Raw genomic sequence first — 71,613 nt, 5'->3', positions numbered from 1 at the left:
CTCAAACCCCAGCCTGCCTGCTAATTTCTGCACAGTCATTTGTCTTCTCTGAACCTTGGTATTCTGCTCTTTGAAGTCACGCTGAGAAATAAATGAGATGTTTTCAAACACCTGTTTTTAAAACAAGTGCCGGCACATAGTAACTGTTTAATTCTCTGAGCTCCTCCCTTTCCTGTCAAAGATGGTCCTTTCTGGATGGAAACACAGATGCCTGAGCTGAGGGTTTTGGGAAGGAAATAGCTTTTCATTGCAGGTCAGTGCAACAGCTTTCCACAAAAGTGAGCAATTTCCTAGAAAATTGCTAATTTTTTGCAAGGCAGCGAGCAATCATGGAGCAGAGAGAGTAAAGTGGCCAGCAGTGAGTTTGAGAAGCAGATGGTTAGCTGATTGGATTTCATCACCCCTCACTCTGAGTGAGGCGGGCGTGGGTTTGTGGCCTTCCAAATGGCCAGTGAGCCAGGGTCTATGAGCCCCAGGTTGTGAGTTTTCTGAAGGTAACTGCAGCTCCTCAGTAAATATACATGGAATGAAATTGCACAGAAGCAAATTGAATTAAATAGAAACACAGTGAACGCAGACTTAAACTAACATACTAAATCTGTTTGGACTTTATGTCTAGATTTCAGATTTTGTTGACCACCAAATAGAGTGACAAGGAACACGACTTTTTCCATCTTTGATACCTTCATCTTTGAAATCCTGAAATGAGTACAAACATTAAGCCCCACCAAGTAGGTGTCCTTGTATAAACTGCGGGGCAAGGGAAATGGGCAGGCAGGCCGGGCAAACCGAGGCCGCTCTGGGACCAGCAAGGGCGCGAGCCAGACCCCAGGGTCCTCTCGCCGCCACACCATACACAGAGAAAAGGTACCTGCAGGTCACCGAGGCCGTTTCCCTGACTGCGTAGTCAAGGGGTCTCCTGCTTTTTGTTTCCAGCACTTTTCCAAATATGGCCTAAAATATCTCTAGTGATAGCACCTCCTCCCATTTTCCTTCTCTCCAACCTGGGTAATTATGTCGGCATCCGAGGGCTCTGCTGCCGAAAGGAGTCTGTCTATCAATTAAAGTATAACTTCCAGGTCTCTTCATGTTTCTAGTTCTCTTCTTTTTTCTTCCTTTTTTAGTGTGATACCAGTCATTATTAGCATTATTGGGAATATTATTAGCATTATTTTCATATACTGACAATTCCTTCTCTGCAATAATTTTAAATGTCTTTCAAAAATCTTTCCATCCTTAATTAAAAGGTAGAGTTTTTTGTTGTTGTTAATCAGAACACTGAAGTAATGTTTGAAAAAGTCATCTGTTCTGCCAAATATCTATAGACTTTCAAGAAAGTATAAGAACACATATGTGAAAGGCATATATAAACATGCACGGAAATTTGCACCAGTTGACAATCTTAAAATGTGATGTTATGTTATCATTACAGGAAAATATAATGCACACGTGAAAAACTTCAAATATATTATTTCGAATATGTCTCATTTATTGATGCATTTTAAAAGTCCAAGAATGACCCAAATTTTTGGAGGAATACAGTGTTTTAACAAGTGTAGGCAATTAAAAAAATACATATGTGAAATCCAACAGCACCATTACACAAAATTTCAAGTAAGATTATGTCTCTTATTCCAACATTTTTTGTTAAGTAGTTGTGTGTTTTGTTTGTCTGTTTCTGTTTGATTGTTTGTTTGTTTTAAGTCAGAGAGAGAATAGGAATGGATTAGGTCACAGTAACGTTTATTTCTCAAAGTTAAACATGACAGAGCCTGACATGGAGGGAAATTTTCAGTCCAGAAAAGATTCAGGTAATGATCATTAAAACTGATTTAACTTCATTCTTTCCAAATCCATCTTATCCTGCCTTAGTAATAAATGAAATCCAGATGTTTGAATGATGCAAGATACTTTGCTATAAGCTCAGAAAAGCAGAGGTGTGCTTTCCAGTTAGAATAACCATTCATTTGAAAAACCAGCCCTTTAGTTTTTCTTTACAAAATTGTTTTGGCTAAGGAAACCCTGGGATGTAAATCATTAAAAATTACCAATAGCCCTCAGGAGAAAAGTAAATAGATAATAGACAAGTAAATAGTAAATAGATTATAGATACAATTCAGAAATCATAAAATGACAGTTTCAGATTTTAAGTAACTATTTTCAGAGACTGACAAGAATTATCGTATGGTACACATGCTTTTGTCACAAGTAACGAAATGACAAATAAGCACACATTAATATTAAAGATGCAAAACAAGTCAGGATAACAGTCAACTTACGATGTTCACTGTTCAAGATTAAGAAAAAAAATCATGAACAAGAAATAAGATTCTAAAGTGGAGGCGTGTGAGTGACTATTGACTTGGTAGACAAAGTACACGACAACTAATACAACGACCCTGAGCAAGCGAGTAATTTCCTTGCTTGGGTTTTGAGTCCATTTCTGCGGTGCGATTATGCTGATTACCTCTACCACGTGTGTACCTGTGAAGGGCGAGAAAGGGCCCTTCTGCGACAGAGACAAGGGCTATCTACTCTGGAAGGACTCCACACAGAATTCTTGTTATCAAATACATTATGAAATTACTATATTCTTCAGATGAATTTCGAAGAGAACACGTCCATGTGCGATGCAAAAATAAACGTGGAACTATTCTATTAATAGAAAGATAAAGTAAATAACTACCTTTAATAAATACACTGGTTTCTTTTAATCTTTAGGAATGAATGACTTGTACTGATCCATTTATTCGCTTTGTCCTAATTTCCTTGTAAAAAATAACATTTTTTTGAAACATAGGTAGTGAAAGGGGCAGTTTATGACTAAACAAAACAAAACTAACAGGTGTAGCCAAGAATTGGTCTACACTCTTAAAATTAAAGCCTTTGAGATCATTCTTTAAGCAGCCCTGCCACGTGACAATACATAATAATGCAGACAAATACAGTAACATCTTTCATTGCCAAAGAAAACAACTGAGTTCAGTTTATATTTTTAGATCAATCTAAGAAATTTTAACATACACTCACCCAGCTACAATGCATTAGACCCTAGAGATACACACTTGTGGTTCCTACCTTCAGGGTGCTCTGGATCCAGGGCAGGGCTGGTGAACGGTGGCCGCAGAACCTCAGATCTCTGTGGCAACCACGCCACAGCCTCAGGATTGGTCCATGATGGTGTGGCTGGGTCATCACAAAACTTGATTTCCAAAACAGGCCCGAGCCGGATTTGGCCCATAGGATCAAGCTTGCTGATGATTCTATCAGAGTAAAGGAAAATATGGTAGAGGTAAATCAGTGATTCAAAACAACAACAACAGTTACTTCTTCAGAATTCTGTTTCTGGCTGTTATGGGATACCTTGCACAACTTTCAGAAGACTACTAGAAAATCCAAATAAATTCAAAACCAAACAAAAACACCTGCTTAAAGGCCTCAGAAATGCTGAATCAGCTAGGATGCGAGAGTGCCAGGCTTCCGGAGGACAAGCGAGGACGCGGCTCCGCCGGGACAGCCCTGCGGCGGGGGACCAAGGAGCAGCAGGGCCCCGGTCGGTACGTGGAGACGCCGCCGGTCCTGGGCTGCGGGAAACTGCGCCTCCACAGGACATGGGACCTGCATACACCTCAACTACGACCTGTCGCTACCCGAACCCAAGGCTCCGCCCTCGCCCCCTCACAGGGTCCTTCCCCACCTCGGCGAGGGGCACGGTGGCCGCAGCCGGGGCCATCAACCCTCGGCCGACGAAGTCCCGGAGCGAGCCCGTCACGCATGCTGACCACGAGCTGGCGTTGACCTCGCACCAGCTCTGGGACAGAGACATCCGCTCGACATTTTAACGGCTTTAAATCCACTCCTCTTTTGCCAGTTTCTGAGGCGATTCGCAACCCGCATTTCATTTTTTTAGGAGTCGTCCGAACAAACACGGAACCAACGACGGCACCAAGCGAGGAAAACCTCGACCCGGCACCGCGCCTTGGAACCCCTCAGAGGCGTCTCCTCAGGAGGCGGCGAGGCCTCACGGAGACAGGTGCGTCCGTCCGCACGGGCCGCGGGCGGGGACGGGGCAGGCGGCCGGCCCACGCGGGGGGGCGGGGCTAACCAGCAGGACACACGCCAGTCTCGGGGGGCCCGGCCCCTGGGTGGCCGCGCAGCCCGCCGGGATCTCGACGTCACGCGGCTGCGTCACGCCGGCCGTCGGGTGCGGCCCGGGAAAGGCTCCCACGGGGAACCGCGCTTCCCGCTGCGGGCGGAACGAATATTCCGAGCACGCGGGGCGCGGGGGAGCGCTGTCTGCGGGATCCCGCTCGGGGTCGACCCCGGCCGCCGTCGGGGTGTACGTAGGGCCCTCGGAAGCCTGCGACCACAAAACGAAGTTACACAGTAATAAATGACCGGGGTCATTATGGGGCCCGCAGCCGGCCGCCGGCTCACTGAATTCCGTCCCCACTCGGGGCGACGCGGCGCTTCTGGAAGGCTCCTCGGAGTGCCGGATCACGGGGCCCCTGAGCTCGGGTCTGGGATCCCGCCACCCTGCCTGGGTCCCGCCACCTTGTTTGGGTCCCGCCACCCTGTCTGGGTCCCGCCACCCTGTCTGGGTCCCGCCACCCTGCCTGGGTCCCGCCACCCTGCTTGAGTCCAGCCGCCCTGCCTGGGTCCGGCCACCCTGCCTGGGTCCCGCCAACCTGCCTGGCCTCTGTGACTCCTCCACTTCTACACGTAAGCCGAGAGGGAGCCTGCCCTCATCACCTCTGAAAACTGCTCTGGACTCCTGTGCTTGCGAGGATGGGACTCGAGTGCTCCTGGCAGGTGGCAGGGAGCTCTGGAGGCCATAAGCCCCCACGCTCCCTTTTGTCACCAACATGGACCTGCAGGTGGCCAGGAGGAGCTCTCCAGACCTCTCTGCGACTGGCGCCGCAGCAGGCTTCTCTGTGCCTCGGCGGCCGGACTCAACTCCTGGGTCTGCGGGGAAGCGGACAGGGAAACCTGCTTTCTCAACCCCAAAGTCACCTTAGGTCTTGGCCAAGGGAGCACTCTCTACTTTGATTGACAATAGGAACATCAGCTCCCTTCAAAAGGCAACTCCAGCCTTACCCTTCAAGGTATGTTTTTAACTCCAGACCCCATTAAAGCAACAGAAATATCCGCTATCTACGCATTTTCTGCTCTATGGTCAATTCAGTCTTACCCACAGGCTCCTTGCTATTCTAGTATCTACGCTAATCAGTTTGTGGTGGATTTACTCTACCTAATAAAATTTACAACTATCTTACTTAATTATTTAAATGTACTAATTTTAAAATGTGGTTGTTTTAAGAGGTCCCTCCCCCACCCAAAGTCAATGGCTCAAACTACACAAGGCTTGTTTTTCTCTCGTGTAACAGCTCAGAGGTAGACAGAAGTTCAAGGTGAGGAGGTGGATCTGGCTCACGGAGACATCCCAGGACCAGAGCGCCTTTCATTTTTATCTCTTGCCATCAGTCCTAGAGGACTGTCTTCATCTAGATGGTTAATCTGGCTTGACCGCCACGTCTACATTCCAGCCTGCGGGAAGCTGAGAGAATCAAGGTGAAAAATTTAAGGACGAAACAAAGAAGTTACGCTAATAATTTCCGCTCTAGTAAGGGAGGCTGGGGCTGTAGCCTTAAGCTAAAAGTCAGAATAGTGGGAATCCCAGAAAAATTAGCCCTCTCTTTCACAAATATAATATTCCGAAACCTGATTTCTGATATTTTACTTACAACGATATAGAATTGCATTATTTTTCTAGTTAATCCCATATGTGATTAAAGGGAAGGAGTCAAAGGAAAGCCATTTCTTCTTGTTAATGATCATATATTCAAGCACCGATTTCCGTGAGATTGTTAGTACCTTTCCTACTTCATTCTACCATTATTTTAGTGAGTTCTCGGGTGCTTTTTATTTTTTAATTCAGTCCTAATAGCAAAAAGGGAAATATTTGTAATAGGATATCACGTAATAAGCTTTCAATATTATGAAGGTGAGAGTGCCTTTTTTATAAGCAGTTTGTTCCATAAAACTGGATTTCACTAGCCTCTTAAGTGCCTGCTCTCTTCCTTTTTTTCCTTAGATCAAGAAAATCAGTGCAGTGAAAACTCTGAGTCACAACTCATCCACTTTATCAACTGGGAAATCTTCCAAGTCACCAGGCATAAACTGTGAGTAAGGGGCGAGCTCTGTGTACGGAACTATGACTGTGTAGCTGTCACGACTCAGTCTTCCTTCTGCTTTCATAGTAGGTCATAAAACTACATTTGCCATTCCTCCTCGAATCTTAGCCATGACTGAGAAAACCTATGTGAAACCAAATAATCGAAGAATAACTTTCTGAGGTCTAAAATCTCCCGGCGACTTTGTAAAATAAATGTTTCAGAACATCACATTCTTTATGAACAGATACTGCTTCCCATATAAATAAAAAAAAATATCGAAAAGTAAGTCATAGCAGGTTATCCCTCAGTTCAAAACCTGAAATGACTCCTTTTTAACTTGGAGTTTGCAATGTCCTAAAGCAGGGATCCCCAACCCCCAGTGTCCTGTTCGGAACTGGGCCTCACAGCAGGAGGTGAGTGGCGCTTCCTAATAAAAGTGTGTGGAACTCAGGAAAAAAAGGCAGGTGAGAGAGCCAAGCTTCATCTTCATCTGCATTCGCAGCCGCTCCCCAGCGCCAGCATCGCAGCCTCAGCTCCACCTTCGATCCTCAGGCATTCGCTCATAGGAGCACCGGTCCCTGGTGCCAAAAAAGTTGGGGACCGCTAGCCGTAAGGACCTGACCTTGTCTGTCTCGCCTTTATCTCTTCCCCTCCTCTCCTCCAGCTTTCCCTTGTTCCTTCTGCTTCAGCCGCACTGGCTTCCTTTTCTGCTCCTGGGACATGTCAGAAACCGTCCTTCTGACATGGGGGGTTCCTGCAGGGTGCTCCTTTCTGTGTGGAATGCTCTTCCTCCAGGCAATCTGCGGAGCTGACTCTATTACCTCCTTCGAGGCTTTGTTCAGATCTCACCTTCTCTGTGAGGCCGTGTCAGTTCAGGTCCCCCGAAAAGCAGATGGCAACGTGGAATTAGACATGCAAGAGAGTTGTTGGGGAACACACCTGTGCAGAAAAGAAGAGCAACGGAGAAAGGCTTCAACTGCCAGGCAGAGCCAACACCTAGGAACAGAGGGGAGGGAGTGGGGAGGACCGGCTGGGATGAGCCCGATTGCAGTGCAGCTCTGAGAAAGTCTCAGCGTGGGCGAGCCTTCCTCCCAGAAGCGTCCCAGGTCAGGCAGAAACGCTCTGACTTTGAGACGCCCGCCACTCAGTTACTGGTGTGGATCTGCTGAGTGTTTGCTTCAGGGTGAAGGCGATAGCAAGCCCAAAGGCTCGGCACCTGAAGGCCACGTACATTGCTTGGAGCACATTACCTTGAAGGGAGATCCCAGCGATGCACCTCCAGGGGCCCGCAGAGCCTGACCCTAACAACCCCGTAAGACTACCCGCTGCCACTGAGCACTGTCCATCCTCCTTCCCCTGCTCACCCGTACTTTGTTCCATAGCATTTTATATTTTGTCATTTAATGTTCATGATCACAGTGAGAAGAATGTCATATCCCAGATTTATGCCAAGTAAGCCGAGGTTAGCAAGCTCAAAGTGCGCCCGTTGTAGGGTTCCCTGGGGTTGTGTCCTCAGACTTCTCTGCTTACGTTCAGTTGTCACAGATAGGCTACGAGTAATGATCGACATGACGATGGTGCCATAACAGCAGCATTACTGAGCACCCAGCACCTGCCAAACCTGTTAGTGCATTATTCGCATCACTGCATTTAATCCCCACAACCGGCTTTGAGGTCAGTATTATCACTCTCCCATTTTTACAGATGAAGCTACCGAGGTTTAGAGAGGGCACGCACAGCTGGTCAGCAGCAGAACCAGAAGTCACAGCCTGGTCCGGCTGCAGAGCCCCATCTCCTGTCTGCCAGGCTGATTTCTAAATCTCCATCGCTGACCGCCTCTGCTGTCTCCAGTGAAGATCTCTCCCCTCGCTCCAGACATCCATGTTGGTGGTTGACTGGACATCTTCACGCAGATGTTCCGCAGGTCTCTCTAAACAAACATGTCCAAAGGGCTAAGTGTCCCTTCTTACATAGTCCCATAGCAACTGCTATCTCCTCACAGAACCCTGGTCCACTGTACTGTAACAGTAGGTCCCACCAGACCAGGAGTGAGCAAGCTTTTTCAGAAAAGGGCCAGGTAGATATTTTGGCTTTTGTGGGCATCATGGTCTTGGTTACAGCTGCTCAACTCTGCCATTTAGTGCAAAGCAAGTGCAGAAAGTATGCTAATGAAAAGCATGGCTATCTTTTAATAAAACTTTATGGACACTGAAATATGAATTTCATATAATTTTCATGTGTCACAAAACGTTATCTTCTTTTCATCATTTTCAACCATTTTTAAAAATGTAAAAACCATCCTTAGCTCTCAGGCTGCACAAAAACGGGCAGGTGGGCCAGATTTTGTAGTTCCTTGTCCTGACATAGTATCCACATTTCTTAGTACAGTGTCCAGTAGGTGCTTAGTAAAGACAATTACCTCAGTAAAACTTGCATAGCTCCTAGTGAGTGAGCTTCAGGACTCAACCTGAGACAACCTGATTGTGTGATGCCACACTGCCAATTCTGTGGGGCAAAGGCATCGTGGTGTGAGGCACTCAGCAAGACATTCGAGATATTCAAACAGTGACTCTACCAGCAGTGAAACTGCTGGGTCCCACGATTACTCCACTTTTAACTTTTTCTTATTTTTTTTTCTAGAATCAGCTTTGGTGATTTACAGCGTTTTTTTCCTCTTGGAATTTGACGATTTTAGCTAAGTTTTTAAAATTTATTGGCTTAGTTATTCGGAATTTTTTCTTACTTTTTTGTTGTAGTATCTGTAATAAAGTCAGGTTTTCTTCATCTTAATGTTTTATTTGCGCCCTTTTTTTCTTGATCATTCTCACCAGAGATTTCTATTTCAATTAGTTTTTATTGTCTCTTTTTTGGAAGCAGGGAGGCGACATCGTACATTTTACTTTAAAAATAGAGCGTTGCTAAGAGCATAAACTTTGGAACCAGACTGGGCTTTGTTTACACTTTTTCCTTTTTTTTGAAAGTGCATTGTTTATTCAAAGTTCCAAAGAGAAATGAAAATATATATCCAAACAAAAACTTGTGCATAAATGTTCATAGCAGCATTATTTGTGATAACCAAACAGGAGAAGCAAACTCCATGCCCATCAACTGATGAATGAATAAGTGTGCTATATCCATGCGATGAAGTGTTATTTGGCAGTAGGAAGGGGAGAAGAACTGATACATATTACTACATGAACGAACCTCGCAAATAGGATGCTCAGTGAAAAGGTAATCACAAAGGACCACAGATCGTATGATTGCATTTATGTGAAATGTCCAGAGTAGGCAAATCTTTGCAGACACAAAGTAGATCAGTGGTCGCCCAGGGCTGTGGGATGGGAGGTTTGGCGGAGAGGGGAGTGACTACTAATGGGTAGAGATTTGGGGGTGGGGATGAAAATTGTCCCAAAATTGATTGTAGCGATGGCTGTACAACTCTATGAACATACTAAAAATCATTGGGTTGTACACTTTAAATGGGTGAGTTGTTAATTACACCTCAATAAAGCTGTTATTTAAAAAAATTTTAAAAATGTAATTCCAGAAACAGCTCGGCGTTGAGCTTGATGAACACTGTAACTCTACTGTTTACTGTTTCTGATTGCTACTCAACCTACCACGTACGGTTCCCTACCCCTACTTAAGTGGGCCTTATATACTGTGCTTCCAAGTATTCAACATAGCCCAGGTCTTGGCTATTTCAATTATTTAAAATATGAAGCTTCTTCAAACTCATTTTAGCTTTAGAAAGAAACCTTTATACTTCTTAAGTTACAAAAATGCTTAGAGCATGATAGCTCTGACTTTCCAAAAGTCACTTCCTGGGTATTTTCAGGAAATTCCTTCTTTCAATACAGTCTTTTGCAGAGTTGACTCTGTTCTCCTTTTAAAGTTAGAATAGGGAAACCCTAAAGAACACAGAACCCTAGCACGTGGGCATTCTCTGTGACCTCACGTCTCAATTAGGGGATGGTTACCAGGGTGACCAAGTTAATTACATATGGACCAGCAGAGGCTGAGCTCAGGTGGCAACACAGCAGGTCAGACCAAGGAAGGCTGGGAGTCCAGGCTGACCCTCAGGTCGGGTGAAGGCCAGCGACCCAAACACAGGAATAAAGTAGTCACTTAACGGGCAGGCACACTGAGGGAAGCAGTACTGAAACCAGAGTCCATTTCATCAGAAAAAGAGATATGTGATTAGTAAGACCAATCACTGGTAGAACTGTGTGGTCAATTAATATTTAAGTTATTTGAAATCTTGAATATAAGACAGTCGCAGGAGTAAAAGGCAGAGTCAGATAACAGAGAATAGCAAATAGCAAAATAGAAATAGCAGTAGCCAAAGAAAAACAAAATGCGGTGAGAGAGCTTTGCAATTAAAATCAGAAGGCAAGTATTCCAGCTAACGTGGAGCTTTGTAAGTCATTTTCCTTTTCTGAATCTTAGTTTATCAGTCTATAAAGTGATTGGGTTGAATTCAGCCTTCACTGATTATTGAATTGAATATTCATATCCCTAAAACCTCTTTCAGCTTTGAACATTTAGGAATTCAGAGCTGCTTAGAACTGAAACCATAAATTGTCCTGGTACCCCTGAGCAAGGAGAGAGAACGAATTTCCAAAATCAAATTTAGTGGTTTTATAGGGGCAACAGGCCAACCTTGTCAGCATGTGGTATTCCTATTTCCAAGTGACTCTCCTCTCCTGCATTGTGACATAGCTGTGATATGGCAACTATTTTTTTTTATTGCTCTTACAAGCTATAGTGCTCAACACAGCCCAGAGATTCCTAAACTCCATCAAACGTTTTCATTACGTGGAGAATATAAGAAACAAATTTCCAAAAACAAATTTCTTTGTGGATTTTGCACCTGACCGGTGTTGAAGCTGGATGCAGGCAGGGCATCACACCTGAAAATCTTACAAAAGGAGAGTGGGGAAAGGGACCACTAGTCTTTACCGCGATGAGATGATTTAAAATGCCTGCAAAATTTGTGTAGCATTCTAGCAGTAGCATTGTCCTCATGTCAGCTTTTACCTAGGCATTTCATCAGTAAAGGGATTTTTCAAGTAGCTTTTATTTTCTCGTAGCTCATGAGAAAGTATATTTTGAAAACAAAACAATGGTTTGGTTTTACTTTTATAAGTTTGAGCTGAGCGGTAGCTATACCAAACCTAGGGGTGGCTGAAGGCTTTTCTGTTTAGGGAGTAGTGAGTGGTGGTGGTGAATTGATGACTATTGTGAGTATTATTATGTGGGTGTGTGTGTGTGTGAGAAATGAGGCTGAGCACTGTCCCATCTTTCTTAGCTGTCCCACAGTACAGTGAGCTAAACGCAGGGCATGTGGCGGCAATCCTTGTTTTGGGGTGGGAGCAGGCATCCTACTTCACAGACAAGGAATATGTAGACATCCGTTGAAGCAGTACCCAGAAGTCCAGCAATCCCAGCTTCAGTGAAGACAGCTCTTCCCATACTTTGCAGTTGAGATGTCTTTTCCTCCCTGTCGTGCATTGCAGACCAGTCCTCAAATCGTCTGTGTACGCGTGCCAAATTCGCCTTCAACTGTAATCTCTTCAAGGTCCTGAATCGCGTGCCTTGCTGTAGCGGCAGTGCAGCACCTGCAATGTCACAGCTACTCCGGTGACATGTAATGAATGAATGAATCTGCAGTCTGAATGAAGAATGAATGAACACTCAGTACGCATTCCCTCTTTCCTACCCGCTCCGCGGTGAAAATGTTGCTCTGATTTAGCAACAGCGTTAAAATCTTTGACCCGTTGGAGGGAAACAAACAAACCAGCCCAGAAGGGCGAAAAGAAAAGGGCAGGACGAGCGGCCAATGAGCCGCCCAGGCTTGGCCCGCGGGCCCCGCCCCTGAAGGCCCCGCCCCCCAAAGGCCCCGCCCCGAGCGCCCCGCGCCGCCGGCGTTCGTGCGCGTGCGCCACGGGAGCGCGGGCTTGGTCGCAGCCCGGCGCCGGGGGCGCGCGGCCGGGAGTGCTTGACGTGGCAGTTCCCAGCCCGGCTGAACTCTGCGCGGCGCGCCTGTGGGGACAGCGGCCCGGGAAGGCGCGGCGCGAGCGGAGGCAGCGGGGGCGCCGGCACCAGGAGCAGAGCCGGCTCTGGGGACGCGGGCGGCGGCGGGAGCGACCAGGTAACGCCGCGTCCGGCGGGACGCCCTCCCAGGCACAGCCGGAGTGGGCGTGGGGCGGCCCGCAGGGGCGGCGGAGGCCGGGAGCTCACCTGCGGGGCGCAGCGCGGGCACCGCGTCCTCCCCGCGCGCTCGGCCGCTCGGTGCGGCTTAACGCTGGGGCCGGGTGGGCGTGGGCATCTCCCCCCGCCCCACCCCCGCGTCCTGGATGCCGAGCCGCCGGGTAGGGTCCTCGGCCTCCCCACCCTCTCAGGGCCGCTGCCGGCGGTCTCCTCGTCTCGGGAGCAACTCAGTACCCCCTTTCTAGGAAGAAGGGAATGTTGGAAGCATTCGCAGTAAATATGGCAACTGTATCTGCAAGCTTCGGGACGTCCCGGGAGTGACACGGACGTGTCCAAACCCGAACGTGGTCCAGGGCGAGATGTGCACCTGGGTTGGAGCAGTCGAGTGACAGTGGACGGGGATTGTCCTGGGATGGGAGCGCTCCAGGTTTTGATGCTCGGCCTGCTCATGCCAGGTGGCATCCTGCCATGTCGCCACTGGGAGCTGACTCAGGTTTCTGTAACTTGGGGTTGTGTGAGGAAGTTTGACGTGGCAACTGGTTGCATGAGGAAGCAGATTCCTCCCAGGACCAGTTAGGAGGGACCCGACTACTTCCTGCGCTCCGCTGTGACATCCCTGCCTTTCTGTCACTCAGCAACAAGCTGCTACGTAGGTGTGTTCCTGCTGACTTCCGAAAAGTGCCTGGTTGGATGAGTCCGACCAAAGCTCAGGCTGCCACATCTCCCTCTGCTCAGCGGGAGGAGGGAAGGGTGCTGTCAGTGCAAAGTGGACCAGCGGGCCTCTGCCTTTCCCTTTATCTCTTCTCCCCTTCCACGGAGAAGAAAGGGATTTTAAAATATTTTTACGTGGTTGCTTTAATTTTGGAAACTTATAGTTTCATATGAAAATGAAACCAAATGCAGAATGCCATTTCCCGAATATAGATCCATTGCAGGTCTTAGGAGGTACCGCTAATTTTTTTTGTTAAAAAGTAGAATCATAAAGTAACAGAAGGGAGAATATTTCTATGCTGAGTGAAGAAACTAGAGAGAAATTATAGAATCAGTATTTTGTATCTGGAAAGGCTTTTAAAGGCTTCATTTTAGACAAGGGAACTGAGGCCCAGAGAGGTTCTTCAGCTTATTCCATGTCACACAGCTAAGTAGTGGCTGATTTCAAGTGAAAACCCACTTCTCTTGCCAAGGTTCAGAGCTTTTTCTGTCTTGTTATTAAATTTTTTGAGAATAGTCAATTCTATTAAATGTCTCTTATTTTTTGAAACCTGGAAAAATGAAAATTTTAACAAAATGATATTTCGTTTCTGAGTCGAATCAAGATGGGTCTGTTGTATTTGTGAGTGTGTGTGCCTGCCTAAATGCATATGAAATTGCACTTTTTTCTTAGTTCCTTAAATACATTCCATATGTTCTGAGAGTGTGATATTTAAATCAGGAAGAAAGTCTGTCATCTTAGCCTGAGAAACCACTGACAACTTTCACATGGTTGTAGGCTGCCACCTGGCTTGGTCAACTCATGACTCATAACATAAATCCGTTATTAACTTCCTTATCTTTTGCTATAATCGTTGGACTATTGATTTCTCCATGTTCTAACTGCCCGATTAAAACTACTAATGAGGATAGCACTAAAAAGACGTAAGTCATAAAACATCTGATTGCAGACTACTGACAGGTATGCTGGTCAGTCAACTGAATGACACGCGATTATTGCCAGTGGCGTGCTCTGTGCTGAAATGGGGCCATGGAAACCAAAGGCACAAAAATAGTAGATACACTCACGAGACTGTCTGTGAAACACTGCAGATGTCCAGTAAAAAGAAGTTGGCAGTTGTTGCGATTTCATGCATGAGAATTTGCACAGGACTGCAGAAGCGAGTTCCTGACTTCCGTAGAGCTACGGTTAGAGCCTTTTAGGGGATGAGGGGATGATGTCATGTATGATGTGAAGCTATCTCACGCACCTGATGACAGCACCTTTCCTCAAACCATCAGAAACATGTACGAACAGTGCTTTTACTATCAATAGCATTAAGTGCCTCAACCGCTCCTGTTGACATTTTTTTTTTGCTGTTGCAGGATTCTTTTGTAGAACTCTCTCTTGGAATGATATTTTCATCATGAGCCAACAAGGTTATGTGGCGACACCACCCTATTCTCAGTCCCAGTCTGGGATGGGCCTTTCTCCACCACATTACGGGCACTATGGGGACCCGTCTCACGCAGCTCCTCCCCCAGGTAAAGTGCATGGTTCTGACTGTGCGTGATTGTCGACTTCTCAGGCTCAGACGTGCAGCAGGTTCTGAGCAAGCAGCCTTGGGAGTGTTATATGGTCACCGTACGATGGCAATGGCTTGAGGTTATAGGATCACTTAGAAACGGCTCTTGGGGAAGAAGCCTACATCATCAGTTTGATTATTGTGTGGAAGACAACCAGATTAGTTTTTAAATATAGATTAAGACAAAGAAGCTGCCTGAGTTTTTGCTTTTATTTGCTCTTATTGGTTATTCATTTATTTATTTTAGACGTGCTTTTTTAATCAGTGGTGTGATGTTATTATAAATGCCTAATTAAAAACAAATTAAATTTATATGTCGAAGTGGGTTTGGCAATAATATTATAAAATCAATTTTGATATTAGAAAAATATCATTAGATTTTCCCACTAAAGATTGCTCAGTGATGATAATAATGAGAAAAACATCACCTTGCCCTAAAATTCTTATTGAACAACATTGGTTATTTTAAACTGTTATACCCTGTGGGGGATCTTGGTTTTCGGGGCAGAGGTGGGGAAAAAGGACAGCAGAGTGGGACCACTGTTGCTGCCCATGGCAGGGAGCACCAAGAAGCCACCTCCCTGTATCAGGGGGCCTGCTCTGAGGGACCAAGCTCCAGGGTCACTGGTGAAGCTAATAATAGCTTGTTTCAGGTTTGATGTTCCCAAATTCCCCGAAAATATTTGTGTGAGACAGATCTTGGGGCTTCTGAGAGAGTGCTGGGGAATACAGCTGAAACTGTTGGTGGCAGTGGGCTGTGTCTGAGTCAGGGAGTGTCTCTTGGGGGTCACTAGCCTGACCTCAGGTGTGGAGGATCCAGGCTGTGCTGGGTTGGGATGGCACGGAAGGAGTGTGGTCACGAGGGCGAGGGAGGCCCGCACACAGGCTCGATGCTAGCAGCCACACGTCATTTCCTGTGGAAGGCCCTGCGTTTGTAAACACCTCTGGACGAGGCACCCTTCCTTTGTCCAGGACCTGTCCTCCCACAGCATTTCCAGTCCCGTCTCTCTGGACCCTTTCAGAGCCAGTAACCCACCTCTCTCCAGTTTCTCTCTGTCTGAGGGTTCGTTTCCCCTCAGTGTTTACGTGTAATGATAATTATAAATTACTATTTTTTAAGTGCTTACCATGTATCAAACACTGGGCCAAAAACTACGTGTATTATCTTATCTAATGTCCATACAGTGCTAAGCAGTAAGTTATTAGTCCCTTTCACAGCTGAGAAAACGGAATGTCTGGTGTCATATGACTTGTCCAAGGTCACAGAGCTGGTGGTGTAGCCAGGGCCCACAAGAACACAACAGAAGACTGCAGTGCACACCTCAGTGTAACACTCAGTATCACTTACCCTTGCTCCTGCTCTTCAGTCGTCATCTTAAACAGGTCACATAGTGACTCCCCAGCCTCGCCTCTTAGGCCCCTGTGGCTCAGGGTCATCTCCACTCCGTAGTTTGAGCCCCACCCACCGTCCCCTTCTCCGTCCAGGTCATTGGTGGCCCTTGTCACTGAATGCAGTAGACACGGTCCCGTCCACTTTTGAATCTGGCATTGTTTACCACTTCGGTTTGTTCAAAACCCTCTCCTGTGGTCTCTGTGACACTGCCCTTTGTTGGTTTTTTTTGGTGGCTCTCTGGACATCTCTTTCTGAGGACCCCCTTCTACATGACCTTAAGTGTTGCCGTTTCTCCTTCTCTGTTCTATCTTCACCCTCTTTTCCTCTTGTTCTATGGGTTTCCCCCAAACTATATCATTCCATGTGAAGAGCTAGTCTCAGATTGTCTCCAGCCCACGTGTCTGTCCTAAGCTCCACACCATAGTTTCAGTTGCCCACCTGTTTATATAGGTACATCAAACTCATCATATCCAAAACAGTTCAGGGTGGTTTTTTTGTTTTTGTTTTTTAATAGAACCCATTTTTTTCTGGCATTCTATATCTCATTCATTGGTAGCATCGTTCATTCAGTTACCCAAATTAGGAACTTTTACTATTAAAAAAAAGTCCCTCCCCTTCCTCTGCTCCAATCCAATGAGTCTTTTGATGATTGTAAACATCTCTCCCACCTGCTCCCTTCTGCTGTCTGTCACTCTTCGTCTTCCATCCGTCCATCTCTCGCCCGCTTTACTAAAATGGTCTCAGCCATCGTCCTCTCTCCGGTGCTGCCTTTCTCTAGATGACCCAGCCCTGAGCTGGAGGGACTTTTGTAGCAAATCTGATTCTGATTTTATTTTGCTTAAAAACCTTTTATGGCTTCCCATTGCCCCTGATTATATCGTAAGCGCCTTAGGCCTCCATTAATTTGCCCATTTTCTGTTATTCAGTTCGTGTGCCCCTTTCCTACACCATCACTCTAGTGATGCTAAGCTAGTCACTCGGAGGCTGGTCTGCATTTGTGCCTTGACTCGCACTCCAGGTCACCAGCAAGCCAGTCCGTGCTGCCCTGTGCCCCCAGCGCCATGCTCCTAGGCATTTCGGACCAAGATCCTACCTCAAACTTGTCAAGGAGTCTCCTTGTGTATTCCCCTGATATCTGTTCTACCATTTTCCAAGCCCTGTGACAACGGACCTGCCTAGAGCGGAGAAGGCCCGAGGGAGTCACTGATAAGCTGCCTCTTGTCAGCAAAACACTTTGCTGTTTACCAGTATTAAAAAAATAAACAAACTAAAAAAAAAAAATCCCCTATCTTTGTTGGGTTAAATCCTTCCTGCTTTCATTGAAATCTCTTTCTCCTTATTCAATTCTCAGATGGATACCAAGCTACCCAACTCTGTAAATAATACCTTTCTGTAAATTGTAGTGTTTTTGTTTTATTAAGACTGCAACTAACTAGCCTAGCCTTTATTTCTCTGTGCTTAATAACCGTAGGTCTCTTCATCTTCAGGCATCACGTGCTTTCTTTTCTAGTCTTTTGGTGATGCTTCTGTTGTATTTCTGACAGACAGACAACCTAGTTATGGTTCCTTAAAGGACCTCTTTTACCACGGATCTGGCCAGTGTCTGTTTCTCCCGGGCATAGCTCCATTCATGCATTTGTATAATACTAGTGCTATGTGGTAACAAATGTAACAGATCTTTTAAGTGAGCAAAATACTTGTGGCGATGTAGCAATGAATACGATGCACCAATCCCAGTCCTTACAGCACTTATCTGTGGGACATGCACTGAGTAGGTTGCCAATGGCAACGCAGGGGAGCGCTGCCATCAGGAAGTGGAGGGCGACACGGAAGCATAGGGCAGGGGCGCCTAACCAAGACTTAGGAGTGAAGGGGATCTTCTGGAGGGAATGACCCGATAGATGAGAGTTGGCCAAGTGGGGCGACAGCCTGCAGTCAGGAGGTGGCCCTTTTGAGGACCTGCGGGAGTGTCAGCGTGGCTGGGGCGTGGAGCAGGGAGAAGTGGCCTGGAGTGGAGGCGGGCCGTCTGGAGACCCTGTTTAGGTTTTATTTGAAATACGGGTGCCACTGAAGCATTTCGAGTGGGCGAGGGTCAGACCTCGTGTGTGTTTGGGAAGAGTTACACTCCTCATTGGAGAGTGTACGGAGGAATCGGGGCTGGCACACTGCCCTCAGGAGCAGGATGTCTCATCCTCGGCACTCGTGATCGTTGGGGCCACCTCCTTCCTCACTGTGAGAGGCTGCGCTGGGCACTGTAGGTTGTTTAGCAGCCTCCATGGCTCCACCTGTCTGATTCCAGCACTCATTGTCCCTCACGCCCCCGTCCCCAGCTGTGGCACCCGAATGCCCTAGACAGTGCTGAGTGCCCCCAAGGGCAAAACCCCCCTGGCCTGGAAGCCGAGCGGCATGGACGGCTGGCGTCCTGGGGGCTGCGGGGGGTGCGCGCACGGCGCCCGCCGTCGGCAGAGGCCCAGAGCAGCAGGCCTTGCGAGGCTGGGCCTGCCCCCGTGATAGAGCGCTTCCCTCCCCTCGTTTATTCTAGGTCAGCATTTTTCTCACAAATGCTTTGTAATTTGGGTTCAGTTTGTGACATCCAGGGCCAAATCCAAGGAATGCTTTTCCGTGATGCTCGGTCAGGGTTTCTTTGCCAACAGCAGAACCAGTGGCAGCAAGGGATTTGCTAAAGGGCGGCAGGGAGCCAGGAATATTCGAGAGAGCGAGAGAGCGAGGACCAGGGCTGTGGCCGCAGCAGGGCGCCCCCACACGGGCCCTGAGGGTGAGGTCTGGTGGCACCCTGGACTGCTGCCAGACTCCAGCCAGCCTGGACAGCCTCTGCTCGGGCACTTCCGCCACCGTCTCCACCCTCAGCCTGTTGCCGGTCCCCACTCGGCCATGCTCTCCTGTCTTCGTTCAAGCTTCACATCCGCCTGAATCCCCTGTCCTGTCTCTACGCCAGGAAAACTGCTGGGCCTTCCAGACTCCTCCAGGCGGTCCTCCCCTGGACTTTCATCGATGCCCTGAACAGTTAGTTAGGTCATCCCTCTGCACCTGCGGACACTCCTCACATGCCCTGTAGCTGCTGCTTTCTGGGGCGCTCTCTTTGCTGCGAGCTCGTGGTGCCTTTAAGGCACATTGGATGTCTGTCGAACAAGAATCTGTTTGAATCTTGCTATAGAGTTGATTTCCAAAAACGAAAGCGAAAGAATGCTTTAGTAAGATCGGCCTATCACAGTCCCCCTTAAGGATAGGACAGCCGGTGTTTTTGTGCTTTTGGTCTTGGTCTTGGTCTTGGTGTTGGTGTTGGTCTTGGTTTTGGTTTTGGTTTTGGTTTTGGTTTCGGTTTTGGTTTCGGTTTAGAGACAGAAGTTCATGAACATGCGCACGGCGCATGCACGGGGAGCACCCCAACCGGAGAAACTCCGAGAACTGGTTTTTGGTTCTCTAGATACATATGAGAATTTTTCATGAAATTGCTATTTACCTTATTTAAGAAATGAGAATATTTTTGGTTTCTTGTAGTGCGTGTAATTATTTGCTGTCTTAGTGCTAGTGTTGCGGATTTTCTACTTTCATCCAAAATAATGTTTTACAAATGAAAATACAAGCATGCATATAATTATGGTGCATGTGTTTTGCTAGAATATAAATCCTTGAAAAAAAGAGGCAGGGGACATGGCCAGGGGACAGGCAACGGGGATTTGTCGAGTGGTCACCTCTGTGTAGCAGGTGTTATTCTGGATGCTCTCATAGCTGTGGCCGCCTCTGATTTTCAGAGGAGTCCTCAGAGACAGGACATTAGTGCCATGACAGTGTTAAAAGTCCACGTTTTGACAGATGAAAGTGTCTTCTGAGGGTCACAGCCATTAAATGGTGGGAAGGAATTCAAATCCGTCTGTGTGACTACAAGCCTCATATTTTTCTAATTCGTTGGGTTTGGGGTTTAGAACTTTATATAAAAATGTAGTGTTACAAGAATAATATTTTCTGCTTTTGTCCTAGGTATATGAAAAATTGCTAAATAAAACTGCCTGTAAAGTTAATACAAAATTTGTCTTACGTTTGAGGAGTCCTGTGTTAAGAAAGGAAATCTCTGTAAAAGGTTCGATGTGATCCATGAATACTGTCCCTTCACTGGTTGTATTTCCTTCTAGGTCACCCGAGCACCTGAAAGCACTTCTCCAGAGTGTTATGGTAACATAAGTGACTCCTCCGGGGCCGCCACATGCTCACCAGTCAATTCCCTTGCTCTCTAGGCAGTAAACTTCCCAGAGTCAGGTAGAGAATGAAGGGGACTTGAGTAGGAAATACCGCCGTGAGGTCCAGTGTGGGCGTGCACAGAAGCCAGCTGGGGGGCGCTGGCGCCAGAGCCAGAGAGGAGGGTGGGGGCGACCAATGGCACGGGCCGGAAGTGTCGAGAGCGAATGAGAGAACGTGCACTTCTGTTTTTTCCTTTCGAAAAGCTAGGGGGGTGTCAGAGAACTCTAGTCACTACTGTAAGTTTCTCCTTTGCAGTGAGGGGAAACCGAGGTCCTCAGAGATAAACTTCGTGCCCAGTGCCCTACATTGGCTACTAAGTGGCCGGGTGGGTGAACGACTCAAAGCCAAGCTCAGTGAAGTTCTCTAGAAGAAGAGAGGCAAATGTCTGACGACAGGCTTTAAGAGAAGCCTTCACAGACCTCCGAGAAGAGCTTGTAAATGATAACGCGCTCACCGCCCGAAGCGTCCAGTCGTCACATGTGGTCCCCTGTGTTGTGTGAGCAAGTGTGAGGGTCTGAGCAGTCCCCTCAGTTGTCTGTCACCTGAGTATTTGTGTTCCTAGGAAAAGGATTAACTCCAGAGGCTGGATTTGTTGGAGAACAGATGTCCCCTCTCCATTTGCTTTCCTCACGCCATAATCAGAGGTGTTTTCAGAGGTTTTTATATGTTCATGCATGTTTATAGTTAGGATGCTTTATGTCTTATACTGTTTTTCTTCCAGATTTATTTTCCGATATCCACTTGGCATCTTCTACTGTGTGTTCTAGCATGTTCTAGCATCTTTGTGTGGTAGCGTGTTCTGCTAAGGGGCCTCTACCAAATGCAAAGGTTATTTCTTTTGCTTTAGCTTCCATTTAGTGTGGTGGAAAGGATTCCTTTCTTTTCTGCTCTCCATCGTTACGGGTCAGATGACTCTGCCAGAGCCTGGCATTGGTAGGCCCGTGATGGTTTGAAGGAGAACTTGTCCTAACCCATCTCTTCCCCATCTCCCCTCGTAGTTTTCATCTTTAACCTGGTGTCTTTGTGTCCCGTCCCTTTGCACTTCCATTGCAGGCATGATGAAGCCGGCAGGGCCTCTGGGGGCCGCTGCACCAGGGGCGATGTCACCACAGGGCCCTCCACCTCCTGGACCCCATCAGTTCAGCCAGAACGGAGCGCACGCCCAGGGTCACCCTTCCCAAAGGTGAGCGAGGTAGTTTCCAGCCCTCACTGTAAACTCTACTGAAAGTGCCTCACGAGTCTCTTCTAGACTTGCATGTTTATTGGTTGAAAGTTTGACCTCTTGATTTGCCCACTTACTTGAAAGGATGTGCCGAGACACTGCCTTAGGATACAAAGCGTTCGGAAGAGTTAGGGGGAAAAAACAAAACTAGTACATATTAAAAATTATATAAAAATTACTTGTGTCAGTATCATCCATTTTAGGTTTTGGTTAGATTCATCTTGTTTTAAGATTTTGGATTAATCTCTAATTCCTTCAGATACCTATGGCCTGTATTCCCCAGTACAATTTTAAATCCCCTGTTCTCTCGATTCCTTCGCGGAACTGAGCTCAGTGCCCATAGGTGCTTGATACATATTTTAAAAATTAATTCGGACTGTGGCCCGTGGGAAAGACTGGGTTTGGTGCGGAGGCACACGGATGCGGGCAGGGACGCCTGGAAGGCAGGCGTAGGGACAGCACAGGAAGGACGTCTGTTTGCGTTCATAATGAATCAAGGCACGGAACGTGGGAGGCAGGGCTGGGGAAGCTAAGGTATGAGACGTATGGCAAGCTCAGAGCACCCCAGGAGGGATGCCCCCCTGGGGGGAGCCCGCGGCACACCTCCCTGCAGGAAGCCCGTTATTGTTTGTCCTGTGGGTGCTGCTGTGGAAACCCTGGTGCCGAGTAGACAGTGTTTATGCTGGATTTCTCCAGGGATCACCCAGAGGCTGCTGCCTCCCAGGTCCCTTTCCCAGGCGGTTAGGCTGCAAGATCGGGGGTCGGGGAGGTGGGCCCTCAGTGTGAATCTGGATTCTGTGGATGGCGAAGCCATTTAGTTACTCTTTCAAGGAGCCTGTAGTCCCTGCTGGTGGGAAACTCCCTCTGAAGTTTTAAAAATCATCACAGTAATGTCTCGGCGCGTGTGAGGTGGGCGTTTCCCGGCTCCATTAAAGTGGCAGCTGTGGGAGGCAGATGCAGGAACGGACGGTGAGTGCGAGTCATTCGGCTTACATGTGACGGGTCTGAGGAAGCCGGGGAAGTCAAAGGGCCCGACCCAGGACCTGCCCTGCTGCCCCGGTCGGGGTGCGAGGGGGAGCAGAAAGGCGGACACCCCAGAAGCCTCTTCTGGTTTACGCCATCAGCTTTGTGTGTGACGCTCGTGGCGTTCCTGGGCCTCTAGGCCTCACTTTCCTCACTCGCAAGGCGAAGAAATAGAATTCTCGGTCCCGAGTGGAGGGGGTAAGATCTGGAAGAAGTCAGCGTTGTGAGCTGCCGAGCATCTCAGATGTCTTTTTTCAGAAGAAATGCAAAAATCTAACAGCTGCTTTGAAGCTAAGGAGAAGTGGGGTCTCCGGTTGCAGCCTGGGTTGGACGGGTCTTCGATCTGTTTGGTTCTGCCCATCGGCCTCCCTCGATGCCATCCCTTGGGGTCGGTGAGCCGCGGGCCCGATGAGACAGTCCGTAGTAGCAGCTATGAGCCCAGCGCAGCGTCTGGCCAGCGAGGCGTGGGGACTGCAGCGTGAGGACATGCTCGCTGGCCTTGGCGCAGGCAGCCGCGAGCTGGGTGAGAGTTTTCCTCTGTGCGCCCTGGTTCCAGATTCTGCCCGCCACCCCGCTTCACTTGCTTCAACTTGAGCCGCAAATTAAAGGTTAGACAGGGGGTAAAAATGAAAACGTCAGGGAAACGTCCATCTTCGGGCTAAGCGTCCGTGGCTGGCAGGCTGCTGTGTATGTAGCTCAGTGCGAGGGCCAAGGGCGCAGTGACTGGGTGTAGTTCAGGGTTGCCGCAGGGCGTGGGCGCCCACCACCTTTCTTTGGTGATCAGAGGCTTTGTCGGAGTTATTTACTTAGAGGGCCTAATTTTTACTAAACTGTCGAATAAAAACAAGATATAATTCAGAGTCATTATATTGATTTGAATTTAAAACGTACAACTTTTATTTTAAAACGGTGCTATTTCAAAGGTAATGTTTCATAAAATTTAAAATCATTCCTAGACATTTGTTTCTCTGATCTTGGCTGAGGCACAGTAAATGTCTTAAACCCGTCACGGGCACTAAAGTTCTCTCCGCAGGGTTTACTGCTGGGCAGAGTTAATCTACTAAATACAATCTATAACCTAAAAATCTATTTTTGGATTATAAGGGGAAAAGTCAGTTGTAAATGACCTATTTTGACAAGGAAATGGCAAATGGAGGTGGAGAGGGAAGGAGACTCATCTTTCCAAATTGAAGGTGATGAGGCGAATCGCCTAAGAATTGGCTGCAGTGGAAAAGGAGGAAGTAAGAAAAATAAGAGAAATAGTTTTTTCTGTTTAAAACTTTCTTTTAATGGCTAGTTTTAATTCAAAAAAGAAGAAATGACAACGCCAGTGGCTTGTGTTGACAGCCTGCGGGGAGTGGGGTAAGAAAACGTTTAATTTTTTTTTTTTTTTTGGAAGTAAAGAATGATAGGATTTGACGCAAAGTCTTTAAAACCCAGATTTTGTTTCAATCAAATCTTGAAAACTTTGGCAGCCTGCCTCCACATTCTAACAAACTGGAGCACACAGGTCACCCCCTCGGTGATTCGTGGCAAACTTGAAAATGACAATTATTTGAAGTTGAAGAGGCCACAGACAACTGAGTCAGCTCTCCAGAGGTTTGGGATTAATCTGAAGCTAAATTTTCATGTTTCATTAATCCTCTGGTAGTATTCTTTTTTGACGTTCTTTTTGATGATGACTCTGCCCTCATGTGACATTCAGTGAATCAGTAAATTGTATAAGTGAATGTTTCCCACCCCAGAAACATGCTAAATGACATAATCAACATGAGAAATATTTCAATCTACGTGATTCTTAATTTTAAGCACATTATATGTATAGCGGAGAAACGAATCCTTCCATTCCTTCTGCTCATTTTTACCGTTTGAAGGCTGGGAGCTACAGAGATCAGGTGGCTTGCCCATGGTTACACATCAGTTCTCCAGGTAGGGGTCAAAGGACCTGGACTCTCACCTAAGTGCTGACACCACATGCCATGTGACCTGGGGTAAACTAATTTAGTAAAGTAATGAAACTGGAAAAGATTAAATTACTTTGTATGTTAAAAATGTTCTGTTAATTTCTTTTCCTTTACGTATGTGAGACCTTTTATTAGCCTTTTAATATTTTATTTTTGGTAATATTGCTTTTAAAATCCAAATTTTTTGAAGACTTAAAACATTTATGTTGTCAGAAAAAAATTATTTGTGAATTTCGGAAGCCTAACTCCCAGGATTTATATTGAGCAATGAATGAAAAGTCGGCATGTATGGGTCAAAAAGTAATAGCTGATGGTGGTACATTCTCTCATTTTATATTTTAAATCTTTAACCTTTTGTTAAGTTAAAAAAAATACTTGAGGCTGCTTATGTCATAACTTTAATTTGAAACATTCTGTCCTCTTTGTGCTGTCTATTCAATAGATAGTTCAGTTTTATATTTAGGAATATTATTAAAATATTCTTAACTAACACCTCAAGTGGCAAGGAAGGATGGGGGGCAGGTCATAGGCCACTAGGGAAGTGGTTCCTGGTTTAAAGAGAAATCGAAATCAGAGTATACCTTCTGGGAAGATTTAATGTTTACTTAAATTTGATGAGAAGTCCTAACGTGACTCTGCAGGAAGACTTCGACCTCACCTGACAGACCAGCCATAACGGGAATGTCTTTCAGGTGGGGGTCGCTGTTTCGTGCAAAGCAAGGAAGAGTAAACATAGAAGTCCAAAGTAAAGCAGAGATAAAAGCATGATGAAATTTTTAGATAAGACAAAATGAGTGATTTCAAAACTTTTTACTGAGTCATTTGCTTTCAAGTGCTATTTTGTAGAGGCCGGCCTGCCCACTGAAATTATAGTACAGGTGATATTTTGTCTCAAAAGCTGGGTAAGATTTAAGGAGAATGGTCATAAAGATACAACCACAAAGCATTTTAGTTGTCTTCATTTCTGTTCTATTGATCAGTAACCTTAGTACAGACGAGGCTGTAGTGGGCTCAGCTTCCCAAATTGATTCCTAAAGCTGGTTCTGTGTTTACGTTAAGATTTTTTTTTTGGTTAAGTATGTTGATGCATTCAGCCTGTGAGCATAGGTATGGGATAATGCTACATTATTCATTTCGAGCTCACATCAAGAGTAATTAAAGACTTATCAGTCATATCTTAGGCGCCCACGGGATGGGCTTATTCAATTTTACAAGTTATTGACATTCGTTGTATGCCATTTGCATATGAAACACTACCGTATTAACATCCTTTTTCCTCTCTTAGATTTCCAGGACCTCCACCTGTCAACAGTGCAGCACCCTCATATGCACCGTATTCACCTGCCACACAGTCATCTTACGCAAGCCCCGTGCCCGCCCCATCCGTCTCCCAGCTGGGCAGTCAGCTCGGTGCCGTGCACATCAACAGCTATGGTAACCAGTCAGGTGTGTGCCTCGACAGCCTTGGTCATGAGTATCGTTAATGAGAAGGGTTTTCTTCCTTTAAATACGTGCAACTCTGGCACACCATAGTAAAGTCGTTTGGGGGACATTTTTACGTAAACTAAACTACTTGTATTGTGTATGGCTATAATTAATTTTTTTCCTGATCATGCTGCCATTTATTTCAACATAATCGAAAGATCCATTAGCATTGTTCAATACGAGGACAATAAAAAACAAAAACCGCGAATGTCACAAATAAACGTTAGAACAGCGGAATTATTTTAAGAAATATGAGGGTAGTTTTAACCTTGTGTTGTTTATTGGGGACCCTAGAATAAAAAATGATACTCATTGCTTCACAGCGCATTTTGATTCTTTGCGTAGATCGTGGGAAGAATGGGAGCTCAGATGCCGTGAGGCGGCAGAGAGCCTAACGGGAGGGGAAGCAGAGCCCTGGGCTTTCCATCAGCGGAGGTGCTGAGCATTCCTGGGCCGCGCCCCCGTCATGACAGCACAGCCCGCCATCCGTTCCTGACCCGTGTTTCCGTACTTAGAAGTATCAGTCAAAACCCCCCTCGGAGTATTTCTTATCTTTTATTGATTCCAAAATGGGCAAATCTCCAATGAAGCAACTCAAAGCCACATAATCAGAGAGAGGAAGAAGTCCGCTGCCTCCCAGCTCTGTCCCGTGCGGTGGGAAGCACCTTAGTGGGAAGCACGCTAGTGGCCCACGCCTTCTCTGGGCATGTCCGCCTCGGTCTAAAGTCCGTTTGGTCACTGAATGTGTAGTGACCTGGATAACACCTGTGACCTAACAGCATTTTCTCCCATGCCACTGTCTAGGTTCGGTTCCAGGTCTGGCCCCATAGTTAAGTCAGCTTAGTTAAGTCAGCTTAGCACAACCGAGTCAAAGTTTGTACTGCCAGGCTTCTCACTAAAATTGTGTTGCTTTTACCCTTTTAAAATTCTCCAGTTGTATAAAATGCCCCAGATTACATTTGTATCACTTATCGAATGAAAGTTTTATCTTGTGGCCCTAGAAAAAAGAACATTGATTTGCGGGGAACTCTCTTGCTTTGTATCAGGTGAGCGAGTGTCCCTGTCGCGTACTCGGTGGGGTCAGCGGGAGCGCGATGTTTAGGTGGCCCGGTCTCTCTCGCACAGGTCCAGCCCCCTCCAGCCAAGGCCCCCCGGGCCCTCCGTCAGCGCCATCATTCCAGGGCCCTCCACAGCCACCGCCACCATCCATCCTGCAGCCTGGGCCTCAAGTCCTTCCGCCACCACCCACTGCGCTCAATGGCCCAGGGGCGCCACCCCTGCCTCCGCCCACGCACAGGCAGGACGGGCTCGCTGGGCCCGCTCCCGCGAGGGCCCCGCTACAGCCCCCACCTCTCCTGGGACAGGCTGTGGCCGCCGGCTACCCTCCGCAGCCAGGTAAGGCGGGCAGGGGCAGGAGGGCTGCCCGATGGGGAATTGGCCGTGTCCCCAGGGAATGGCCGCCCTTCTCCGACTCTCAAGGGAGCGTGCCTTTTGAATAGGGTGGTGACTGAGAGAAAAGGGGAACCGTACGTAGACAGTCACACTTCACTCCCTGCCTCAATTTAGTGGGACGGAAAATGCAGCTTGCTGACTGAACGGTGAGCACCGCATCTGGGACTTGGGTTATAGTCATTTCTTTGTCACACTTTTCCCAAGCAGCCAACTACAGCCCACAGATGCCAGGGGCGCAGCTCTCGTTCCCAGGAGGCTTCCCTGCAGGGCCCGCACAGATGGCAGGGCCACCTCCGCCCCAGAAGAAGCTGGACCCTGACTCTATCCCCAGTCCAGTAAGTGCCCTCCCTACTCCCACGGGAACCCTGACAAGGGACCATTCGGCACTCACTGTTCTCAGCAGCTTTGGTTGGTCAGCAGCCGTCCTGGCCTTTGTGGTTGAAGCACGATGCCCACCACACAGAGAAGGCTCCCTTCCTCGTGTGTGTGTGTGTGGGGGGGGGCGCGGGAGAGGGGTGCCGTTCCGGCAGACGAGGGTCTCCTTGAGAGAAACAGCCTATGTAGGGTTTTCTGTGATAGTCTATAAACCTGGCAGTGTCTGTGGATGTTTTTGTTGGCATATATTGGCAGTATTTATTGATGTTTAATAAATCATTAGTAGTAAGAGCATATCCTATATAAACATGCTATTTTAAATAACTAAAGGATCCCTCTCAAAAGGGGTAGGAGCCCTATGGAGAATGGAAGTACAAAGTATATTACATTTGCATGTTAAAGAAAAACAAACCTGTTTACTATAAAAGCAGAGCTATAACTTAATTCTTCTCCACCCCGGTGATTTCTTGGGAAGATCGCTCTTTAGGGTCTGTATCAGTCAGCTTTCATTAGATATCCTACATGACACACGAGCCCAGCTTTGCCTACAGCTGCAAAGAGTTGTTTGTCAACTAAGTTACCTGTGGGCTGCAGCAACTGCAGTTCGGTTTATGCCCTTGTCACTCCAGGATTCAGGGTGTAGGGGTGCCCCACTGGGGGCTTGTTATTTTCCTGACAAAGAGAGGAAAGGAAGAGAACTGGCCACGAGGTGCAACAGCTCTTGCCACTCACTGTCACTGACAGCTAGGAGCTCCACCCCAGGCCCACTGAAGCAGAAGCCCTAGGGATGGGGCCCTGCCATCTGTGTTCACCAGCTCTCCGGATGCTTCGTAGGCCACTGCAGCGTGAGGCTCAGAGCTCTCGGCAGTCCCCATGCTCGTGGCTTTACGTGAGATTCCAGGACCTCTTCCCTGAAATCCAGACTCTAATCTCCTTCTTCCCGCTCCTCAATTTATATATTGTAAATCATCGCTTCTGAATTCGATGTTTTCTTTAACTGCAAAAAGTATTTTCTTTAAAAGAAATCTTTTTTTAAAAAATGCTTATCTATGCTCCCAGTAAACATATTGAAGAAAAATAAAGTGCTCTAAAGGGTCAGGGTCAGAGCTCAGAGTAGTAACAGTAGAATGTGAAATGAGCAATCTGAGACTGTGGAAGTAAGCCAAGGTGCAACCAGACATGCTGGGTTGTAGTGAGAATTCATCTGAAATGAGCCGAAAGGTTCAGAAAATGCTTTTTGGTATGTGAATAATGAGCGGGTGGGGGAGAATGTTGGGAAGGGTCTTAACTTTATTTGACTTGCGCTCGCTGTGTTACCGATCAGATCCAGGTGATCGAGAATGACAGAGCTGCCAGAGGGGGACAAGTATATGCCACCAATACCAGAGGCCAGGTCCCTCCCCTGGTCACCACAGACTGTGTGGTCCAAGACCAAGGTATGCATTTTCAGTAATATTTCTCGATTGAGGTTTCAGAATTTCACACCATTATTTGAAAGCTCATACACTGACACCCTTGAATAAAGCTGTCACTGATGGGAACTTCTTTAAAGTCGATGATGGGACCAGTTTGTCATCAGTCACTCAGGTTCAGAGAAAGAACCGCCACCTGCATTCTGTCCTCTGCTTGTAGATATCTGCAGAGAGTTTCTGGTGAGAATCCGTTTAAGAACGCTCGTTTTAATCGATGGGTTTGAATTAGTTCGTGTGTACTTCACTTCGACTCACTGGCTGCGTCAGAGACCGTCGGGCTGGTGTCAGCACAGCAGTAGGGGGCTGAATGCTTGAGAGGTCAGCAGGCCTGGTGCTGGCCCCAGCCGTATCTTTTCAGCAACTCTCAACATTTTGGGTCTGTTTTCCCACTTTTCTACTAGGATGAGGAGAGGCTGAGCTCTCTTACTGACTGTCCAAAGTGTGCTGTCAGTTTAATGTACCTGACAAGCCTCGGGCGGAGTTGGTCTTTCCGGGAATACAGTGTTCTGTTGTTTACAGCACGCTAAAATGCTTCCCGATAAGATCCGACATCTCAGATTCTGAATATACCATTTGAATGGGTCGTGTACTCGACTCTGGGAACATAGAATCGGTGCATAAACAAGCATCTTGTGTCATGTCGGAGTTGCGGAGCCAGCCTGGTTCTCATGGGGACCCCCCACTTTAGTCCGTCCATGCCGCCCTGAAAGAGGAGGCGGCAGGTGACGCAGGTGCAGCTTTGATCAGAGCCTCGCGCGCCTGCACGTGAGTCCAGCTCCCTCCCCGCTGCCCCAGTGCACTTTGCTCATCCCACCTCCCTGCCCCTCCACGCTGCCCTCTGTGAGGTGTGAGGACTGACACCTGCCCAGGTGCCTGCCTGGGGAACCCTTGCCGCCTCGGAGTCCTTGCTCGAATATAACCTTTAAGTAAGGCCTCTTCTGTAACTGTTTAAAACTGCATACCTCATAGCTTTCGTCATCTTCTACTGTCATATAACTTACTCATTTATTAGGTTTTTTATTTCTTGTCTCTGTCCTCTGCAGAACATAAGCTCTACAGAGATGTGCCTAGAATAGTATTTAAAATTTTGTAGGCACTCAGTAAATATTTGTTTGATGATTGTTCTTTTGACCATAATATATCGTAGTTATTAATTGTAATTTAATTTCAGTATTTATTTTAAATAAGTTATTGTAGTGATTCAAAAGTGTTCTTATTACAGATATTGTTTTAATAGCCACGTAGCTCATGAAATAAAGATATTTGGTCAGGAAACTTAGTGTATATTGAAAGTGGATTCGGGTGTTTTAAAATACATTTCTATTACAAGCAGAATTTTCATTTCTAAATTTAATTTTCATATTTAGAAAAATAAAATATGGTCAGATAGAATCGTAAAGAAATTTTATGCTTTCCCGTTTTCGTGCCTTTGCTTTATTTCTTTCACTGACTCTAGACACCTCTCAGATCTGAGTTGGCTGTATTAATAACCTTCCTATGAAAAATAATAATAATTAAAACATCTCTTTAATATTTTTGCAGTAAAATTCAGTTTTTACTTTGCAAGAAATTATGGTATACCTAGGTTTCAGTTGGTAGAATTGCACAATGCTACCTTTATTTTTTAGAAATTACGAAGAAAGTTTCACAAATAAGGCAATGCATTACCCAGAAGTACCTTTCCAAATATGTATTCCAGGGCGGGGTTTTGAGAGCAGGTTCTAAGTGCGTGTGTCTGAACGTTTCAGGCAACGCTAGTCCTCGGTACATTCGCTGCACGACGTACTGCTTCCCGTGCACGTCCGACATGGCCAAGCAAGCGCAGATCCCGCTAGCCGCGGTCATCACGCCCTTCGCCACCATTCCTTCAAATGAGGTAAGTGCGGCAAGAGAGGGCAATTCAGTGATCCACCGGTTCCAGAATTCTCCTCGCATCGTTACTTTCTTTTACATCATTCTGTATCGTAAACAGAAAACCGGAGTATATGATGCGACACGTAGTCATTCAGTTCATTAGGAAAACAAAATCTGACGAGCTGTGCTTATTGGCGTCCTGTATAGCAGACGCTGAAGGACTGGGACACTTTGGGCCTGTTGTAACAATGCACTTATACAGAAAGTGTGGACTGTCATACGGTGACAAATGCCAAGCCCTGCCGTGAAGCCGTGAGGCCGCGAGGCCCTAGCTCAGGGCCCCAGTCTCTTGGTAGTCTGGTGAGGAAGGTAATGGAGCCCGAGGCCCCTGTCTGACTGCATCCGCTTTCATGATCGCTGGGCCGAGTACTCATGCGCTCCTCCTGGGAGTCAGCGTGATTAGAAAGCACGAGGAGACAGGTCTGTAAGTTCTAGCTTGGAAAGATGTTTTCCACGTATGGTTACGTGGGAAAGAAGACAGGCAGTGGTGTACACTTGAAGTTCCTGATACCAGGATGCTGTTACTGGATATTGGGACTGGGACCAGCCCATGCTGCTGCCATTCCTCCCCCGATGCCCTGAGTGACAGCTGCCCACTTGCACAGAGACACGAGCACGAGGGCAGAGCCAGCCTAGCGGGGGGTGAGAAACGCATCACTTCTGGCAGGAGCCGTGATCTGCACCCCATCGCAGTGGTCTGGGGAGTTAGGGTGAACCCTGCGTTGCTTTTGCTGCGCTAAAGGCCGGAGCCTCTGATTCTCTCTCCAGTTTAGACCTCTGCCTGGCGTATGACCTTGGAGGTCACCTGATCTAGATGAGATGTGTGTGTTTTACATAATAATAACGATGTTAACTAGCTGGTTTCAACATCTTATGAAAATTTTCAAACATTCAGAAAATTTGTAACAATTTTATAGCGAACGCCCATATACCTACTCCCTGGATTCTACCATTAACACTTAACTGTACTTGTCTGATCACATATTGATTCATCTGGCCATCAGTCTACCTTTTTAAAATGTGTTTCAAAAGAAGTCACAGATATTCCCTTACATACTCTAGCATGCTTATCATTAAGCAGAGTTTAATATTTCTTTACAGATTATTTTTCCTTCTGAGGCAAAATGTACTTACAATAAAATGCACAGATGTTAAGTAAATGTGTCACTAAATTTTGACAAGCACGGACACCTGTAGTCCAGCCCCATCCCGACGTGCAGTATCACTGTCACCTTGATGCCCGTCCTAGTCAGCCTCCCAGCGCCCCTCATGACCTCCTGCTGCCGCCCTCGCCCTCACGCGTTCCTGCTTCAGTCCCCGGGGAGGCGGACCTGCGTGTGCACGCTCCTGTGCACGCGTCTCCCTCGGCGCGGCGGCGTGGGTGTCAGCGGGTTCTTCCCGTTCCATTGCTGTGTGGAGGTGCCAGTTTGTTCATCTGCGCCTTCGCGGATGGACATCCGGGCAGTTTCTAGTTTGGGGCTGTCGTGGAGAAAGCTTCTGTCAGTATCCTCGTCCAGGCCTTTATGTGGTCACATGGTCATTCTTCTTGGATTCGTAGCTGTGAGTTGATCGCTGGCTCGCGTAGTTCGCGTAGTTTTGCCAGAAACTGGCGGACCATTTCCAACGTGCCTGTACCACATCCAGCCCTTCCGAGTCGCACCAGAGTTTCAGGTGCTCTGCATCTTTGCTAGCCTTCGGTGTGCTCATCATCTTTTTAATTTTCGTAGTCCCAATGGCTGTGTAGTAGTAGCCATGAGATGCGTTTTTATTCTAACATTATGCCTTGAATAAATTTAAGTGATAAAAAGTTCTAGTGAATAATATCACACCCATGTACGTATCAGCCATCATTAACAGATGTTAGTATTTTGTCATATTTGCTTAAGATCATTTACTGAGAATTGAAACGTGTAGCTACATACGACGTCTTCTTACTCTGGCATCCCTCTCCCTCCCGCCTCCTCCGGGGCCAAGGCTGATGGACCTGGGACGTGTCCTCCGCTATGTGATTTTATACATGGACTTCATTTGCATGTGTCCGTAATAGGTGCTGTTGCTTTTTGTTTCCTCTTTGGGCATTTAACTGGACCTCCACGTGGACAGCCACTGGCATTAGGAACCATCATAGCTGCAGGCCCCTGACTAGCTGGACGAAAGTCTGTCACCAACTATCTGGGCTCTTGTGAGGGACTCTCCTCTGTGCCTTCCATGACACCTTTTTGGTGTCCCGTTTTCCTCCCTCCCCGGTGGGAACAGTTTAGTTCCCCTCGTTGTTTTCCTGACTTCTAGCCTCCGGCCAGCGCTTGGACCTCCTCCCTCCTCTCTTCCCTTGTTAGACTTCTTCTCCTGCCAAAGACTAAATATCACGTGTCACAGCCGCTGCTGTTACTGTTGAGAGCAATAATGGATAACACTTACAGAGCATTTAATGAGCACAGTAAGCTTTTAACATATGTTCATTTATTTAATCTTCACATCAACCCATTTATTATCCTATTTTAGCTATAGAGAAACTGAGGCACACAGTTACATCACTCGTTAAGTAACAGAGCTAGAATTCCAACCCAGGCATCTGACACCAAGTCCTTAACTCCGACCCAAGACGCCGTGGCTCCCCAAATCATCCATTCCTATAGCTTCACCCCATATGCACACATCCAAATGCCCTTCTGAAATCTCTCCTTGGGTGCCTCGAACTTAGCAAGTTCAAAAGCGAATTTCCTAAACCTGTTCATTCTCCCACAGATTCATACATGGCACGATCATTTATTTAATTGCTCAAGCCAAACACTAAACAGTTATAGTTAATGATGGAAAACGAGGGACATACTGATTTTGGTTATTTATAACCTATAATCAAGGAAATAAGTTTTCAATTATCTTTCTTAAAGATAAACGGATTACACAAATACTGTTATTCTCCATGTGAACTGCATTTTAATTTATTTTCCTCTACAATGAAAGACTTGCTTGTTTTTACATATAGTAAAGTTTTAGGGTTTTATTCCTTATCTGATTAATATTTCCATTTTTACTGCAGTTTAGAGAAAGATTTCCTGATTTGGCATCTATCAAAGGGTTTTATCTAGTACATTAAAGTTTTCTTTTTTAAAATTCATTCTGTTGTTTAACAGAACCTTCTAAAGTATGTCACTGTGTTAGCAACAGCCTATGAAAATAAACCTCACCTAAATAATTAGGATCAGAGAGTTCCCTGCGAGCGTTTGTTTTGGAGATGTATGCTGCCGCCAAGCTCATAGCGGTGTCGTCATCGCTTAATAGTTCATATTCCTTACCATAAATTTTAATTTTTTGTATGTGTTTTAAGTAAAATCTGTTGCCTCATCAATATAATTAACAATGAAGTGTTTATTCAGCAAAAGTAATTGGCCGTCTTGTAAGCTCTTTTGTTTAGTAATCTGTGATTTTATTTCTGATGCTTTATTTTATGAACCAAGGTTAGAAATGGTATAAATGTCCAGTGCAAAGAATTATACTTAATTTAATTTTTCATTTTCTTTAAAATAGGAACTCTGCATGGAAAAGTGCATGCATCTAATTATACATGAAATTAAGTAATTTCACTTATAAACCAGATGGCGGAAGCTTTTACTCCATCTGTGACTAGATTCAGGAATATCTGTGTGTGTGTTTTTAGACTGTAAATGGATCTAATAGTCAAAGTGATTTCTTTTCTTACTGAATTAGGTTAGTACAGATAAACTTGTGCCCAAGACCTTAATTTTTCACTAGGTTTACAATCCCCTTCTTACTCTCTGTTAGGAGCCAAGCTGGGCTTTTAAGATTTGGAGAAAGGCAAGACCAGCTACTCGTGTCTAGGACTTAACAGGAAATGTGCAAGTGCAACAGCTAATTTCTGTACAGTGTGGAAAAGGCTGACAGGGCTAGCCTCGTTCTGTGGAGTGCAGGATCAGGGAAGTCACCTTAGTTATGACTCAATGAATAAAGACGTTTGTCCTATTATTGGGTACTTTTTAAATTCTTTTTTAAGAAAATTGTTCTCCCTCTTCTGATATCCAGTAGATATGAGGACGATGCCATTGCAAAGAAAAGGGAGTGACTGTCAAAGCAGTGACAGGTGGCGTTAGCAAAACGGCAAAAGACTGTCAGGGAATAAGCGCACCGCTAGTGCATTCCATCAGGGAGGACTTCCTGCCATCACCTGCCGTGGGACCACTTGGTCATGCCTTTGACTTCTCAGCCAGTCTTGCTGGCCTGAGTCGGCATAGTTTTGGCAGAGTTCCCACCGCTGTTTAATGCATCAAAGGAAGAAAATTCTGCCTCACTGTAGTGTTTTGTCTGTGTGTTATTCATCCTTCTCTGAGGAAGATGGCAGCTTGTGAAGTAGGCATTACTGGGCTTTATAGAGGTAGAACCCCTCCAGATGTGGGGCTTTCACATCATACAGCTAACCTAAGCGATGCTGCCGGAACTTGGGAACCCAGATTCTAAGTCATTTCCATGACATCTGGCTGTGAGTGAGCGCATAGAGGTTTTATTTGGTTAAACACATAACATAGCATTCCATTTTCCTGCTGGCAGTAGTTTTAGCAATGGACCTCACGCTCCTGCTAGCTGGTGAGTCCTCTTGAAATGTCCATCTTGGACCACTTTTCTTGAAGTCTTTTGACTTCAGGCTGCTGCTCAGTACTCCCTGTAGGCAGAGACCACCCCGAATGTGGCAGTGGGCTGGGCAGGCAGCGGAGGTCCTCGGTGAACGGATGTGCTCTCCTGGGGTCGGACAAAGACAAACCAACCTACAGAACCATGGTTGACTCCCTGGTGTCTTCAGACCTCTAAGTGAATGGTTTTAGCACAGTAGGTCTTAACTATTGACTTTCTTGGCAGTAGTTGGGTCTGTTGATGAACACGTCCGTGAGGAAGTAGTCGTTTTTATCCGACTTTGACTATTTTCTTTCATAGTTTTGAATGAATACAGACTCACAACCTTGTTCACCTCTCTAGCTCTTTGGGGAAAGAAAAAGTCATTTGAGAAATCACAGACATATTCTACCAAATTAACGAGAGAGGTTACATTTCATTATAAAGAGCAGAACAGCAAAACAAGTAGGAAGAATTTTTGATCATATAAGGTATTTCAGAAACCAATAAAAATTGACTACTTTCTTCACAGCACAGTAGTAACGAAAGGTTACCACTGGGCTAGGAGCCAGGAAGTGACATTCGGTCTCCGCTGTGCCCGCCCTGCCACCTTGGGCCTCCGTTGCCAGGAGGGAGAAGTCTGGCCCTCACGTTCTTTCCATCTAGAAGTAGTGTAAACCCAGCGTCTGCTTATTCCACACTCTTTATTGGGAATTCAGCATGGATGACCATGTATTTATCACATATCCCATATGTTATTAGAAACTCGTGTGAATGAATTGCACAACCCAACCCCAAGTGGTTTCATTTATACTGTACTTTTAGTACAAGGAATCTCGAGTGTATTATTCACTTAAAGAGCACGTGATGATTGTGGAATATGCATTTTTTACATGTAGCTCAAAGTTAGCTCGCTTTAGTGATAAATATGCTCTGAAATGAAACTGCTGACTACATATTTTGTCCTTTAAAGAATTTAAAGGAGACATAACTTAAATTACTTTCAAATTAAAGCTTCAAAAGCCTGAATCTATTTTTTAATATGTGTACTATAATCTTAAATCGTCTGCTTTAATGCAGTATTTGAAAAAAATATTAACATAAAAATTGGAAAAATAAAATGCATATATTCCAATACAAATAGAATTATGAATATAACATTTAAAAGACTGGTATAAAGTCTTTTATACAATGAATGGATGAAGTTACTTTAGAAACTGAATCATATCCCTTAAGGATTTTGAAAAAGAACCAGGAAGAGTTGGGCAGCTGAAGAACAGAATGCCATCCCCTTTTAGAATGGTGTTAATTGCAGATGTACAGGGACAGCCACATTTGTCAGGGCAAAGGTCATTAGAATTCTATTTTGAGTTACGGTTTAGAAGCTAAATGCACCAAGCTTGTTTTCTCAGTCGCTAAATTGTTCGTGCAGATCTTTATTTTTTATTAAACGGAAAATAACTTCAGGAGAGATAAGAAGAAAAAAGAAATCACTCTGCCTTGACTCAGTTTGCAGTGAGTGTAAGTGTGGGTTTTGAGACCTTCAGTGCCTGACGGCTGGTGTCCAGCATCCACGATATGGGAGCCAGGAAGACAGAACGCTGGCACCAGCAAGGAGCCACAGGACGGGAGATACTGCCTCTTGCTATTATTTCCATCGATTCTAAGGTCCACATTTTCTCACGTTCTAACATTTCTAAAATAGGAATCTGTCTTATTAACAACAACTTCTTAGCATTACATCATGCTCAACAGGCAGCTTAGGTGGTGTCTCTTATGATTAATGAGATTTTAGAATCAGTGAAATACAGTTTATTCCCTGCTTCATAATTCTTAACTTTAGTCAAATTTTGTGGATATTTAGATAATACAGAGACTTAAAAATTATGCAGTTGATTTATTCCCTTTGTAATCATGTTTGAAATAGTCAAATATTTCAAAGTTTTATGCTTGAAAGTTCCCTGGGCATCAAGTTCTCACTGAATAAACGGCTAAAAATAATAATAAAGTCCTATTTTTAAGATGCGAGGCAGGAAGAAAGGAAAAAGAAAACCCTGTGAAAACCTTTCGTTTGGAATTGTTTGTTGCATACAGTGCGCGCCCACGTTTGCCTGAAGCACAAGTGGTTTTTGAAGCAATTCTTTGTCGGGGGTGTAGTTCAGCGCTGTTATGAGGAAGCTGGCAAGGGCAGGAATTTGAGAGTCAAATGAAGTTGGGTCACAAATCGATGCTACCACTGCCAGCAGTGTGACCTTGAAAATTTCACTTTCTTTAGCCTCATTTCTTTTGTAAATAAAATTATAATATCACTTAATTTTATTAAATTTAAAAATTGTTTAAAAATAAGATAAGCTGGTATAGATATGATAGTTACTCTTATCATCTTTATCATTATTGTTATTATTTACTATACAGTATTAAATTCCTCCATGGATAACTATTTAATCCCGCAATCATTGATTATTGGGTGTCTGCTATGTATAGAAAGAGAAGGATGAAGACTACAGTCATTTAAGTTTACCTGATGTGTATACATATAAGACGGAGGCCAGCGTACTCTTTCGGTGATGCTCACTACACATCTTATATAAGAAGAGGGAGGAAACGTGGACACCGCAATTTATATTCAGACATCAGTGGAAAGAGTTAGCTACCTGTTTACATTTCAATAATGAGAGGTTGCATAGTATCTGTTTTTCGATACTTGTATCACTGTTTTCTGTTTTTGTCATTCGAATGACCAGCACCACCATTCCATAAACATTCACAGCTTTTATTAGTTCATAAGGTGCATCACGGGCATTTGCTGGAATTCTTAATGTCCGGCATGCTCTCCTGTCCTTTTAGCCTACTTAATTTCTATAAAACCTTTAGATTTCAGTTCAGAGTCAGTTCCTGGGGGGAGCTCGCCAGGATGCCCCACGTCACACTCCCCTAGCTCCTCCGCACTGCGCACCGCTCGCGGCCTTGGACTGGAGCGTTTGACCGTGCCTCTGTCCCACTAGGTTCCATGAGGGCGGGGCCCACACCTAGTTTTTCCTCACTAGTGCATTCCCAAGATAGTTTCGTGCCAAATGAGACATTTAATATATAATAATTACACAGTATCATGTATATACGGATGTAAACTAGAACGGTGAGGACAAGTAAATTGCTGCAACGGTCACCGTAGAGATCTAACCTCGAACTTGTATCGAGCATCTACTTTGTGTCCAAATGCTGCGTCCCAGGCCAAACGAGTTACGTGGTAAATAAGGGAAGTGACAATCCACTGCGCGAGCCAGGGCTGGGACCAGCGTTTCTGAGGCATCTCTACCCAGGCGTCTGACAGTTATTTGCATTTCCATGTTCTATCAAAGAAAATATTTTATTTCCTACACATATGTTCTTATGAAAAATAGCCATTTTGGGACTCACTGCAGATTTTCCTTGCTTTTAGTATTGCTGGCAGACAAAACGGCTGTGCCAACTAGGATAGCAGTTGCTTAAAGAATTTTCTGGACAGTAAGATTCTTCATAAGATTGCCTTAGGTTTCACTTTCATTCTCCCCTCCAATGTTTGTTCCTTTTAATATTATCACACTGTAAACGTGAAGATATATAGACGTATATATACAGACATACACATGTATACACATACACACATATATGTACACACAAATACATATAGAGCATATGTGTGTATTTTTAAGACAAAGGAGGGAGGACATGAGACAAAAAAATTAAAATCTTTAAAATATTCATTGGGAAAATAAGAGCATCAGTGGCTTTCTTGAACAATATTTCTGCAGAATACAGGTAAAACAGCCGAGCCACACAGTGTGTGAAGATGTCATGGAACTCACCTACCACAAGGATCACTTTTCTTAAGCCTAAACCGAACTGCATCTTTGGTAAATCAAAGCGTGTTATAGTCTCTAACAGGGATGAGGTTAAGATGAGGTTATAGTCTCTAACAGGGATGAGGTTAAGTTTGTTTTGATGTACCGTGTTCCATACTCCCTTGTCCTCTACAGTTTAAAGTTTTGAAAAACACTTTTTCCCTAAATACTTCAAACGTATAATTTTGTCTGCCTTTCTCCCTTCTTAAAGGAAAAGGATAGAAAATGTGTCTTAGCTCATAACTATTAATTTTGATAAATTAAAAAGTTACCTTCCTTCTGCTCATTTTGATATTTAATAGACATTAGTATGTAGTCATTTCTCCAGATGCTTCTAAATTGGCCGCACACTTTTTTTTTTATTAAATTTTTTTCTCAACTGTTTTTAAAGCTCAACTTCAAGTCTTTCTTCCAAATGGCTTTTGACTATTTGCCCAATCAAATTAACTCACAAAAGATGTGCTGGATCCCTTAGAAGTGGCCCAGCCAGTGCATGGGGCTGCCATCAGGGACGGTCACTAAGCAGCAGTTACGTTGACAGATTGGGCTGCATGACTCTCAGAGTCCTGTATTTTTTCCCACCCTAAAACCAATTTGTGTAAAAAGCTTTAGATTCTTTGGATAAATATGTAGTTTCCATAGACGTCTACTCTGAAAAGGGAAAGGATAAGTTGAATTTTCTGTTATATTTATATACAGAATCAGTTTTATGATTGTGTGATCACCCTTGGATTTAGGAATTTTTCAAATTGTCTTATACATCATAATCTGGGTGATAACACATTGCTCTTTGATATGATAGTTTATAAGCAGTTTCCATTTTTATGAAGGACTATTAATGTATGTATTCCAAAAAGGATTTAATTCAACAAATATAGCTCACCCAGTATGTGCCAGATACCGTTCTTGGTACTGAGATATGTCAGTGAACAGACAGACAAGATCTCTGCCCTCATTCCTCAAGGAATTTTAAAATTCCTTGCATTTTAACGGACAGAGGCAAGACAGTGAGCCTGGTAATAATAAAGCTATCTAAGCGGGAAGGGAAATGCAGCAGGGTGGGGTGAGGGCTGGAGCCAGGTTTCGGATGAAATAGGGTACTGGGGTAGCCTGACTGACACCCATCCGTTAAAGACCTGACTCCTTCTTGGCCACTTTAAGAAGTGAGATCAGGGGAGGGAAGATTTGGCCAGAGACACAAAGGGAGTTTGCCTCCGGCTTGTTGTTTTTGACCCTTGTATCTCTGAAGTGGAGTGTTTTATAGCTTCCCTTTGAGGAAGGCAAGACTACGAGTTATTAGGGAAGAAACAAACTTGATTCTTAGAGGTTTTAAGTCTAAAATATATTTTCATCATCCGTGGAACGTACATTCGTACAGCGATTAAACTTGTCTTCTGCAAGTGGCCTGTAATTAGTCAACAAAATATAATTCTCCTTTAGGGATCAAAGGTAAAATATAATAAGTCAAAGTTTAAAAGAAATGGGGAGAAGTGTCTTTCGACTACAGAATCCCTGACCATCGTAGCCCCTTGAGAGGGAGCGTCTGACTCACAGTTTCCAGCATCTGTTCCAGCAAGAAGAGCGGTGCCGACCTTTGCAAGTTTCCCCATAACCTGAGCGACTGCATCAGCATAACCTTCCAAACAGACTATTTCTTGCTTATTTATAATTATTTATAGTTTAGTCACAAACTCGGGACTCAGACGTTATGCCGCTCGCTTCACCACACTGATAGCCATTTTCCCTTTTGACACCGTGCGTCCCTGTCACCAGAACGGCCCTTTGAGAGGCCACCGGAAGCCCTCCTGGCATCGAGGGCCTGCGCGGAAAGGTCACAGCTGGGATGCTTTGAGACACTTCATTCACTCCAAGAAAAGGGTCCCCTCCTGCAGGTAGTTATTCGTGCATCCTTTCAAACGAACTTAGCGTATTGGGGTTTGTCACACCCAGACCTAATCTGTGATCAGAGAACTGGCATTTATGCTCAAGTCCCAATGTGACGTCTGCATTTTCCTTCTTCCTTCATTTATTTTTCATGTAGACTTCTTTTAGACTTCATTTTTTCCCTTCCTTCCACCATCTTTCCTTTCAAGAAATATTTACTGAGAGTTTACCTGTAATTTCAAAGGCCCTGGGGACTTGCGTGAGCCTGAAGCTCGCCTGTGCTGTTAAGGAGCGAATCTGTGTAGTTAGAAATTTAAGAATTAGAACTAATATTCAAACATCTTTTGAGTTCATATTTAAGTTTTATGAAATGAATAAAATATAGGCGATGATGCCACAGATATTCTAAAAGTCCCTCACCATAGCTGTAAAACATATGATAGAGTTTACTAATTTATAAGCAGGTTTCAAAACCAACACCAAATGTACCATTTTCCCAAAGACGTCATTTTAGCTTCGTGAATGGCGAAATCTCCTGGCTCCTGTCAGCATTGTTACCAGCGGGGAGAGAGAGAGAGGGAGGGAGAGACGGGGTCAGAGGCAGAGACAGCGAGACGGGACCCTCCGCCCTGCCTGGCTTGGATGATGGCTCTGCACACATCGCTCGTGTCCCTCTTTCCCGCCCTCCAGTCGCTTCATGTCAGCTGGACGCGGCCCCGGCCCACTGCTCGCCGTCACACCCCGTGCTTTGCGTCGGTGTCATGCTGTGCTCGCTGCGATGGCGTCTGTCTCTCTCTCTGTCAGCTCAGTCAGTGGGCAGACGCGTCCTCATACGTGCCCATCTCCTCGAAAGAAGCCTTTCTGATCCCATCTCGAGTGACTTCCTCCTTTGTGCCTTTTGCTTCACCTATCGTGAACTGCCCTGGGCTTGTGACAGTGACTGAGCGGGTATCCAGTGGACATTTCGTTTGTTATTCGAAGGCTGGCGGCTGCCCACTCTCCCAGGGATCGTGCAGCAGGGGACACAGTGACAAAAATTGGCGCCGTGAGGCACGGATCTGAAGAGTTAGTGGTGATGCTGACAAGTGCAGTGATGACTGCTGAGGGGCACAGGTCATGTGGGGACACACAGCTGAAGAGCCTACGCCAGGCCTGAGGGCCGGACCGAGGCCCGGTCCCCGTTTAGACAAGGTCCCCGCGAAGCCACCGGGCAGAGAGGATGGAGCCTTCGGCTGCAGCGGGACAGGGAGAGGACAGTGGGCAGGTCCGGGGGCGTCCAGGCGCTTCCTGTCTGTTTTCTTTGTGAGCAACGAGGCAGGATTGTCTGCTAAGGGAGATGCAGGAAGAAATGGTTGTGGAAAGATGTAAAATAGCTCTGGAGAGAGAGAGGAGGAGGACGAGACACTCAGTGGTCAGAGGAGCTCCGAGGGCTCGGTCCAGCCCGTGGGTCACAGCAGCTTCCTTGGGAACTCGGGGCTCGCTGCAGAAGCCGTGTCTGCATGTGGTGTGTGTGTGTGGCGTACGTGTGGGTCTTTGTGTGTGTGGTGTGTGTACGTGTGTGTGGCGTGTGTCGCACAGAGGTCGGCCGGTGGGCTTGACCGGTGAGAAGTCGAGCTGTAGCTCTGCGGCCGACGGGACAGTCCTCCGCCACCGACCTGCACTCCCTCCCAAACTGCGTGGAGGGCTCCACCACGTCGCGTTGGGATTTTATGTAAGTGAAAGCATCTTAAACTACAAATCGTATAGGTGACAGTTATATTCTCACATCTATTATAAGTTAGAATTAGTAAAATTTTTCAGGATTTTTCAAAGCTGGGTAGACAGAAATAAATATCCCTCCCCCCCAAAAAAAGACTAATTTCTAAATTAAAGAGATGTTCAAGTCCAATATACACTCTAGATATAGTTATAACAAGAATAAATAGTCTAACATTTTCCGATATTGAAGAGAAAAAAAAATCGAAAATAATCTCTCAAGTGCCAAGCACTTAGCAAGAGCTTAATTTTCTGAAAATAGGAAAGCAAAGTTTTAGGTTAACGAGGGCCAACTGAAAACATTCTTTTATTAGAATTAATACAACACATCGAGTGTTTTATTGGCAGGCCCCGTTTCTTGTTAGAAGATGTACAACATGATTTTTAAAAGGCATTCAGAAAATATTACTTTTTAATGTCATACTTGTCATTTCGAAGGGTCAGAATACGCTGGTGTCGGAAGACATGCTTTTTGTTTTGTTTTGTTTTTGTTTTTGTTTTGCTACCATTTGTTTGCTGCGTGGTGTGTACCTAAGGCGCGAGTGCGTACGGTGGGTAGCCCCTTGCCCTTACGTCCTCTGTCCCTGTCGGCTGATGGGACCCCCTATGTGCCGAAGCTGAAAACGGAAGCACAGGCCGCTGCTCGCCCCCGTTCCCTGTGCAGATGCCTCTGACAGGCACCCTCGGGGCCACTCTCCTTTGGTTTGAGCCCCTGCGCGTGATCCTCTGGGACTCTCAAGAGGCTGAGCGGTTAGCGTTGTGAAAGGGTCGTTGTTCATCGCAGGTTCTGAGTTTTCCTCTCACACATGGATTCCGGACTTCTACTTATATCCCCCAGTGAACCCACATTACCAGCTGACCTTGGGACAGATCGCAGAAGCAGCTGCGAGCCAGAGCCGCCTTTGACAGTATGAGCCTGTGACTGCCGGAGCTGGACCTCTGCAGTGACGCCCTGGGGAGCGGGACCGGGTGTTGCGTAGGGCCCTTGATCACGCGGAAGATTTGCGGCACGTTTCGGCAGGTCTTGCCGTAAATCTCATCTGATTTAGGAGCCGCGGCAGGCAGAAATTTCCAGTTACTAAGAGTGATTTAGCTGAGATATTTCCTTCAGGGCACTTAGTAAAGTAGAATATTGGTCACATGGGGACGACCGTAGTCGCAGGACACTTACTTTCCTGGAGAAATGAAGTTTAATGAAGGAAGACAGGGAAGAAGTGTACATTGAAAATGGAAAATACAAAATTTCTCAAAATCGGTGAGCACGTATAAGAAGACAGGAAAGTAGATGGCACAGTGAGTCTGCGTGCGCGTGTCTTAGAACGTGGGTCACCTCCAGTGCTGAAAAATGGGGTTGTTGGGGCAGGTGGTTCTCAAGAACTACGGGGAGACAGGGACAGTTCTCACCCCGCACTGACCTGGACGTGGGCCTGTGCACACTCCCAAGTCGGGCTGTTCCTGGGTCACAGATTCGGGGCGCTGTCTTCCCCTCCTTCATCTGCACCATCACCTGAGGTCTGTCCCACCGGGAAGGTGGGTGCAGCGTTACGAAGTCCTTCCTTCTTCACAGTGCGCTGCTGGTGCCTGTCTTTCAGCTCAGACCGAATGAGAACGTGGAGAGCAGGAGGGGGCCCGGGCAGCGCGGGGGGACCGGGCATCAGGAGCATTAACCTCCTCGGGTCCTTGGCTTCCGACGCCGGTTCCTGCCGCACCTCCGGGCTGCCTGTCCCAGCAAGACCTGCTTTCCTAAATATAGTCAAGGAGAAGTGGGCGGAGGATAGAAACTCTTAAAATAAGTTTTTCTTGGCTATTATCTTCAGTAAACTTGCTACATTCTGTAATTTCTATACAATTTATGCTTAAAATAGCCTGTTTTCTCATGTTGCTTCATCTTATTTTGTTTCACCTCGAATAGTTTTTAACCGTTGCTAAAGTTTTTTCAAGAAAAGTATAGGGTTTTAAATTTTGTGATGGTGATAGCTGACATAAGTTCAGTTAAATGTTATTGGAGTTAAATTATTAGAGTTAAAATGGACGCAGCACCATCACCCTGACCCTTTCATTACTCACTGAGGAAATTGCGTAGTTTTGATTCTTAGTTGCGCAGCGACACCTGCTGGACCTGTGTGACCGCGTCTTCAGCGGTCCAGGTCTGGGGTGGCCGCGTTCCACGTTCGGTCGCCTTCTGCTCTTCAGCACTTCTCTGAAACAGAGCACGCAGCAGTGCGTGTGCTTCTCAGCCATCTGGTTGCCAAAGCAAACACGCAGGGTACGGACTGTCAAAATCCCCCACGCCGCGTCTTTGTGGGTTTGCGCTTCATTCCCTGTGAGCATCTCTTTTGCTTTGGAAATACCACCTGAGAACAGTGTAGCGTCGCCTTTTATGCCAAAGAGAACCTTCGTTAACCATGATTTCCCAGGCATCTTCTGTCCTTCCGTGAGCTTTCAGCTGCATCTTCGTGTGCTGCTGCGTTTGGTGTCTTTCTGCCCGCCTGACAGTACCCCCACCGCTGGCCGTGCAGATGTTACAAGTTACCTGAGAGAACAGCAGAAAGACGTGGAGAACTGGCGATGAATTCAAACAAGAAAACTTTTTAAACTGCATTAGTAGTGCCAGGGAGTTACCGATTGATACATCTCGTCGTCTACTCCTTCACATGAAAAATAACCAGAAGTATTCTGTTTTGTTTTTAAATCATTTATTTCATTTTCACACTGAACCTAGTTTCTCAGTGAATTATATTCTTGCCTGTGGGCCATGGTGTTATACATGCACAGAAAAAGAGACATTTCATTCAGTTAAAGCACCTTAAGTAAAATCAACACCATCTAGTGTTTGGCGCAGCCCTGGTGATCTAAAAATGCGAACAAACCTCCAGCGATGTCGTCCTCCCTCCTTCCTCGCCCTCCGTACTGTCATGCTCTGCGAGCTCACACCACACCGGCCCAGGCCCGCAAGCTGCCAGAGGACAGTTTGGAGCCAGTCTCCCTGTTTTCTCTTTTTCCATTTAAGAGAAGAACAGAAAGGGAGTGGGCAGGAATACACTAGAGGCCAAAAGATTAAAGCACTTTTATAAACAAAATGATACAATCTGAAAATATTTCTGAAGTAAATATGGCACAATGTCCTTGTAAGGGAAAGAAAAACCCAACTTTTTGAGGGGAATTTTTTGGGAAGTAATTTGATTTTTTTTTTTTAAAGCTGTATACAGTAAAGTCGAACTCAGAAGGAAAGCGAGATGAGCTTTTTCTGAGCTCATGCGTACTACCATAGAGCAGATAAGCGGACATCTGGAGAGAGCGAAAGAAAACCCCATGGTTTTCAGCAAGGCCCGAGAGATGAAACAGGATGGTGTCATTTTACCCTCATCCTGTTGCCCAGAGAGAATGTAAACAGTTAAAAAGCTTTTAACATTCTTTGCTGTCACCTGGATTGTGCGAAGACCATACTTACCTATCCATCACCCCGTTTCCATAAGAATGAAGACGGAAAAATGTGAGTGTGCTTCACAGCCTAAATATAGTCATCTTTCAACTCTAGTTTATTAGGAGGCTTTCGTTTTCAGTTCTGCAAGTTTGAATCTGCCAGGTCCGGAATGTTTAGCTCCTAGCTGCCGACAGATTCACAGTACGTTTAGTTGGGCCTGCCTCGGAGTCAGTCATATCAGTAAAAATAAGGTTGGTTTTCCTTGCATTGCCTCTGCTTTGTCTAGCGAATCATTGCATCATATTTGGCCCGTGACGCCTCTCGGGGCATTGATAATTGCCTTTGAACTCTCTGAAAATAAAAGGGTAAGAAAAGTAGACTTGACTGAAGTCCATGCAGATCGCAGACTTCATCCAGTTTAACTCTTGAAAGCATCTCCTGGTCTCAGAGATGGAAGCTGTAGGGCAGTCAGCAACCAAAGGCATAGCTGATCGTCAGATTTTGACCCAGAAAAAGCTGCCTTATCATTTCGTGTTTGTTCTTTGACTTCCTCCTCTAATTCTTCATTTGTTGTCGTAAGCCTCCTAAACCTACATCTTTTTGTCTGCTTGCCTTTCATCCCCTCAGATTATTTTTCACTCCCTGCTAAAAAGGACAAACATTTGTCACTTTATACCTTTCAAACAAAAAGTTCGTATAGAAAAATGCTCTATTTGTCAATATGTCAGTATGTATGTGTATTTAAACCAAATTCATAGAGTTTTAAAAATCTACTACACTTCTCAGCTTTTAACCATTAGATTGTATCAGAAATCTCCTGAAGGGTAGATTCCCTGCCTTCTAGATCATTTTTACAGTGACAAGTTAGCTACTTTATTTATATAAATAAACGCCTGTATAAACTCAAGCCTCAAACTTTACCAAACCATAACTCTCTCCTGAGCGGAGTGGTTTTGCGAGGAAAGGTGGTTCTGTATGGATAGATAACAACGCGTTACCGTAGGACGCAGGGCTCTGTCCTGCGTGTGAATTTGCACTTATCCTAGTGACAGCCGGCCCAGTGGGGCACCAGAGCTCAGCCCACGCAGGGACGGAAGAGACCGTACCTGATGAAGTGCAGCCCGTTCCTGTCTGCCGGAGGCGAGGGGCGGGGAGAGGGCAGTGCAGAGGCACACAGTGGGGAGGGACGCCGAGTTTCCTGAAAATTCTACCCCCGTCCTTTTCTCTGTTACACGAAACCTGGTTTTTTTTTGTTTTTTGTTTTTGCCCCTGCTCTGTGACCTCACAACTCACTTCTGAAACCTCAGCAGTGGATTTGTTTTCATGCTGAACATCCGGGCAGGCACACACGGTACATCTCGGTTTCCTGAGATGAGCAGAAAATGGCCTTCTGACCACCCCCCCCCTCCCACCACCTTCCTGCTCTGCTGAGAAGCAGTGTGCTTTATTTACATCTTGTTCTTTAAAGAAAAATTTAGTCGAAGTGCCAAACCCTGTAATTCTCAAGCTTTTCTAGAAATGTTATCTTTAAGGAGATTTATAAAAACAAGCAGAGTCTCTGTGGTTTTATCCTGAGAGCCAGAAGACCTAAGGCTGAGCCTCTCCGCTGTCGAGCTGTACGAGAGATATGTCTTGCTTTTACGCATGTTTATGAGGAAGAAGCAGTTGAAATATTTACTTTTTCAGTAATAGCAAAGCGTGGCCAGCCTCATGGAGAGCACTTTGTGAACCATTTTGTCAGGGATAAAGTAACAGAACAGGCAGGGGCGGCCTCTTTGCCTAAATAAGCGAACATTATCGCCTAGTTCTGCAGATAGCTGCATTCTTGAAGAAACGTTTTGTGTACTTTGATGGAACTGTCTAAATGGCTATGCAAACTAGAGCTTTTAAAGTCAGACCCAGTTCTGTCTTTATAGTTAGCGAACACACAGGAAAGGAGGTGGTGACACAAGGTGTTCAGGACCTTTTCAATGTAAGCTTTACTGAGTACTAGTACCTCCTCACATTCTCTCTGTCTTCACAGACATAGAGGTAAATATACATACACAAATACACTTACGTGTATTCACGTGTGCTTATAAATGAGGTAGCCATTTCAATGAATTTCTGTTTGGGTAGAGCCTCGAATTCACGCGCTGTCGAGAGGCAGCCTTACTCTCCTGCGAACACGAACTGTCAGGACGTCCGTGACGAGTGCCTTCAGAAGACTTCAAGTGACAGTTCTAACATGGGGTTTCTGAAATTCTTCCAAGGCCTGGGCCTAGCTGTCTCTCACTGCACTTGCTTCTTGCAGACTCCCCTTTACTTGGTGAACCATGGAGAGACCGGGCCGGTCAGGTGCAACAGGTGCAAAGCCTACATGTGCCCATTCATGCAGTTCATAGAGGGAGGACGGAGGTTCCAGTGTGGCTTCTGCAACTGCGTGAGCGACGGTGAGTGGCGCCGGCAAGAGAAACACGTTATGCTTTGCTGAGGAAGGACGTGTTGACGCCCTTAGTTGCGCCTGAGCTTTTGCAGAATGCTGGCGAGTTCGCATTCAAGAGTAATTCGGAGGAACGCTGACGGGAGACCTCCCAGGCGCCTCTGTAAACGAGGCGAAATTTCATTTTGCCTCCAGCTGAGCCTTCGTGCAAATAAATAGTGGAGATAAAATTAGTTCCCTACTTTTGAGTTTCATAAGCAACGGCAACTTCCACGTGGGGCTCGTGCATTTATATCGGCCTCAGAGGGGCTTGGGTGTCCCAAGCAGAGCATTTTCCAGTTTGTTTCTCCCCAGAGGCATTACAAAGAAGAGCCTTCCTTTATTTATGGGTTATCCATGTCCATCTACCTTCACAGATGACAACCTTGAGAGATTTTGCCTCTTTCCTCATTCCTCTGAATTATTCTTGAATGTGAGCTCATCGGTATTTAGGACAAGCTGAGGGGTAACTCAGGATTTTAACATGTATATGGTTCCCCCTCCAATAGGAAACATTGATACAGGGGGCTTCCCAGATTCACTGCATGTTCAACTCCATTCCAGTATGAATTTACTGGTGGAAAAAACCACGAGCTTGCTCAAAGTGCTTACATTCGTTATACGTGTAACATGTCTGTATTTTTCATTCTTTGATGTCAAAGCACATACTCAGGCTGAGAATGTCCCCACAGTCATTGACGTTCATGGAGTTTTTCTAGAACCACGTGATGGTCGTTAGGGCCTGAGTTTTCTGCATGTTCCTGATCTTTGTGGCCACGCTTCCTGCAGGTCATTAGATCTGAAGAACGTACCAGACTCTGCCCAGGAGCCACGTCCTCTGTGGCTACTGGCCTGTCCCTGAAAGGAGCTCAGGCACAGGTTTCCGCCTGTGTCACTGCATCCATGTTCTCCGGGGGGCGAGCGGTGCCTGTCTCCTTGTTTCCTGCCCCTTCCCATGCTCCGTGGCTTCACCCAACTCGAGAGCTGAGGCTGGCATCGCGAGGCTTTGTCACGGAGCCCCGTGGTCAGTCCTCAGGGCATGGAGTGGTTGGTTTCCAGCCTCACCTCCTGGGCCGTGTCAGTCCCCTCCGGCCGTCTCTGTCCTCGCTGCAGCCGCGACATGGCCCCAGTGGAAGCTGGCAGTACCACGAGGCCCGGTTCTGCTGGTTCCCCGCACTTCTGCTCTTTCTGACGAAGGCCTTTGCTGCTGTCGTCCTGGCGAACTCTGCAGCCACATCCTCGGCTGCCACACAGTCAGGGTCTGGATTCGGGAACCCGTGACAGCTCACTTCCCTGCGCCTTCGTCCGGGGGGGAAGTGTCATGAAGAGGCAGAGGCCTCTCCTGGAGCGTTTTGATCAATGCCTCCACCGCGCTCCCGCGTCTCCACCCCAAGCCCTCAGCGTTCTTAGGAAGACAATCAGAAGTCCATCCAGGACCTGTCTGCTTGGAACCTCTGGGGTTTCCATGCGTGTGAACTCATGGGACTTAGACCCAAAGTGTCAGCCTCGTGCCCTAAGCGTCCCAGCCACTTCGGTGGAGAAACACTCAGATTTCTCGTTCTCTGCACAGCGAACCCCGCTCCTTGAGTACCCACTCCCAGGGAGCTGCCGTGTTCGTTTTCCAGTATTCATTCGAGGCCCAAACATTTGTCCCTACAAGGAAGCCAGACTCCCTCAGATTATATCACGTTCTTCATTTAGGGTTGAAGAAGACAGGTTTGTTGAGCTAGAAGGAACCCAGCAGGCTTGGTCACATGGTTCCACTCTCTCCATTAAAGTGTCCAGAGGTTGCACAGTGGGAAGCATGTGATACCAGAACACATGCAGGAAGACAGGTGTCATGTGGCAGTGCGTAATCTATTGGATGACTTGAATTTTGATCTAGAAAACACGAAAGATATGTCTACAGCCATGCCACCCTGAACAAACCCGATCCCGTCTGATCTCGGAAGCTAAGCAGAGTTGGGCCTGGTTAGTACTTGGGTGGGAGACCACCTAGGAAGACCAGGTGCTGTAGGCATAAAAAAAATAAATAAATAAAAATAAAGGATTGTAAAATGACAAAGTCCTGGCAATCTGCGAGGTCAACCAAGAGTTGCCTCACCTAAAAAAACAAAAAACAAAAAAACACGAAAGATATTAAATGCTAACATATAAAATTAGTTAATTTTAAAGGGAAATATTTCCACATGTTACATGCAGATGGTGAATGCAAATGAATTATGGAAACTATGTAGAAATTACCGTATATCCTAAAACAGCCAGTACAGCATCCTTCATCTCATCTGAGCGTAGAAATAGCAGTTTGGGGCCCTTGTTGACTTGCTGAGACTCTCAGTTTCCCACTTCCATAGTCTTTACAGGACATCGTTGAATTTTCCAAGTCCATATGTATAGACAAGTCTTATAAAACTTATTTCAAAAGAAGTGGCCGTGATATGGTAAGGAAATAGAAAAATTAAGTGTCATTGATCGACCTAAGAAAACAGTCACGTGAGTTCACAACTAAAAACGAAGAATATTGAGTTGCTGGTTTTAAAACAAAAAGGCATTACTTCTGTGGTTTCACAAATGAAAAATGTGTGTGTGTGAAATGCTTAAAGGCAGAGCATTGCTGGTTATTCTGAAAACTTCTGTTGTCAGTGGTTCGATAGCCAGCCCTATTAATCTCAAGGCAACGGGGGTTCGTTTTCACAGATACCAGGCCATATTTGTGCAAGTGTTTGGTGTGTGACTCATAAGTGTTCCTGTGCTGTTGGATGAGTTCCAGGTCTCTACCAGAACGAACCTCCTTAGACATTTGAATCAAATTAAGAGGTCCTCAGCCGAGATCTCAGTGCTGTAGTCTTTCCCTAATACAGCAATCCTCTGCACCCTGCAGCCCAAACTTTAAACAGTCGCCATGGCTGAAGACATCTCTTAATCAAAGGGTAATAAGTATTGTATTAACACTATAGTTCAGATAACCAAGGTATATTTCCGTTAGGTGTATTGAAAATGGAAATAGTTAGAAAAGCCAGAATTCCCTTTAAAAGAGGTAATTAAATTTCGGTTGTGACAGCTTCAGAACACCAGTACTTTTATCTTGTCCCTCTACAGTGGTCCAAATCATAAATGTTCTTTGTCATCAGTAACTGGTAGAAGGGTCAAGAGGGTTTTCTAGAAAACCCTTGTTCTTTCTAAGACATGCTTTTTCAAAAGTGGATATTTAAAATATACTACATTCCAGTTTTAAAATACTTTTTTCCCCCTCACACTCCTTTCCTCCCACGATAAATTTTGAGAACTTATTAAATTGTCTGTGTTATGAAAACAAAGGATTCTTTCCTCTTTTGTTTTTATTAGTCCCGCCATTCTATTTCCAACATCTGGACCACATGGGAAGAAGACTGGACCACTACGAGAAGCCAGAGTTATCTCTAGGATCTTACGAATACGTTGCTACTTTGGATTACTGCAGAGTAAGTGTTCCCAGGACTTCAAGTGTTTATACGCTGATGCCAAGTACATGTGAACAGCTTTCACATGTAAAGAACTGACTCTTGACTCACTAACAGAGCATTTTGGTGGGGCCATGGCAGGTATAGAAATGTCTAAGACACGGATCAAGCCTTCCAGGCCGTTAACATGACGGAAGAGCCAAACCACCCACTGCAGACATCATTTTTAAAAATGAAAAAGTAGTGCCAGAAATAGAAAGCAATAATTTAATTTTCATGTCTCTGCCACGTTGGAAGTTGCTGGTCGGTTCTTTAATGCCGCCTCTGCCATATTTTTTTGTCAGTCGTTCCAAGGCAAAAGCTCAGCCTGCATGGCCAGTGGCACCATCGCCGTGCTTCCGCCTCTCCCTTCTCCACTCTGGCTGTCTCTCCAACAGCTGAAAGCTCTCAGAGTCCCTGAGACTCCCTCAGCCCCCGGGCCCCTGGTTTCCTGTGCTTCAGGAGCCACGAGACTCCCCCACTGCCGTAATCTAAAATAGGAGATTCTGAAATTTAAGTTGCCGTTGAGACTGTCAACTGTTGGGCCCCCGACTGCCACCTCAGCTGTCTCCGTTTGTACCAAACTCTTCCCCTACCGTGAACACATCTCTCCCTCGGAGGCTCCCCGCTTTTACACGAGGGACCCTCTTGTGCTCCGTGGGCCTCACCTGGCGGACTCTTGCTCTCTGACACCTGGCTGAGATTTTATTTTGTGTGAGTGTGTGCGCACGACTTTCTCTGGCTGCATTATGCTAGTTATTTATTAAATCTTCAGGTTTTTTGCCCCATAGAATTTGGTCCATGTGCCTGTTTTAGCAATTATCTCCATGGATTTTAAATCTTCTTATATGTTTTCCCTCCTCATAGATTTTGATATCATTGGGGACAAGCACGTTGTCCTAGCTAGATTTATGGCATCTACCACAGTGTCTGGCACAGGGGAGGCAGGTGGTCAATGTGTGTGGAATGAAAGAATTTGTGAATGAGTGAATGAATGAATTCTTAGGTATGTGACTATTCCCAGGAATGTCTCTTTCTCTTTTCCTGTGTGATAGTGATGGCGACATCATCACAGGTACCTTGCAGGGCTTTACAGTTCTTCAGTGATTTGAAGACATCTCTATGGGTATCAGTTCAGACTTCCGCTGATATTCGAAGTACCACGTGTACACTTGAAGCAGAGTCGTCATTGCCTTCCTTTGAATGCCTGCTAATGCCCAGTGTTCAGAAACTGGTTCTGACCCACAGAGTTCTTTTCTAGTCGTTTGCTGGGGGACCAGTCCAGGTATTCAGTATAAATTATAAAGGACATTTTTCCTAACTAGAGGTTTTTTCATTTGATTGAATTTTTTTTCAATTAACATAACTTTGCATTTATTTTAGTGCTTCGTGTGGTTTATTTTTACTACATTATATAGAACTAGTTATTAAAGGTTAATGCTTTATTATTTTAAAACGTTATAACATTTGAACATAGTTTGGGAAACTTTTAGTACAAATGCTTTATTTCAGGCACAACACATACTCTAAAGTACTGATTACTTTGGGACAGTTTGTTCCTGACTGCTGCTGTCTGAAGAAGAATGATTAGGCAGAACATAAACATCCTAATTAAATGTAATGAAGCCATCATAACTGGTGATGGGAATTCATTCGCTCATCTTTACAACCGGAGCATAACTGTAAGCACGCTCTGGGTTCCGGATTCTCTGCCAGAAAGGCCACGTTATCTTGGTTTTATGCTTTTTTAGTAGAAACTTCAGCAAAGAGTCAGATCTATTTCTGGGAACAAAAGTCTCTGTGATCTGGACGTGTTTCAGATATCTAATTGATGGGAAAGCTCACCTAGCTGGCAGGGAACCAAAGAAAATGTCTACATTTTGGAGAGCTTTTATTATTCCAAGCGAGAGTCATGGTAAAAAAAAAAAAAAAAATGCTATAAATATCTTCAAAATTACTTATAATTTAAAGTGTAAATAAAATATAATAGTTGCCGTGGGGATTTAGATAAGGAAAAAGAGCTTATTTAATTTGTATGTGTATTTTTTAATACCCTACAAAGTTAAAAAGAATTACAAAATCACATTTTTCCCTGTTCTTTTAGTTTGTCTGAATAGCAACTTTAGATTTTAAAGTGGACATTTATCGAACATTTACTATGTGTGACACTGTGCTAAGTGCTTCTTATGTATTGTATCATTTAGCTGAACCCACATGGTGAGTGCCACCATTACATGGGGAAACTGAGGCTTAGCGAGCTCAAGTCCCAGCCTCAGGGCGTGCACAGGGAGAGCGATGCGGGGAGTGAGAACCGTGTCTGCGTGGCCGCAGGGCCCCGTCCTCCTCCAGTACCTGTGGGTCTGTAGACAGGCATTTAGAATCATCATCGAGTTCTCTGGAGAAGAAGACCCCAGCCTGTCACATGACTAAGAAGTTTTCACTTATAGGTTTCCAGAGTATGTCTGCATATAAAGTATACCCGAAATGAAAAATCTCTTTTCAAAGCAGTCTTTTTTAAAACCATGAAAATGTAGTTTTTCCAGTTAATTTTAATTCACTTTGACATTTACTGGATGTCTGACATGTCCAAGACGCTTGGCTACGTGCCATGAGGGAGAACAAAATTAGCAAGATAATGAACCTGACCTCGAGATGCTTCCCACGTGGACACCTGATGAAAAAGGTGTATGATCATGATATGAACCCAAATATAAATGCTGTAAATGCCGTGTAAGTAGAATAGTCAGAGTGCCATGAAAACAACAGATAATAACTTAGGATTTGGAAGATCAAGGAGGATTCAGAGTGGTGACATTTGAGCCGGATAAACCCTGAGCAGAGTGTGGACGCGTGGGCACGGAGGGGGATGCCGAACGGTGAGCAGAATCGTTTCGCCACGGTGTTTGCGACTTACTCGGCTTTCTGCAGGGCGAGGCGGGCGTCCCAGCGGAGGGACGTGGGCCTGGTACGTGGGCAGGGGGAGTCGAGACTGCATTCCCCCTTCCTCCCAACACAGTCAGGTTAGAAGGCTTTTCAAACCCTTTGCCAAACAAAACACTCTTCTGGCCAGGTTCTCGGCCCAGGCTCACTTGACTGACTTCTGGGCAGAAAACACTTTGAAATGGCAGACACTTAAATTGCTTGGAGGAATGTGTGCTGGGAAATAATGGGAGGTGAAGCTGGGACGTTGTTTTGAGACACGGACTCTCTTTTATCTTTCCCTGGGTTCGGCTCCTGTCTTTGCTCTCTGAGGTTTTTATACATGTCTGAACTGAGTGTCATGGGGTCTGGCGTGCCAGCCGCTGAAGTGGTTGTGTTAATTCAGGAGGCTGTGAGCACAGTACACGGCAGGGGGAGCGGTGGCCGGTCATCCCTCCGCCCATCCTCACGTTGCTTCACGGCTCAGGCGCGGTGTTATGCACTCTGTCTTGTGCTGTCCTCTGAGCTCAGCTCCGGTCGGTCAGGCTCCTGTCCCCAGAGGCGGTAGCGCTGTGACCTGCACAGTGCCTCATGCTGGTCACTCTGACAGCAGCCTTCATAACGAGAGGGGAAGAGTGGGGGAGGGACGTATTAGAAGCTAGCGTGGTCGTCCAAGAAAGACAAAATGAGGGTGATAGAGCAGTTCCTCAAAGAAGTTCAAAAACAGAGTGACCATATGACCCCTCCGTTCCGCTTCGGGGTATATATCCCAGAGTCATTGAAAGCAGACACGTGCGCACCCACAGTCCTAGCAGCCTAGCGATGGAGCAGCCAGGCATCCATCGAGGGATGAACGGGTAAACAGAAGCGTTGATCTCTACTCAATGGAATATTATTCAGCCGTAAAAAGGAAGAGGATGCCGGCACCCGCCACAGCATGGATGAATGCTCAGGGCCAAGTACAGAGTGAAATAAGCCAGTCACGTAACAGACAAATGCTGTGTGATCTATTCCTACGAAGCACCTAGAGCAGTCAGATTCACGGAGACGATTATAAAACTGTGGACTGGTAGTTGCCAGGGGCTGGAGAGAGGCAGGGCGGTAAGTTATTATCAGTGGGGACAGCATCAGGTTAGCAAGAGAACAAGAGTTACGGGGATGGGTGGTGGTGACCGCTGTTCAGCAGGGTGAGTGCATGTCATGCGCTGACCTGCATGCTTACGCATGGCGACGGTGCTAGGTGTTATGTGCATTTTACCACCTGTGAAGATAATTTGGAGAGAGGGAATGGGGGTCCAGATTTGGGTACTGGAGCTAGAAGAGCCGCAGGAGGCTTCGCAGTGGACTGGAGCGGGTGTCAGGGTGATGGACGGCTCCATGGAGAGGATGCGATTTCAAGCCCAGACGATTTTAGAGGATCGTGTTTTCTGTAAGTTTCTTATGGAAAAGATCAGTTAGTGGGAGAAATGTCTTAACTTCTGACACGAGTGTGGGGTGCTGGCAGGACCCGCATGTGAAATGTGGAGGTGTGCTTGGTTAATTGGGTGCTGGCCCGGAGCTCAGGTGAGACCGTAACGAGAGAATATTCGAGGGTTTGCCTGCGTAGAGGTGCCGGTTAAAGCTGAGTAAGTGGATGAGGGTCCCGTGATGGAGCTTGAGGTGAGAGGAGAGGGGAGGGTGTCCTTCGGAGGAGGACGGAGTGCAGCCGGGGAAGCGGGAGGGGGACCGGCACCGCCAGGCCTCGGCAGCCGGAGCAGTGCCGGCGGTCAGCCGGGCCCGCACTCGCGGGATCAGAGGGGCTGAGGACGGGACCCGGTTTTGTTCCAAGTCACCGTAGTGTGCAACCGGGAAGGCTGGTCTTTAAGAGAGCAGCCTTTGTAAGGCGTCATTTAAACCGGGTTCACGCGAGTTCACATGTGCTAAGCCCGGCCAGGTGGAGCGAGCTGGATGGAACGGGTAGCGTAAAGGGTTAAGGAAGCGCGTGATGGAGCTGTTCCATGTCAGCGCCAGATGGCAGAGTGCCGGGTGCGTAAGGCTAGATGTGGTCGGGCCACGTGGAGGGAGCGGTGGCTGCAGTGCTGGAAGGGAGACGACTAGTCGGGGCGCTGACGTCGCGTCCCGGGCCTTCGAGTCGACGCGTGGTGACGATGTGGATGGAGAAGTGGGCACGGAGAGAGGGTGCCATTCACAGGGACGGCGAATGCGTTTGTGCACGTGGAAAACAAGCCCCCGTGAAGCTTTCTGTCGGACCGTGTAGGTTGGAGCTCCGAAGACGCTCAGTCGGAGCCGGGAATGCGAAGGGCACACACAGTGGTAGGGCGCATTCGGCTCGGCCGCGAAGAGGTTTGCGTTTGGTAGAAATGGTTGCTGTTTTCTTCCGGTGTGAATCGGCGTGAGGCTGTGTCACGAATCAGGTGAGGCAGGAGTTAGGGGGGACTTGCAATGCAAACTGCTCACTTAGGCAGCAGTAGGGTTCCCTCATTTCCTTGTTGGTCAGTTTGGATGTGACAGAGAGTCGAAGTTTTCAGGTGGATGATTTTAAGTCCTGTAATTTTTTTTTTCTTATTTTAAATGAGGCACTTTTATTAGAAGAATGTTATATCTGGCCTTGTAGTGGTTATAGAATGGATCAGTAAGACAATTGGGAGATATTATCATCAATTTTATAGTTATAACAATTAAAATGCAATTTTTAGAAAATTTTTGTGATTTATTATAAATTTAAATTAAGTTAGCTTTAATTTTTATCCTCATGTGAGCCGCTAAGGTGTCCACCTATGGCTCTCTTCTCTAAATGTTTTGTAAGATCCAGCCAAAGAGCCACTTCCCACGAGCCACTTGAACACCAGCTGGTGAGGGGACCGACCGCCGGCTGCGGACACCGCGTAGCGGCCGCTGCGTGTTATAGCGCTTACGTTAAACACGCAGAGAAAAGACGAAGGATTCCGGTTTTTACCATGAATGTTAGAAATAGGAAAGTATTTATCCACATAGTACATTTTAAAAATTATACAATTACATTTTAGCGTGTCATTTTCTATCCTTAAAACTAAAAAAATCATATCTAGGGAGAGAATTGAAAGTAATGATGTCAAGTTAATGAAGTTTTACTGCAGGTTCAGAAACAAGCAGTACTTACCGTGTGCACTCTTTTTTGGTACAATTTGTCAGAGTTCCAAAACACGGCTTCCTCTGAAGTAGAGAGTTACAAACAAGACCCCAGACCACGCCACCCTTGGGTGATGGAGGGGTAAGGCCTGTGGATCTTTACGGAAGTGCGTCTTCTCTGCCACGTGCCATAATGCCGTGTGCTCACTGGTGGGACCCAGGTCATGCCCTGGAAAATAAACAGCTTTTACCATTTCATAGCATCAGAGACCATGTTCTGGGAGATGATTCAGTTCCACAGACATTCTATCCCAGTTGTGAAATGAGACCTCTGATGACCTTCAGGAGCTTGAGTGTTTTAATTTGATGTGAAATGCGCGTGCTCTGTGATTATGCTTACACGGTTCATCTGCTTTCCTGTAGAAGAGTAAGCCTCCCAGCCCGCCCGCCTTCATCTTCATGATCGACGTCTCCTACAGCAACATCAAGAACGGGCTCGTGAAGCTCATATGCGAGGAGCTGAAGACCGTGCTGGACAGGCTGCCCAAGTAAGGGACTGCCGCTCTTTACCCTTCTGCCGTATTGCCGGGTTAACATATTGGCCAGAAAGAAGGTCCCAAATGATCCATTGTTATCTTTTGCTAATGAGGACATTGGGTCATTGTTTATACATCAAACAGCACCATTTTTAGAGTCCTTAAAAAGTCAGAGTTATCTTTTGTACAAAGCACAAGAAACTGGTCAGAAATGGTGTGGTGTAAACAACATTCAAAATACTTTATAAACTGTAAGGAGACCCCTGCAGTGCAGTAGGAGAGAGACTGGGGGGTCTCTTGTTCATTTTCAAAAGCATTGGCTCTCCGGCGGAAGCCGGTAGATGCTGGGTGTTTAGCGGGTTCCTCGGGATGCCAGGGAATGGGACTGCTGTCACATGGCAGACACGCGGCTTTGTGGCCCGATTCCCTCCCGCCCTCCCCCTCCACCGTGTGGCCCCTGGCAGTTGGCCGCCTCGGAGGGCACAAGGGCACTGCTGTGGTCACCCCTGCGGGGCGGTGCAGACTGGTCATTCAGGATGGGAGCTGGCATCTAGTCACGAGACTCGGGAGCGGGGAGACGGCCTCCCTTCACGAGAGGAAGGCATGCTTAAGAAAATGGCTAAGAAGCCAATGTCTGCCCGAGTCTCAACATCTGCCAGCCTCCCTGTCCCCCGAGCACAGCCTTCTCTGCTCTGGAAAGGGAAGCGTCACGGGGCGCATCGCCGGCCACCCTCGAGGCTCGCCGAGTGCTCGGCAGGGGGTGGACGAGTGACTCTGACATCCAGAACTAAGTTTGTTGACATCCGTGAAGCCGAAGTCATGCAACTGCAGAGGGTGGTTTGGAGAAGCAGTGGGGATGTTTAAAAACACTGAGGTGCTTTCAAACTGAATTCTAAGTGAGGAATGAGGTGAGAGCAAGTCGACGATGGGGCGTGGGCAGGGCGTCCGGTGACCGTTGGTGACCAGTTTCTGATGCCTCATTCTCAGGGAAACGAGACATGTGGACCTGCTGCCGAATGTGACGCATTTAACCCCAGACCTCTCTGCTTTCATTCTGAATCTGAACTTCCAGCTCGATGAGCGTGAAGGGAAAATTCTCCAGCCTTAGGAAATGGGTCTCTCTCTCCTTCCCAGCTTTCACACTGGTTCAGATTAGGCTCTTCTCCTAGTCCCTTCCCCAGTCCCTGTTCCTTTCAACACAGTGTGACTTGGAGCTTGCAAGCTATTGATGTAAGTTACGAGTCACACTCTTTCCTCGAGTGTCATAACTCTCACATGTCATTGGAGCAGATGTGTGACTCTGGCAAAAGACAAGAGGCAAAAAAAAAAAAAAGGGTGCTTGTGGTTATTCCCTGCCATTTGCAGGTAGCTCTCTCAAGAATTCAAGCCAAAATACCTGTTTTCCCTTTCTTTACCTTTGAAAACAAATCTGTTTTTTTTCCCTCCTCTGAAATTTATTTGGGGATATGTATAGCTTTATATTTTTATGGTAATATTGCCATCAATTTGACCTGCTTCTTAGAACAAAAGCAGGTAACATGCCCAAGAGTCTTTGTAAAGACTGTAAAATCTCGATTAACGTCGGAGGGTGCGTTCCTCTCTCGGCTCATCTGCCGGACGATCTTTACTCATCGGCTCATCTTTACTATTTACCTTCAAATTAACATCTTTGAAATCGCTAGGGTTCCAGGCTTTTCTGTCTGTCTTCTCTGGAACAAGAAAGGAAAGATTTGAAGTGTTATTCTGTTGTGCAGACCAGACTCTTGTTTTCTACCCCTGAAGGTTTGTGTTCAGTGCTGCTGTAGCTAAAATGTTCAAAATGCTGGATTTTGGAACATTCTGGTTCATCTAGGTGCTAAGACCTCCACGTCGCTGTCAGAGTCATTCCATTAAAATGATAGGGGCAGATGTTAAGATCGGTGACTGAAAGGCAGAAGAACAGAAACATTGTTTGGTATAATGTCCCTTGTGCTTTATAAAATTTATATGGAATTAATATGAAGGAGAGGCTGAGGTTTTGGTTTCTTCTGGATATGATTTAACAAGGTAGTTACACTGCCAAAAAGGAGATCTTAAAGATCTCTGTTTCTTAAATTAAAAAATATGCATGTATGTTCCTGCGGAAATGCGTACTAATACTTTGCAGTAACGTGGGAAGTTCTGATTAGATGTTTTTAAACGCCGCTAATTTAGGGGATTCTCAGGATGCTCCTTTCCCATCCCTTGCAAAGTTCCAAATCCAGTGGGAAGAGCAATTCAGATTCTTGTCTGTCGTTTTCTTTTCTGCTTTTTGCCTTGGCGGACTCCAGATTAACTATTAAAAGAGAATAAATGCCCTTCACGATCCGCTGGATGTTTTTCACCTTACGTAATAACAGGTTTGCTGGGAAATGGGCCTCATCCTGTGGTGTGCTGGTCAGCTGGGTCCCAAATAAACAAGGGCTTGGATGGTTTGTTTGCTCATTCCTGTGGTGTAAACACTTCCAGCCGGGCTGATTTTAAACTGTCAAGGCGACATCACTAATCTGGACTCGGGAGGAGGTACATACAGTTTATCCATGCGGGCTCTCACTTGCCATCCAAATACAGTGTGTCACCGTCACAATAATCATCCTCAGCAGAACCCCTGGCTCCCCACATTGCCCAGACCCTGTGGGTCATTCCTTTATTGGTTCAGAGCCCAAGATTCATGACGCGCCAGCTGAAAGAGCCCAGTGAAAATGATTTGTGGGGTTCACAGAGGAGGAACCTTCTGGATGGTGGCATCAGAGGATGTTTCAGAGGAGGATGGGTCTGTGTTTGATGTCGAAGAGTAAAAGTCTAATAAACCGGGAGAGGAAGGGACGTGGACACAGCCCAGCGTGGTGGTCAGCTGTGTGAGTCATGGCGGTTAGGGTATTGAGGGGTGTGTGTAAGTCTGTGTATGTGTGGTTCCAAAGGATAAGGATTCTCGTTTGTGAAAGTTTTGCAAGAGTCCAGAATATAAACATTTACCAAGTGCTTTTGAAAGGGGTCGTGAGGCTCTATTTAAATGCCCACCCATTTGTCAAGGCCACAGTGAAAAACCAATACCCTCGGTTAGCAAAGGAAGTAGAGAAGGAATAAAAGTTTAGAGTCGACACTGTCAGCCTGTACTCGGCTGAAAGGTCAAGGACACTGGGGCCTCTGTGGCTTTCACGTAACCACTGAACACTATGTCGTAGCCGCCACCAGAGCTACCAAGAGAATCCGTAATGAGTGTCCAGGTGTGTTATTTTGGGGAACATAGAGAGAGTCAGACACTTCAGTAACACATAACCACTCCGAAGATACCCAGGATAGAGCTGAACGAGGACGCTCATGCCCTTACACTCCTTTCAAGAAGATTCAGGCGCTTGTCCTGGAATTCCTCAAAAGAGTGTTTACTTTTTGGTGCAGTTTTGGAGCTTTTATTGCTTTAATTGTCTTGCTGAGACCATCGCAGTGGTTACTTATTATATCGTCAATTCGGTTATGTGATTTATTTATATATTTATGGTATGCATGTAGATGATCTATAGCTCTCAAAATCAGCCTGTTTTCTATGGGGATTCTCTAGAATGTGTACGAGAAGAACCACGCGGGAGGAGCCAGGCCTTTCTGGATGAGAAGAGCTGCCCTCTTTCTAATGAGTAGCCGTCCTTTTGCTTCTGGTAGTCCCTTTGCTCTTCCGAACCTTCCGGTGGTTTCTAGGTCTGCGTTTATAAAGAATGTAATAAGCCTAGCTTGTTTATGAGAAAACGCTATGGATTGAGAATAAAGAAATACGAGCAAATGTTTTCATATATCTATTTAACTTTTTTACCTGGAATTTTGAGAATTTTTTCCTTAACTTATTTTTGTAACATCCCGCATCGCCTACCACTGTGGCTCAGTATTGTGTACATCTGATAAATAGTAATTCAGAGGAGTCTAAAACTTTAAACACGTCTTCCACACGTTTTATAGAAGTATTCTTACTGAATTTCTGACAGAAACCTCTCTCCTGTAAATTTATGGAGGATCCTCAAACTCCTTTATCTCTCCTCCTAGGGAAGAGCAGGAAGAGACTTCTGCCATCCGCGTCGGCTTCGTCACATACAACAAGGCCCTCCATTTCTTCAACGTCAAGAGTAATTTGGCCCAGCCTCAGATGATGGTGGTGACCGACGTGAGTGAGGTCTTCGTCCCTTTGCTGGATGGTTTCCTTGTCAACTATCAAGAATCCCAGTCTGTGATTCACAAGTAAATATCACGTGTTTCATAATTTAGGTACAAATCAGGTGTCTGTTTTTTTGATTCAATCAGACATCATTTTGTTTTGCCGTTAGCGAGGGGATTTAGCACAGGGATTGTAAAATTATCATTTGTGTTAGCTCTGTCTTTTTAATGTAGACCACTGTCTTTAAAAAGGAGATTTATTTACTGCCCATGTTCAACCCGATCAGTCCCTTCTCTTTGCTGGAAAGGTAATGAAAGGAAGCTATTTCCTGCCTGTGGCTGAGTGCATTCAGTGATGATGACAGTAACTAAAGGACTGTTCAAAAATTTATAGTCTCCGAGGTCAGAAATGCAGTGAATTGAACAAATAGCTACAAAGAGTGTGATTTTGTAAATGTTCCAACCAAATCCTAAGTGTCGGTGCCAAACCATGCCAGGATATAATTCCTTGAGGAATGACCTGAGATCCACCCTCAGGTGTTCAAGGTGTTCAGGACGAAATGAATGCCAGATGTGTGAGAGAGAGGGCTGGAAAGGTGACTGATTTATTTCTTGAAGTTTATTGCAGATCTGCTAAACATCTAACACCTTTGCTCATGCATTCCTTACAGTTTGCTGGACCAGATTCCCGAGATGTTCGCGGACTCCGCTGAGAACGAGACTGTCTTTGCCCCTGTCGTCCGGGCCGGCATGGAGGCCCTGAAGGTGAGCAGAAGCCCCTTAATGCTAGGAGGTGAGATCAGCAGACAGACACACACACAAGGCAGGTGTCACCTGTGAAGGAGCCACTGCCTTCATTAACACGTGCAGGTTGCTAGAGGCTGCTTCCCACGTGCCCACAAATCTCGGGAGAAAACGGGCCAAACCCGGCTGGCTCCCAGTGGTCACGTCCCAGTGCGCCAGCGTCTGAGCGGCTGATTCCGGCAGCGTTTCCGGTCCAGCTCCTCCCTGTGGCTCTGTAGGGACCTTATATGACCTATTTAGAAATATTTCAGCAGTATCTGAACTACCAGATATGAAGAGAAAAATCCCCACTTCACCCTCTTTTTCCTTGGGGTTTTTAAACACGCAAGGGCAAGGCCCATGACTGTCACCGGCAGACGGGAGGACTGCACAGGGCCTCACAGAATGCCAGGATCGAGTACATGCCCGTGTTTGGTGAGGCAGTGTGAGGTCGTGAGGTCCACTGTGCCTGCTTCTGAGTTCTTCAGTGTGGCAGGAGACATGTGGCAGTTCTACGAGACACGATGTTCATGACTTGTGGTCCCCCAAAAAGGCAGTGGGGCGGGGTAGGGGCAGAGACTCGCTTTGGAAAGCCCAGGCCCACGGCCAGCGAGCCCCTCGGCCGAGGCATTAGCAGAGGAGGCCAGAGATGAGCGCCTCGTCCTGTGTGGACAGCGGGCGGGAGCTGGAAGACCATCTGAGGGTGATGTGTCTTCCTGTGTGTCCAGGTGAAGACACGTTAGAGCCTGCCTCCCCGTTTGCGTGACAGCCATCTGTTCTTTCAGATGCCAAGTAAAAGCTGTAGTTGTTACAGCTGTAATAACCTTCTCTAAGCAGAGAGTAGACAAAAACATAAAACGTGCTCATTGTCACGGGGTAAAGGGGACTGTTTGGGAAGCCCTCGGGCACACGTCCTCAAAGTCCCTGACCTGCCCAAGCAAAGGCGTCGCCCTGCCTTCTGTTGTGTGTACTTCGGTCCACAGCATCTTATACTTAGTATCTTTTTTTCCACACACTTTCAAAATCTGACAGTCATAACTCAACTGTATGTGAATTTCTGGCATTGTCTTTTAACTCAGCCAAAGAACAGTGTTCTGAGTTAGCTCTTCCTTCCACCGTAAAGCTAGATAAATAGAATTTGGCAAAAAGCTGGAGGGAAATGGCCATCAGTGGTTATGCGTCAAGTATATCACCAGTTGGGGGAATTTATCTTCAGATTGTCTTTCCAGCTACGTTTGATGTCGAGATGGTGCGTGCGGTGTCCCTGGCTCGGGCCTACGGGGCAGTCACGGGCGGAAGCGCGCCGTGCGACAGTCAAGACCCTTCCTTCCTTCTCGTGGGGCCCGCAGTGTGCGGACAGTCGATCACATGCCGCTGAGACGTCTTGACTAGCTAATGGGCCGTTAGTCCAGACAGGCTTGTCTGCGAGTGGAGTGGGGACTTAGCAGTGACCGTGGGGACTTAGCGGTGACCGGTCCCCAGGGTAATGACGACACGTCTCTCAGATGAAAGGACGTGGGACCTGAGTTTTGAACAGGGGTTCTCCCGGCCAGCCTTTTTCAGCCTGCTCTCTCATAATAAGAATGACCTGTGTCATTCATCTAATTCTGTGTGACACCCTCGAGGGCACAATCAGAATTTGGTAAAAACATAACAAATTTTGTAGGAATATAGAGCATGTGATGCCATAGGAGATTTTTCTTTTATTGCTACTTATGAAATATTTTGTAAGTATGTGGTTAATAAAATTATAAATCCAAAACGAATGGCTGTTATACAAAGAAAAAAAAAATAAATGTGGCTATTTTTTTTCAAATCTTGAACTTAATTTTTTTAATGGACCCTGATATTTTTTTCTTCAGAGTTTTACTCCACAGGTAATTTTTTTTAAACACCTACAGCACCTGGTCTTCCTAGGTGGTCTCCCATCCAAGTACTAACCAGGCCCGACCCTGCTTAGCCAGGATCGGGCGTGTTCTGGGTGGCATGGCCGAATCCATAGGTAATATTAACGAAGCAGTCATGTACATTTAATTAGGAATAACATCTCATGCTGGGTCATTGAATTCTCTCAACAATATTTTATGTAATTCCCATTTTTCTCATGTCATATATGAGGTAACCGAGGCTGCAGAAATTAATGTGCCGTGTCACTTGGCTCATAAGGTGGCTGGGGTTCTGACCATGCACCTAACTACTCTTGTGTGAAATCACAGCACATTCATGACAGAGAATATCCAGGTGGACAGGGGCATTTTGGGCCATAAGTTCCTGGGTGGAATTGGGTGGACCAGGCAAGAAAAGCTGGGGAGAAATTGGACTTAAAAAAAAAAAGTTTTATTCCTTTTCTGCTACTTGAATTAAAACAAACAAAAAGTGCTTTTATAATAATAAAAGTGATAGAAATGAAAAAAGTTAGTCATAGAATTTCAGAATTTTTAATGTCATCAATCTTACTGTAAACTTTACTTGGATTTTGTCATCAGAACTCACGTGTCTGTTGGACAGAGTCTTCCTCCCGCTCCGTGTGTGCACGCACGTGCTCACTGCCTGTGCTGCTTATCAGTGCTGCGCATCTGTCTTGCAGAAGCACAGTCACTGCCGCCACCGCAAAGACGAGACAGGGCACAGCTCATGTACTCCTCCCCGTGTGTCAGCTACGACCCCTCCTCTGGGACCCACTCCACAAAGCATAGCAGAGCGTCACTCAGCGCGACTCATTAGGACAGGCTCACCTCGAATTCTCTCCACTTGTTCTTCACGAATCCAAGTACCTTATTCGTAGCAAATAATTTACACGACATCTTACAGCTGACCCAGGCGCACGAGTGTGTGCCACTAAGCTCGGGCCGAGAAAACAGAGAGCTGCATTCCTGACTTTGGGAATGGATGGGCGTGTCAGGTGTGCACTGTGCTCCAGGAAAGCGAGACTCTTCCCATGCGGGGGGTGCGGTGCGGGGGTGGCAGGGCGAGAGAATGTTGGAGACCAGACTGGACAGATTCAGACTGAACTCCAGAGGGCCTTGTAGCTGTTCTCTACTGGCTGTGTGCCCTGGGGCACATCGGATGAGGCTCAGTTTTCCTACCTTCAAAATGCAGACCACAGGACCGTCTTCATAAGGCTGTGCATGTGTGGGTAGCAGCCCACGCCTGCCTGACAGTTCCCACCCTTCCTGCCCCACCCCCCATAAAGGGATGTGGGCTTCGTGCTGTAGCAGGAAGTCCTCGGCATTAGAGAATGGTGAGATCGGAAGGGGAAATGTATCTGATCTGTTAATGTCAGTCTATTTTGCTCAGTAGGTGATCTCTTGCTCCTTAAGGGAGACCTTAAATATTCTTACTGCCGACTTTGCTTTCGTGGTGCCTACATCATCATCCTTTTATTGCCTCTCAGGGACTGCAGACACGTAATCTTGATCACATGTTTCTTTTGGTATCTTGCCCGATATCGAGTTCCTGTGCCTCCTGTCCACACACCACCTTGACATGCCTGTACCCTTCCCTGAAACAGCACTCCGTTTCACCCATGTTCGGTGAAGGCTTCAAAGCACATCTGGGGCACTCTGCCCCTGGGAGTCCTAGGACTGGCTTTTGCATCGCGGGTCCCCTGGTCCTGAGGAACTGCACCGTGGTGACCTCTGTAACATGCGCTTTAAACCGTTTTCTAAAGCATCATGGTATACAGATCTACACTTAACATATCGTCTCTTTCATGTACGGCTTGTGCGACTTTGGGCGAGTCACTCACCCTCTCAAAGCCTGTTTCCCTGTCTGTAAAATGATAGAACAGAGCCTGCCCCAGGGCAGAGGAGGCCACCGTGGGGGCGTGGTGGCCAGGAGGTCCTTCTATTTTAATTTACTTTCGGGTTCTCTTAACCCTTGGGCACCCAAGACGCGTTCTGTGCGTTGCAGGCGGCGGACTGCCCGGGGAAGCTGTTCGTCTTCCACGCCTCGCTGCCCACCGCCGAGGCCCCGGGGAAGCTGAAGCCCAGGGACGACAGGAAGCTGGTGAACACGGACAAAGAGAAGGCGAGTGCACGGCCCCTGCGCAGCAGCTGCCTGGCAGCTCTTGGGGTGCGGGGGAGCCCTGCTCCGTGAGGGGGGGAGCTGGCGAACATCACAGGAACGCTTCCAACCGCAAATCATTTAAGAACTTTCATATTTCTAGAAAGACTGACGTCCAAAATACACCTACGTGCAAACAAGCTCGCAGACTTTTTTCATGAGTAACCTGTGTTCAGTGACTGTCATGGAAACGGAGGACATGGGGAAACGAGAAAGAGGACGAAGCGGGAGGGAGGCTGTGGACAGCTCCAGGGGCTCAGAATGTGCTTCGCTCAGACCCTCTGACGGGCCGGGGCCCCCCGTGGGGGACAAGTCAGTGGGGGACGAGGCCATGGCCTAGGAGCCAGCTCCAGGCCCCGTGACCGCAGACACGTCGCTTCTCCGGCTGGGTGGAGGGAGGACAGCAGCAGCCTCGTGGGAGCTGCGGGGGGCGCCCGTGAAGTCCGGTGCGGGCGACACCACGGCTCGGCCTCGCACACGCTGGCTGCGGCACTGGCGTCCCCGCGGCTCTGCTTCAGCCCAGTTCGCTTCACTTGAAAGATTCTTTTCGTTTCAAAATATTCAATAAAATAAAAAATCAGTCAGAATTCAATGGGAATCAAAACCCTAAACCCAAAGCACAGTGGTTTTCACTTCCCTCTTGTGCGTCTTTTCCTCCAGATGCTGTTCCAGCCCCAGACCAGCGTCTACGACTCGCTGGCCAAGGACTGCGTGGCCCACGGCTGCTCCGTGACGCTCTTCCTCTTTCCCAGTCAGCACGTGGACGTGGCCTCCCTGGGCCTCGTGCCCCATCTCACTGGAGGGACCCTTTACAAGTACAGCAACTTCCAGGTGACAGCCAGCGTTCCGGTCACCCCCGCGGGTGTCCTGCGCCGTTTAACTTGCCATGCTTCGGCCACGGGTCAGAGAGCTGAGCCCCTGTGGGCAGCTGACAAGGGGACTTGTGCGCTGGCGGAACACGAGGCCCGCACCCCCTGGCAGACGCTCTCACCCCGCCTCCGAGCTGAGTGGCCACGGTGGGGAAAGCACGCTTTACGGCAAACTTTTATATTTTGTGTTACATCTATTTCAGATAGTGTTTTTAAACGTGACTGTATTTTCAATTGTTATGACTTGTGAGGGGGGTCAGTTCTTATGTCAGTCCTTTCCGAGCCCAAGCTGAGAGACGGAGCCATGAGCTGCTCAGAACGTCAGCACCAGGTCTGTGGGTGTGTGGGTGCGGCAGTGCGGCACCCTCCTGGGACAAGCTCTACATCAGGCACAAGGCGGGCACAGTTCCAGGCTTCTGCCGTGGACCCCAGTACCTCGAAAACTTACCATGTGGAGGGGCAGGAATCGTTTGCCTCCCGCAGGCCGGCTGCCTCCTCAGGGAGAGAAGATGCAGAGGAGGCTGAGCTGTGCCCGCCTGGCTCCTTTTCCAGACCTACTGGTCAGATCAGTCACCTGTCCTCACCTGAGGAGAAAGGGCCCGGCAGCACCTCTAATTTAAGTATGTCCACACAGAAGCATGGAGTGGGCATGAGGTGTCCCCCAACATAAGTGACAAATGTTAATCACTATGTATATTTTTTTATCATTGATAAAATTCTTTTTAATCATCTATCCACATATTATATTAAAAATTAGTTAAGGGATTTGCTAAGACCAAAGAATGCAAACGAAATGAAATTGAAAAAGCTTTAAAAACCATTTCTAAAATTTCTGGATAAAGTAGGTTTTAATCAGGAAAAGAAAAGGAGTTATTTTAAGTATTTTACTGCCATCTGGTGGGCATTGATCATATTTTTTTTTTTAGATACACTTGGATAGCCAGCAATTCTTGAATGACCTCAGAAATGATATTGGAAAGAAAATAGGATTTGACGCCATAATGCGGGTCCGCACCAGCACAGGTAATCCCCACGTGCACTGGTTCTCAGGTCTCTGCTGTAGACTTATTTTCTCCTCAGATTAACAACAGCCCAGTAGAACAAGGAGAAGCAAAATTTCCTTTTTTCCTCGTCCTTAGGATTTAGAGCCACAGATTTCTTTGGCGGAATTTTTATGAACAACACCACCGATGTGGAGATGGCGGCCATCGATTGTGACAAGGCAGTGACTGTGGAGTTTAAGCACGATGACAAACTTAGTGAAGACAGTGGGGCCTTAATCCAGGTGACGTAAAATGTATTCCCATCTTTTGCTTTTTAATTCTTGACTGACAGTGATCAGTAGAGCGACTAAAACACCATCGACCACATTAGTCTCCCCATAAAGAAATTCAGCTCTTCCTCCGAAGGCAGAAGCCGTTAGGTCAGGGCACTCGCCGTGAGTTCTGTCTGCTCTGAGCCACGCGTGCTGTGGACGGGAAGTAACGGTTGCGCGTGGCTGTGTGGGAGCCGGCGCCCGTGGTCAGCGTCGTCGGCGCCAGCAGACTGGCGGCCGTGGCCGGCCCTGTCAGCTCCAGTCCCATGCGCGCCTTCGCTCAGCTCCTGCCACACGTCAGACGCCATGTCGAGCATGTTACCGTGTTCCAAACCAGGGTGAATAGGGTTTGGCTTTGTAGTAGATAAAATTAACTGGAAGCCATGGAGACTCTGAAGAAGAACTGTATCTGGTGGTCATAGTGTTCATCACCCTCAAAAGCTGGGGAGAGGCTGGCATCCGTGGAGGAAGACCTCCGCCTGCTGCTTACTGTGAATCGCGGACATGGGGAAATGGTTATGCGTTTGCTTTCTTAAAATGTGTAGATCATCAGCTTAAAACCTAAGTGCACTGTCACAGCGAGCTGTGTGTTTTTAAGGGAAGGGAGCCTTGAGTATGGCTATGAGAACACGAAGGTATCATTTCTGGGCCCAAATCCCTGGTAGTAATATCTGACATGTAAAACACAGACTGATGGTGGAGATGCCAGCAGATATTCACACGTGCACAGCCCAGTTAAACTTTAAGTGTGTAACCAGTACAGTGCCACGTAGAAGCCCAGTGTGTGAGTCGGTCGTCATTCCTTTATTATCTGTTGTTCAGCCTTTAGAAATAATAGAAAAGCTTCCTTGGGACAATGGAGAGGTCCCTGAGCCGTGCACATGGCTCTGCAGCTGGGGTCGGGCCAGGGGGCGGGTGCGTAACCAGGAAACATGTGCCGCTGCAGTGCGCTGTGCTTTACACGACCGTCGGAGGTCAGAGGAGACTGCGGATTCACAACCTTGGCCTGAACTGCAGCGCCCAGCTGGCCGACCTCTATAAGAGCTGTGAGACGGACGCCCTCATCAACTTCTTCGCCAAGTCAGGTAAGGCTTGGCTAATCCTGTGCTGCTATCCTTTGGTATCCACGGG

General features: G+C 46.4%; 1 protein-coding gene and 1 non-coding gene across 2 annotated transcripts; both read left to right on the top strand.

Moving 5' to 3' along the window:
- Window positions 1–12,135: 12,135 nt before the first annotated feature.
- SEC24D (SEC24 homolog D, COPII component) lies at window positions 12,136–71,608 on the top strand (the record flags this gene model as incomplete). Its single annotated transcript, XM_039879501.1, has 19 exons — window positions 12,136–12,330; window positions 14,466–14,624; window positions 21,369–21,498; window positions 25,810–25,970; window positions 27,011–27,055; window positions 27,135–27,404; window positions 27,669–27,796; window positions 29,161–29,272; window positions 31,057–31,184; window positions 49,083–49,221; window positions 52,596–52,711; window positions 59,180–59,304; window positions 63,343–63,534; window positions 64,122–64,215; window positions 68,146–68,262; window positions 68,959–69,129; window positions 70,094–70,190; window positions 70,307–70,452; window positions 71,429–71,608. Coding segments are annotated over exons 2-19 (2,469 nt in total), but the record flags the coding sequence as incomplete, so codon positions are not given.
- Window positions 51,152–51,270, top strand: LOC120616278 (5S ribosomal RNA). The gene has a single exon (XR_005656564.1). It is a non-coding gene; the product is annotated as a 5S ribosomal RNA (ribosomal RNA).
- Window positions 71,609–71,613: the final 5 nt, after the last annotated feature.

The sequence above is a fragment of the Pteropus medius genome, unplaced genomic scaffold (genome assembly GCF_902729225.1).
Source record: "Pteropus medius unplaced genomic scaffold, Ma_sr-lr_union100, whole genome shotgun sequence".
In the NCBI taxonomy this organism is placed as follows: domain Eukaryota; kingdom Metazoa; phylum Chordata; class Mammalia; order Chiroptera; family Pteropodidae; genus Pteropus; species Pteropus medius.
This window is presented reverse-complemented; position numbering and strand designations above follow the sequence as displayed.